The sequence below is a fragment of the Cibotium barometz genome, chromosome 18 (assembly GCF_041138505.1).
Source record: "Cibotium barometz isolate CiBa-2024 chromosome 18, ASM4113850v1, whole genome shotgun sequence".
NCBI lineage: Eukaryota > Viridiplantae > Streptophyta > Polypodiopsida > Cyatheales > Cibotiaceae > Cibotium > Cibotium barometz.
The window spans coordinates 26,044,484-26,116,572 of NC_141063.1; positions in this window are offsets into that span (position 1 = coordinate 26,044,484).

A 72,089-nucleotide genomic window follows, 5' to 3' on the forward strand; every position below is an offset into this window, starting at 1 on the left:
TTTTTTATTGCAGCAGTATGGTGTGCGGGTGGTTACCAACTGCAAGGCACCCGACGACCGATTCGAAACAGAGATGACGCTCCATTTTTAGTAAACATGTGAAAGAGGTTGGCAGAGCATGGGGAATTGACGTGTTTGGTAAGTCAGGTGCAGCTGATCGAATATGTGGAAAGCTAGGGGATAAGGGTGATGGTGGCCATTTTTCAGGCTTTAATAAAGAATAAAATAACATTGACGTGGCCAGCAAAAAAATAACCACTTGGCTGCTTGCTTTGCTGCCAACACCCTCGCCAGCACGAAGAGTCGCCTAGAAGGTTGGCGAAAGGAAAAAGTGAAGAGAGTTGCCGCCTCTGGAGAGAGGCTTCTTCTGTTAGGTGAGCTGGGGCTGACGGCTGGGGAGCAGCGAAGAGGACAAACGAAGGTGGCTAGCTATGGCTATTGGCGAGTGCAGAGGGACAGGCGACAAGCGATAGCTGGGGAGCCGTCTGGTTTTGTTTCTGCCGCCGGAGGTGGCGATGGGATGTGAGCCGCCTCTAGCAACTGTGTAGAAGGTGTGAACTGCAGCAGCAGCTGGCGATGGACTAGGGAGCTGAGTGAGCCACCTTTGGCAACTAGAGAAAGGCTGCGTTGGTCATCATAAGGAACAGCTGGTGCACTTGTAGAGCTGGCGGTGACTGAAGCGAAGAAGAGGGAGCAGCCTCTGGAGGGGACTGTTGAACGTAAGGGAGAAGCTAGTAGCGAAGCAGTTGATGTGCTTGTGGCTGGCAACAGGCAGATATATAGGGTGGCTGTGGTTGAGCAAAAAGCGTTGATGTCAAGTGGTGAGGAGGCCTCAACGCAATAACCACAAGTCAAGACAGTAGGGTAGTGGTTAAGACAGCCAATCCTCATGTGTTTGGGGCTCGGACGGGTTTAGGTTCCAGCCGGTGGTAGCTGAAGCGAAAAGAGAGAGGGAGTAGAGCCTGGGTGAAAAAAGATGGACCACCTACTGGAAGGACGGTGATTTTGCTGCAGAGGAAAGGAGAGCAGCGGTTTTCGGGAGCGCAAGGAGTGGGAGCACCTGGTTAGCATAGCTGCTGGCAACGGGCTAGAGAGAGCCGCCTCGGTGCTGTTGTAGATAAGGGTGATGGTAAGGTTTTGCTTGGGCTAGCTGTGGTGCTGAAGATGGGCGGGGGACGCCGACATGTGGAAGGTGACCGCCTTTGGGATGCAGGGCGATGAGGTGGTGTTGGTTGGGTGTTGCGACGGCGGCTGGTGGCTGGGTTTTTTGCTTTGAGAACTAGCGGAGGTTGGTGGCAAAGCTGATTGAGGAGGTTGGTGGCGACTGCAGGTAGGGCAGTAGAGAAGCGCTGGACTGCAATGAAACTAAGGGAGAGAGCAGAGTGAAAAAAAAGCTGGCGCCAACTCTACAGGGAAAGTTTTGGGTTGTTTTGTGGAGGACGAGCTTGTGGGCTGTGTTTACTGTTGTATGTATGGAGGCTTGGCTGCATGTATAGGTGCTCAGGGAGGTGCTCACGGATGTATCTCAGGAAAGATAGGAGATAGGCTTGTGTGGGTTTGTGAACTCGAGGCTGGTTGGTACTCCTTGTCTTGAGAATCAAGGGACCTGGTCGGAACGCGGTGTTCATGTATTTACAATTTGTGACAGCCTATGCAATTCAGCGAGGGCTCTTTGAGACTGTGTGTTGTTGGGTAATTATTTTGTTGTTGGTGCCCCTATTTTGGCTCTTTCTGGTGTGGGTGGTGTGGTGAACTGTGAGAAGTGTTCCAGCCGGTGGTGGCTGGTGGTGCCCCCGTTGTTGTGGTGTTTATCAAAGTTTGGGAGGTGAAGGGCTATAGAGGCGTGGTCTTTTTTCTTATTTTCACCTCACAACATCGGTATATGTGGTTCTGTGGAGGACGATATATTAATGTCAGTACCAGTCACAGCATCAGAGGCTCAAGCAAAATATTTCCTTAGCCATGATTCTGATAAGGCTAGGGCTTGTTCAGCATGTACAACTCTTTGATCATTCACCCAGGAACTTCAGAATTTCATGTCAAGTTTTTAGGCTTCTTAACTGCTTTATCCCTAGAAGTAGAATTACAGCACCTCTTTCTGTAATGAATCGTGTGTACCGTGGCATGTCTCCTTCATAGTTTCGCTTCTTTATGCGAATACGATTGAGGCAGTGATTTTGGGAGCCATGATGCTCTATGTATATATCGAAAACTTTTGATAATAAACGATGTTTTGCAAAAAAATTCCAAATTGTTTTCATGATTGTGAATATGGTTAATAAAATTATCAGAGTAAATCTTGTTTCATGAGATGAATGATAAAATAATTATCTGTTTAAAGAATAAATCATAAAAATTAAATAATCATACATCTATTGTCAAAGTTAAGTTGACGAAAGTCTCATAAGAGTCATGAGGCACGTGGCCCATGCGAGGCAACCGGATCCTCTAACCGATGACAAAGAGTTAGATCCGGATAATTGAAGAGCCCTGCACAGATCCCAACCTGGTCCCTTCTCAAGGGTGAAGGGGAGCAGTTAGGTGAAGTAGTGGAAAAGTGGATTGAGGCAATGGAGGAATACTTTGATGTAACTGGTTACAATGAGAGAAGTAAGATGGCTCTCGCCAGGTTAAAGATTGCGGAAACGACCAGGGTCACTTGGAGGAATCACTGCGAGACTAACCATCTCAACCGGAATACCCAGACCTAGACCGATCTTAAACCTTACCTCAGAAAGAGGTTTTGTTCTCCGAACTTCCTTGAAACTAAAATGAATGAGTTCTTAGAACTAAAGTAGGATAGCCGGAGAATTGAAGAGTACCATCAAGATTTTGTCCTTCTCCTCAATGGTTTGCCAGGTGCCAGAGTGCTTTTGATAAGCTGAAGACCACCTTGGTACCAATCCCATTCTAAAGCTGCCATATTTCTCTCTACCCTTGAGGTAGTGAGACTGATGCCAGTGGTTTTGCCCTGGGAGGTGCACTCATGCAGGAAGGTCATGCAGTGGCCTATGAATCTCGAAAACTCAGAATGCATGAGACGAATCATGATGTCCATGACCTGGAACTACTTTCAGTAGTATATGCCCTGAAATTGTGGAGACATTACCTACTGGGTCAAAGATTCACTTTGATGACAGATCATCAGAGCTTAAAGTGGATCTTCACTCAGAAGGATCTCAACATGCGCCAAAGACGGTGGATGCAGACCCTGCAAGAATTTGATTTTGAAATCAAGTACCGCCCAGGCAAAGAAAATGTGGTAGCAAATGCCCTTAGCAAAAAAGCCTCCTTGCTTGCAATTACTATAGTGTCAAATCCCTTGATTATTGAAGCAAGTGAGAAGATCATGCAGGATAGATTCTTTGGCCCTATTGCTACCCTACTTTATGCAGGAAAGCGAAACTCCATAGGAGTTGAATCGAGTTCAAGGGTACAGCCTGGATGATGGAATTATGTACTATAATCACAGAAAAGACTATGCATTCCCAATGATGAGGGAACTAAGTATCAAACTTTGAATGAAGCCCATGACAGCCTTATTGCAAGATATCTAGGTTTCATCAAAACCTACATGTCTATGAAGAAAAGCTTCTTTTGGTGGCCTGGTCTAAAAAAGGATGTGCGTAATCATGTACGTCAATGTCTGACCTGTCAGAAAGTCAAGGCCAAGAGAGTAAAAATGCCTGGGAAGTTACATCTATTAGACATCCCCTAGATAAAGTGGGAATGTATCAGTATGGATTTTATTACTGGATTACGCTTAGTGCAATCAGGTTACAACTCCATCTTTATGGTAGTTGATAGACTAACCAAAGTTGCCCATCTGATTCTAGTAAAAGAAACCTACACTACAGTGGATGTGGCCAGAGTGTTCCTCAAAGAAATCTTCAGATTGTATGGCCTACCCAGAAGAATAGTAAGTGATCGAGATTCCAAATTCACGTCAAGATTCTGGACTGCATTTTTTGAAGCAGTAGGAACTTTCTTGGATCTCAGCACAGCTTACCACCCCAAGACCGATGGTCAAACTGAAAGGGTGAACCAAGTAATCAAAGATATACTTTGGTCATGCCGTGTGACAGGGAACCCAAGAAGTGGCTAAGCTATCTGCACCTAGTCGAGTTTGCCTACAATGCTTCTTATCACAGAAGTATTGGGATGAGCTCTTTCAAAGCTTTGTATGGACAAGATTGCTTAACTCCATTAACTTGGTCTGACCCATTGGTTAGGGTCGAGATGTCCAGAGAGATGCTTGATGACATGGAGCAGCAGATGGAGTCAATTTGCAAAGATATAAAAGCTGCCCACGATAGACAGAAGCAGTATGCAGATAAGAAGAGGTTAGATAGAAAATTCAAAGAAGCAGATATGGTCTTCATTCAAGTACGCCCCAAAAGAAGTTCTCTATCTCTTGGAAAGTACAAGAAGTTATCCCCCAGATATTGTGGACCATATTTGATTACAAAGAAAGTACGTGACTTAGCCTATGAGCTTATTCTGTCTCCTCATCTCAAAGTACATAATGTATTTCATGTCAGCTATCTTAAAAAGTATATACCAAGCTCAAATCATGTGCTTGATGATGATGATGATGAAATCTTAACTTTTCAACCCAAGGGCAGATATAAGATAAAAACACCTTTAATCATGTGTAAAAATATAGTGTTTATCATCCAGTGCATCAAAATTGCTCTTGGAGGACAGGGGAAGCTATGCCAGAAGAGTGCGAATTTAAGCTCTGCAGCGCGGCGATGTAGGCTCAAAATTTGCACACTTCTGGCACTGCTCTCCTAGCCACTCAGGATCATTTTTGATGCATTTATAATGAAGTTGAGTACACTAATTGTGAGAAACAATAGTTTATAGGATAAAAATAACTTTAATCATGTGTAAAACTACGTTGTTTGTCCCCAATGCATCAGAATTGCTCCTGGAGGACTGGGGAAGCTATGCCAGAACAGTGCGAATTTAGGCTCTACAGTGGCGGTACAGGCTCAAAATTTGCACTGTTCTAGCGCACTGCTCCCCCAGCCACTCAGGATCATTTTTGATGCATAATGAGTTGAGTACATTAACTATAAAAATAGTAATTTACAAAATCAAAATACCTTTAATCATGTGTAAAAATACATATTTGTCATCCAATGCATCAAAATGCTCAATGTCTTCTTTTGCCAAAGTGCTGGTGGGGAGGCAGAGAGGTCAATTGAGGACTTAGCCTCATCCTTTTTTGGTGCTTTGGTCTTCTCCATCACTCCAGCAGCAAGGCTATCCTTTTCAGCCTCTAGCTTGTCTTGTAAGGTTGTGAATTCCTCCTCTGGAACTAGGGCTTGCTCCGTAGTCTCAACCACAGTTTCCTTGACTAAAGCAACTGTCTGTGCGATAGATTCTCCAAGGGGTAATATAGCACTATCTAGGTGAGGACCGAGGTTGGACGTATCAAGGTCCACCTCACATTGCATGCATATAATGCCCAAGCATTCATCCATTCTCAAGCCAGCTGCCTTTTCAAGGTCATGAAGAAATAAGTATTCTTCACCTTCCACCACAATGGTGCTCAAGATATTGATCTCAAGCTCTAGCAGCATCTTGCTCTCCTCATATGGGGAAGATGGCCCTGCATCTTCTACTACAGTGGGTTGTTCAGCTGCAGATTGTGCACCCTCTGGAAAGTGCTCTGATGCAAGCTGCTCTTCCACACCAACACTCATTCCTACTGCCTTCACTTCCTTGTTGTCATCCGTCATCCCTCAAATACCCTGCCAACTGCAATGCAGGCATCTCTACCTCCTCATCTGAATCCTCATCTGATGAGGAACGCAAAAGTGGCGAGCCACAAGAGGAACCTAGTTCCTAAATTTCCCTTCCCCAACCTCTTCACCTCCTGCTTATTGAAGGTACAGTAAGCTCCTACGGGGATGCAAATGTCGATGAAGCGTTCAAGGCGTTGGATGTAGGGGCGGGCATATTTTTTAATGTACTTAAGTAGCTCAACATGCACCCATCGATATTAGGGGCAATGGGGAAAGGAGATGGAGTGGGGAGCCAAGTATTACTCCATGTATGCAATTTGCGTCTCATAATGTTGGGATGCAAGGGCGAGCAACTTTTCAAAGTCGACTTCACGAGAGAACATGACAAAGAGCTCGCTCTTGCCCACCCACAGGGTGGTGGAGAGGAACTCACAGAAGTTGTCAAAGTGGGTAGCCATGTGTCTTGATATCACTTACCATCTTAAACTTTAAGCATAAGATGGTCCAAGCATCAAGTTTGGGGCCATTCGGGATTGTTAAGAGGGAGGTTGGGGATCTCTTCTAGCTTACCAAATAAATCTCGTTTTTTATCTACAAAATATGAGTGAGAAAAGAAAAAGATATTGTTCTGTACAAGATCACTTGGGCTTTGAGATACAACCATTGCCTCTCCAATGGATGCACGCATAGCATAGAAAACTCCAGTGAGGCTTTGGAGTGGTAGAGGGGAAAATATCTGTAGCCAGAGAGACATAAGAAAATGGAGAATCATAAGAAAAATTGAAACAAAAAATCCAATATTAGCATGTTGTTAAAGCTGTGTTTATGTTACACTGACAATTTGAAGGAAACCTTGGTCGTTTGGCCTTGAATGTAGAGGTCTCCAAGGGTATACACATGTTGCACTATGGCACCCATTCCTTCCTTCTTAGAATGCTTAAAGCCTTGTATTCGCTCCTTCCAGTAATCTAGCATATTCCCCAGTTGACGCACTCAATGTGGTCCCTTAGAGCTTCGCTGCATGTAGACCCAAGCCCCAACCCTGAATCTTGTTGGAGCCCAAACTCCATTCTTATCTCTTGTGTTATGCAGCACAACCTCTTCCACCTTCTCCCTAGGTCTTCTCACATTATTAGAGGCCATGGTGGTAAGAAAAGAGAAGAAGGGAAAAGAAAAGCTTGTTTTACAACAGAGGAGTGGAGAGGAGAGAAAGTTTAGGGTTTTCAGTGCAACAATGGAAAGCTTAAAAGAGGGTTAGAGTTTGAGAATAGGCTTCCTGAACCTAGAGTAGACTAAAGAGGGATAGAGTTTCTGCAGCAGCAATGGAGAGGGAGGGAGCTTGAGAGAGAGAGAGAGAGGGAGATTGAGAGGGAGGGAGCTTGAGAAGGAGGGAGAGCTTGAGAGGTATGGAGTTTCTGCGCAGCAATGGAGAGCTTAGAAAAGGAAGAAAGAGGGAGAGGGAGCTTGAGACTAAAAGAGCTTGACAAGGAGGGAGAGCTTGAGAGGTATTGAGTTTTTGCAGCAATGGAGAGCTTAGAAGAGGAAGAAAGAGGTTCAAAATGAGCTTTCCAAACCTGGAGTATGTTGGGGGGGAAGTTTGAGAGGGGAAAATTTGAAAATTTTTAATTTTTAGGGTTTTTAATATGCGCAATTCTAGGTGTGGGGGGACCTCTAAGTTTGGGCCCAAGAGGTAGGGGGACAAGAGTAGTAAATAGGCCCCATTAGCAAACCAAAGCCTAGGCCCCCTAGGGTCAAAGAAGTCAAAAATGTGCACCCAACCCTCTTCCTATTGGTCCATTCCTAATCAAAAGTTAATCCAAGGGGCTCTCTTTGGGTCCAAAAAATTCCTAATGCATCGCACCCAAACATGCTCCAATGGTGAGCAAACTTTGTGAGCATGTGGGGGGGCCCACCTCCACATGCTCGCTTAATTTGTTTAGCATATCAACATGTTTGGATTAGAATTTAGCACCTATTGCAGATTTCCATGTCTCTTAGTGCTTGAGAGGCCATGGAAAATCCTACTCTTCCTGATGCCATCGCACCCAAACATGCTCCGGCCGATGGTAAATAAATTTTGCGAACATGTGGGGGTGGATCCCCCCCACATGCTCGAAAATATTGGTCACCATCGAAGCATGTTTGAATTATTTATTCGTACCTAGTGTGAATTTCTCAAGTCTCTTAGTGCTTCAGAGGCCATGGAAAATCCCGCTCTTGCCCATGCCATCACACCCAAATATGCTCCGATGGTGACCAAACTTTGTGAGCATGTGGGGGGGGTGGGCCCCCAACATGCTCACAAAGGTTTGTCACCATAGGAGCATGTTTCGATTAGCAATTAGGACCCCGTGGGGATTCTTCATGTCTCTTAGTGCATGAGAGGCCATGGAAAATCCCGCTCTTCCCCATGCCATCACACCCAAACATGCTCTAATGTGGTGACAAAACTTTGTAAGCATTTGGGGAGGTCTCAACCCCACATGCTCAAAAAGTTTGGTCACCATGGAAGCATGTTCGGATTAGAAATTAACGCCTAGTGCGTATGTTTTATGTCTCTTAGTCCTTTTGAGAGGCCATGGGAAATCCCACTCTTGCCCATGCCATCACACCCAAACATGCTCCAATGGTGAGACCAAACTTTGCGAGCATGTGAAGGGGGACCCCCCCACATGCTTGCAAAGGTTTGTCACCATAGGAGTATGTTTGGATTAGCAATTAGGACCCCGTGGGGATTCTTCATGTCTCTTAGTGCATGAGAGGCCATGGAAAATCCCGCTCTTCTCCATGCCATCGCACCCAAACATGCTCCGATGGTGACAAAACTTTATGAGCATTTGGGGAGGTCTCACCCCCACATGCTCGAAAAGTTTGGTCACTATCAAAGCATGTTCGGATTAGAAATTAATGTCCAGTGTGTATGTTTTATGTCTCTTAGTCCGTGAGTGACCATGGAAAATCCCGCACTTGCCCATTCCATCGTATACCCAAACATGCTCCAATGCTAACCAGACTTTGCAAGTATGTGGGGGTGACCCGCTTGCACATGCTCGTAAAGTTTGGTCTGAAAAGATGCAGGGGGGAAGAGAGCTTGAGCTCTTGCAAGCACACACACACTCACAAAACCCTAAAAGAGAACACACAAGGTGAGAGGCTAAAAATCTTCTTGTTCTTCACACAACACTCAACACACCATATACAAAGATAAGAGTACACACAATATGAAAAGGTACTCAACCAAATACATACTAGGGTTCTCTATAGTGTGAACCCAACTAAATGAGCTGGCGCTGTAACTATGCCAGTCTCTAGAATGACTGTCACATAGCCTGTCGTCACATAGCCTGTCATCCCACTAGCCGCATATCACACATGAGCTCACCAACCATGCCAGTGGTGTAAGTGTGCATTAGGACCTCAATGGAAGGCTTCTTGGGCCCTTTTATTTGGCAGTAGTTTAAGGAGTCAAACCTTTTCTCTTAAGAAGAAACGTTTTCTAATTAGAAGCTTCAAAACGGCTACTTTATTCGAATTTGAATTTTGGGGAAAAAAATGGAATTTAAAATCTAGCGGACAAAACCATATCATGTAACGTATCTATGGAAAGCTCTTGATGCGTAGATCACGGATCTATAATCTCCGCTCAAATCGGAGCTTGTATGTAGAAGTTATGGAGGTCCGAAAATTGTAAAATTGCCTCCCCCCCTTTTTGGGGGGAAAAGTGCACCCTTTGACCACTCTTACACCTCTCTTACAAACCCAACATTTTAGTCCACATGGCAACCCCCCATTTGGCTATTCCTTAATCACCTTGATTAGGCTTGGGCAAATTAAAGGGCCCAAGAAGACCCCATTCACTGGGAGCCTATCCCCTAGGTGTGTCATCTTAGTGTCCACCGCCTCACTAGATGAGCTCAATATCTCAACACTCCCCCTCTCGAGCTCAACTCCATCTCATGTACACCAAGTGAAGCCCTGAATCTGCGGAGCTTCTCTGTACCCAATGCTTTGGTGAAGATGTTAGCGACCTGATCTTGTGTGCTGACATAAACAAGGTCAACGTCTCTTGCCAAAACCTTCTCTCTGACAAAATGGTAGTGGACCTCTATATGCTTCCGTGTGAGCATGAAAAACTAGGTTGTTGGCTAGCTGTATACTGCTAATGTTGTCAGAAAATGACAACTTGTCTATCCACTGATAGACCCAAATCTGCAAGTAGCTTTCTCAACCAAGCTACCTCACATGCTGCCATAGCAGCACCTCTGTACTCGGCCTCTGTAAAGTACTGGATAGAGCAACCGTAGGCTACTTCTTGCTGCTCCAAGTCACATTAGCACTCCCCAAAGAAAACATGAAGCCACTAGTAGATCTTCTATCTGAGATACTACTAGCCCAATTAGCATATGTGTACCCATGTACACATATCTCTATCCCAATTTCATAAAATAGTCCACAATGGAAAGTAGACCTCACATACCTCAGTATGCGTCTCAATGCATCTAAATATAGCTTCCGAGGAACCTGCATAAACTCACTCACCAACCCAACAGCATAGCTCAAATCTGGCCCTGGTGATCGTCATGTAGATCAAGCTTCCTACTGTGCGCCTATACATCGTAGGATCCTCCAAAATCTCTCCTGAATCTGCACTCAACTTGCCATTCTGATCCAATGGCACTGAGATAGGCTTACAGCCTATCATACCATACTTGGACAACATGTCCAAGCCATACTGTCTCTGCAGTAATCTAATACCATGTGGTGACCTAATCACCTCAATGCCCAAGAAATATATGAGCTCCCCCAAATCCTTCATCTCAAACTTCTATCTAAGCAAGATCTTTACATCAAAGATCTCTGCATCATGGTCCCTCGTAATGATCAGGTCATCTACATAGATGACAACAAGCACAACCCCTCTATCACTGTGTCTCACATACAACGAGAAATCTACATTGGCTACATGAAAGCCAATAGTTACAAGATATTCATAAATCTTGTCAGATCATGCTCTTGGTGCTTGTTTTAAGCCATACAAGGCTTTCTTCAACCTGCAAACATGCTCGGGGTGACTCACATCCTCATAACCAAGTGGCTGTAACATATACACCTCTTCCTGCAAATCCCCATGCAAGAATGCTTTGACGCAGCCACTGCTGTCACAACTCTCACTGTTGCCATCTTGGCAAGTGGGCTAAAAGTTTCCTCATAATCAATGCCATATGTCTGCGCATATCCTTTGGCTACCAATCTAGCCTTGTACCTGCTTATGCTTCCATCACTCTTATGTTTTACTTTGTACACCCACTTGCATCCAATGGCTTTCTTGTCTTCAGGTAATTGCACTAAATCCCAAGTCTCATTTCCATATAGTGCATCCATCTCCTCATCCATATCTTTCTCCCAACACACATTTTCAATAGCCTCGTCAATGCATGTGGGCTCTACAACCTGTACAGCTTTTGCCATGTATGCATAGTGATGTGCCACATAACCATCATAGGTAAATCTCTGCACAGGATTTCTCACTCTCCCAGATCTTCGCAGCTTTGCATTCATGGCTTCCATAGCCTTCTTTACACCAGGTGTTCTTAGCTGGTATCCCAAGATCCTCATCAAGGCTCATCTCTGAGCCACTAGAGAATGCCCCTGCTGAAATGTCAAGCATACTAAGGGGCTCAACCACTTTCTCTTTGCCTTTATGTGATGTACTAATCACATTTGCAGGATTGGAATTATGATGCAGCGTGCCACTCCATGGTCTATCAACTGAACCACAAGATGAGGTCTCTCCTGGTCCACTCAAAGACTGTGATTGCTGACTTGCATTCTGTGCAACCACATTTCTACTCACACATCAACCCCAATAGCTTCTTTTTCAGCAGCATACGAGCTACTCATCTCATCAAAAACAACATCCTTGCTTACCCTCAACTCATGTGTAGCAGGGTTATAACACCTATATCCCTTTTGCTCAAGGGAATACTCAATAAACACACATTTTTCAGCTTTTGGATCTAGCTTAGTTCTCAGCTCATCTGGCACATGCACATATGCAATGCATCCAAGATGAGACAAATTAGGTTTTCTTCCAGTAAACCTCTCCTCTGGAGTTACATCATGTATGGCTGCAGTTGAAGTCCTGTTCATGATGTAAACTACTGTAGAAACGGCCTCAGCCCGATAGCTATGCGGCATATTCTTCTCTCCCATCAATGCTCGCGCAATCTCAGTAATGTACCTGTTTTTCTGCTCAACAGTAACTTCATTTTGCTACGGAGTGTATCCGCATGTAAAGTATCTCTGAATACCATTCTTCTTCAAAAATTCAGAGAACTCATTGGAGAAGTACTCTCCCCCTCCATTTGACCTTAGGCACTTTACATGTTTCCCTGTTTGCTTTTCAACCATAACTCTGAAATTTTGAAAATGAGTGAACACCTCACCCTTCTCCTTCATGAAGTATACCCACACTTTCCTTCTATGGTCATCAATAAATGTCACATAATACCTACAGCCTCCCATAGACATGGTCTTCATAGGACCCCATACATCTGAATGCACAACATCTAGTGCATTTCTACTCACATTTCTGTCATGTGGAAATACATGCTTTGTTTGCTTTCCAAATTGGCATGCTTTACACATTTTTTGCATACCTTCAACTTTAACCTTTGTGGCAGCCCTGTCACAATTCCTTTAGTCTGCATAGACTTCATTCTCTGCACATTCACATGTTCAGTTCTTTTATGCCAAATGTCTGAGTCTGCAACAATTCCTGAACCATTTGCAAACATTGCAGCACTCACTTCAGGCATGTTTACATTCAATGTAAACATTCTGCCCACTCTGTTGCCTTTTGCAACCAACTCACAAAATCTTCTTCTTCTTCACACAACACTCTCAACACACCATATACAAAGATAAGAGTACACACAATATGAAAAGGTACTCAACCAAATACATACTAGGGTTCTCTATAGTGTGAACCCAACTAAATGAGCTGGCGCTATAACTATGCCAGAATGGCTGTCACACCACACAGCCTGTCATCCCACTAGCTGCATATCACCCATGATCTCACCAACCATGCCAATGGTATAAGTGTGGGGCCTATTCCCCCACTTATACCATGCCAATGGTATAAGTGTGGGGCCTATCCCCCAGGCGGGTCATCAGTGTCCACCGCCTCACTAGATGAGCTCAAAATCTCAACATCGCCCTCTTCCTAAACTTGTGTAGAAGGCCTGTTGCTCTGAACTGCTTTTGTTTGGTGAAGACTGTTGGTCTTCACCCAAGATCTTCTCTTCTATAATCAACATAGACACCAAATCTGTGAAATTGGGAATGTTTTTCCTAGTTCGAATAGACATCTTGAATGCCTTGTATTGTGGCCCGAGACCACAAAGACAGATTTCCACCTTATCATCATCATCTACTGAAACACCAATAGATGTAAGGGATTCCACAATACCCTTGATCTTCAATGCATAGTCATTCATAGACATACTCTTTTTCTCCATAGCATGAAGTTCATTCTTCAACTGTATCTTTCATGCCATTGGTATTCGTTTCATAGAGTTTTACCAAGGTGTCCCACACCTCCTTAGGGGACTTGGCACCATGTATGTGCCCAATCATGGTGTCCTATTGTATATTAATAGAGAGCCAATACATAACTTTTTTGGCTCCTTGGTTCCAATCCTTAAAGCCTTGTAGCATTTGGATTGATTTTTCAAGTCTCTTAGTGCTTGTTGAGAGGCCATGGAAAATCCTGCTCTTGCCCATGTGATCGCACCCAAACATGCTGATGGTGACCAGACTTTGCAAGCATGTGGGGGGGGACCTGACCCCACATGCTCGCAAAGTGTGGTCACCATCGGAGCATGTTTAGATTAGGAATTAGCACCTAGTGCGGATTTTTCAAGTCTCTTAGTGCTTGAGAGGCCATGGAAAATCCCGCTCTTGCCCATGCCATCATATCCAAACATCCTCCGATAGTGACCAAACTTTGCGACAATGTGGGGTCCTGCCCCCATAGGATCATAAAGTTTGTCCACATCGGAGCATGTTTAGATTAGCAATTAGTGCCCTCTAGGGATTTCTCGTGTCTCTTAGTGCTTGAGAGGCCATCAAAAATCCTGCTCTTCCCCATGCCATCGCACACAAACATGCTCTGATGGTAACCAAACTTTGCAAGCATGTGGGGGGGACCTACCCCCACATGCTCAAAACGTTTGGTTACTATTGGAGAATTTTTTGATTAGAAATTAGCACCTATTGCAGATCTTTCATGTCTCTTAGTACTTGAGAGGCCATGGAAAATCCTGCTCTTCCCCCCCATATCATCGCACCCAAACTTGCTCCGATGGGTGAGCAAACTTTACGAGCATGTGGGGGGGTCACACCCCCACATACTCCCAAAATTTGGTCACCATCGGAGTATGTTTACATTAGCAATTACCACCTATTGCAGATTTTTCATGTCTCTTAATGCTTGAGAAACCATGGAAAATCCTGCTCTTCCCCATGCCATCGCACCCAAACATTCTCGATGGTAACCAAACTTTGTGAGCATGTGGGCGGGAGCCACCCCCATATGCTCCCAAAGTTTGGTCACCATACGAGCATGTTTGGATTAGCAATTAGCACCCCGTGGGGATTTCTCATGTCCCTTAGTGCTTGAGAGGCCGTGGAAAATCTCGCTCTTCCCCATGCCATCGCACCCAAACATGCTGCGATGGTGACTCAAGGTTTTGCGAGCATGTGGGGGATACCCATCATCCCCACATGCTCGCAAAGTCTGGTGACCATTGGAGCATGTTTAGATTTGGCATTAGCGTCCAGTGCAGATATTTCAAGTCTCTTAGTGCTTCAAAGGCCATGGAAAATCTCACTCTTCACCTTGCCATCGCACCTAATCATGCTCTGATGGTGTGACCAAACTTTGTGAGCATGTGAGGGTACCCCCACGTGCTCGTAGAGATTGGTCACCATAAAAGAAAGTGTGGATTAGCAATTAGCACCCCATGGGGGTTTTTCATGTCTCTTAGTGCTTGAGAGGCCATGGAAACGCTTGCTCTTCCCCATGGCATCGCACCCAAACATGCTCTGATGGTTACGAACCTTTGCGAACATATGGGGCTGACCCACTCACACGTGCTCGCAAAGTTTGGTCACCAAAAGAGCATGTTTAGATTAGCAATTAGCACCCTGTGCGAGTTTTTCAAGTCTCTTATTAGTGCCTGAGAGGCCATGTAAAATCCTACTCTTCCCCATGCCATTGCACCCAAACATGCTACGATGGTGACAAAACTATGCGACCATGTGGGGGGGAGCAACCTCCACATGCTTGCAAAGTTTTTTCACCGCCATCAGAGCATGTTTCGAGTCGCAATTAACGCCCAGTGCATATTTTTCAAGTCTCTTTAGTGCTTGAGAGGCCATGGAAAATCGCGCTCTTCCGCAGGCCATCATACCAAACATGCTCCGATGGTGACCAAACTTTGCAAACATGTGGGGACGACCCACCCCCACATTCTTGCAAAGTTTGGTTAGTATTGAATCTTTTTTGGATTTGTAATTAACACCAGTGCAGATTTTTCAACTCTCTTAGTGCTTGAGAGGTTATGGGAAATCCCGCTCTTGCTCATGCCATCGTACCCACAGATGGTGACCAAACATTTCGAGCATGTGGAGGAGTCCCGCCTTCTCATGCTTGCAAAGTTTGGTCTGCATCAGAGCATGTTTGGATTAGTAATTATTAGCACCCCATGGGGATTCTTCATGTCTCTTATTAGTGCTTGAGAGGCCATGGAAAATCCCGCTATTCCCTATGCCATCAGAGCCAAACATGCTCCGATGGTTACCAAACTTTGCGAGAATGTGGGGGGTGTCACCCCCACATGCTCGCGAACATCGGAGCTTATTTGGATTAGCAATTAGTGCCCCATGCGGATTTTCCATGTCTCAGTGTGCATGAGAGGCCATGGAAAGTCTCGCTCTTCCGCATGCCATTGCACGCCGTGTCTCTTAGTGCATGAGAGGCCATGGAAAATCCTGCTCTTCCGCATGCCATTGCACCCAAACATGCTTTGATGGTGGGAACTCATCCCCACATACTCCCAAAGATTGGTCAGCAGCATCGGAGCATGTTTGGATTAGTAGTTAGCATCCCATGTGGATATTTGAAGTCTCTTAGTGCTTGAGAGGCCATGGAGAATCCGTTCTTCCCCATGCCATCGCACCCAAACATGCTCGGATGGTGACCAAACTTTGCGAGCATGTTGGGGGGACCCATCCCCACATGCTCGCAAAGTTTGGTCACCATAGAAGCATGTTTGGATTAGCAATTAGCACCCCATGGGGGTTTTTTATGTCTCAGTGTGCTTGAGGCCATGGAAAATCCCGCTCTTCCCCATGCCATTGCACCCAAACATGCTTTGATAGTGACCAAACTTTGTGAGCATATGGGGGGCACCCACCCCTACATGTTTGCAAAGTTCGGTTACCATAGAAGCATTTTTGGATTAGCTTAGCACCCAATGGGGATTTCTCATGTCTCTTAGTGCTTGAGAGGCCATGAAAAATCCCGCTACTCCCCATGCCAACGCACCGAAACATGCTCTGAGTGACCAACCTTTGCAATCATGTAGGGGAGGACCCACACCCACATGCTCACAAAGTGTGGTCACTATCAGAGCATGTTGCCAATTAATGCCCAGTGTAGATTTTTGAGGTCTATTAGTGCTTGAGAGGCCATGGAAAATCTCTTTATTCCCTATACCATCGTACCCAAATATGATTCGATAATGACCAAACTTTGCAAGCATGTGGGGGGGTCTCACCCCCACATGCTCGCAAAGCATGTTTGGATTAGCAATTAGCACCCCGTGGGAATTTTTCATGTCTCTTAATGTTTAAGAAACCATGTGGAAAATCCCGCTCTTTCCCATGCCAGAGCACTGAAACATGCTCTGATGGTGGTGACCAAGCTTTGTGAGCCTGTGGGGGGGAGGGACATCTTGTAGGTCTTCAACCTATAGAATTTTAACCACCACTTTTGAAAGAGACCCACATCCACATGCTCGCAAATTTTGGTCACCATTGGAGAATGTTTGGAGTCGCAATCAATGCCCCTAGTGGTGGATTTTTCAAGTCTCTTTGTGCTTGAGAGGCCATGGAAAATTTTGCTCTTCCCCATGCCATCATACCGAAACATGCTTCGATGGTGACCAAACTTTGTGAACATGTGGGGGGGACCGACCCCCACATTCTTGCAAATTTTGGTTAGCATCGAAGCATGTTTGGATTAGAAATTAATAGCAGTGCGTATTTTGCAAGTGTCTTAGTGCTTTAGAGGCCATGGGAAATACCACTCTTGCCCATGCCATCGTACCCAAACATGCTTCGATTGGTGACCAAACTTTTCGAGCATCTGGAGGGGTCCTACCCCCTCATGCTTGCAAAATGTGGTCCGCATATCAGAGCACATTTGGATTTGCTTAGCGCCCCATGGGGATTTTTCATGTCTCTTAGTGCTTGAGAGGCCGTGCAAAATCCTGCTCTTCCCCATGCCATGGCACCGAAACATGCTCCGATGGTGACCAAGCTTTGAGAACATGTGGGAGGGACCCACCCCCACATGCTCGCAAAGTTTGGTCGGAGCTTGTTTGGATTAGCAATTAGTGCCCCGTGTGGATTTTTCATGTCTCAGTGTGCATGAGAGACCATGGAAAATCCCGCTCTTCGTCGTGATACCATTGCACCCAAACATGCTTTGATGGTGACCAAACATTGAGAGCATGTGGGGGGGACCCAAACATGCTTTGATGGTGAACGAAACACTGTGAGTTTGATCAGCATCAGAGCATGTTTGGATTAGCAGTTAGCACCCCGTTCGGATTTTTCAAGTCTCTTAGTGCTTGAGAGGCCATGGAGAATCCGTTCTACCCCATGCCATCGCACCCAAACATGCTCGGATGGTGACCAAGCTTTGCAAGCATGTGGGAGGGACCCACCTCCACATGCTCGCAAAGTTTTGTTACCATCAGAGTGTGTTTAGATTTGAAATTAGCACCTAGTGAGTTTTGGATCTGATGCATCGTACCAAATTATACTTCCATGCATTAGATCTTCCCTATGCATCTTACCTGAACATACTCCGATGCTAACCAAACTTTTCGAGCATGTGGGGGGGGACCTGTGCTGCCTAGTGCAGATTTTTCAAGTCTCTTATTGCTTGAGAGGGCATGTAAAATCTCTCTCTTCCCCATTCCATCGTACCCAAACATGCTCCGATGGTGACCCACCCCCACATAGTCACAAAGTTTAGTCACCATCATAATGTTTGGATTAGCAACAATTAACGCCCCAGTGCGGATTCTTCATCAAGTATCTTAGTGCTTGAGAGGCCATGGAAAATCCTACTTTTCCTCATACCATCGTACCCAAACATGCTCCGATGTGGTGACCAAACTTTGAAAGGATGTGGGAGGGACCCACCCCCACATGCTCGTAATATTTTGTCACCATTCGAGCATGTTTGGATTATTAATTAACGCCAATGCAGATTTCTCAAGTCTCTTAGTGCTTGAGAGGCCATGGAAAATCCCGCTCTTCCTGATGCCATCCTACCCAAACAAGCTCTCATGGTGACCAAAATTTGCAAGCATGTGGGGGGGTCCATCCCCACATGCTCGAAAATTTTACAATCAACGAGAGGACAAGTGCCGATTTTTCAAGTCTCTTAATGCATGAGAGGCCATGGAAAATCCCGCTCTTTCTCACACCATTGGACCTAAACATGCTTTGATGATGACAAAACGTTGAGAGTATGTGGGGGGGGACCCATCCCCACATACTTGCAAAGTTTGGTCACCATAGGAGCATGTTTGAATTAGCAGTTAGCACCCCGTGCGGATTTTTCAAGTCTCTTAGTGCTTGAGAGGCCATGGAGAATCCATTCTTTCCCATGCCAGTGCACCCAAACATGCTTTGATGGGGTGACCAAACTTTGCGAGCACGTTGGGTGGGGGCACCCATCCCCACATGCTCACAAAGTTTGGTCACCATAGAAGTATGTTTGGATTAGCAATTCGCACCCCGTGGGGATTTTTCATGTCTCTTAGTGCTTGAGAGGCCATAGAAAATCCCACTCTTCCCCATGCCATTGCACCCAAACATGCTCTGATAGTGACTAAACTTTGCGAGCATGTGGGGGGGGCCACCCCACATGCTTTGCGAGCATGTGGGGGGGGCACCCCCACATGCTCGCAAAGTTTGGTCACCATAGAAGCATGTTTGGATTAGTAATTAGCACCCCATGGGGATTTTTTATATCTCTTAGTACTTGAGAGGCCATGGAAAATCTCGCTCTTCCCCATGCCATCGCATCGAAACATGCTCCGATGGGTCACCAACCTTTGCAAGAGCATGTGGGGAGGACCCAACCCCATATGCTCGTAAAGTATTGTCACCATTGGAGCATGTTTGGATTAGCAATTAACGCACAGTGTAGATTTTTGAGATCTCTTAGTGCTTGAGAGGCATGGAAAATCGCGCTCTTCCCTAGTACCATCGTACCCAAATATGATCCGATAATGACCAAAATTTATAAGCATGTGGGGGGGTGTTACCTCCACATGCTTACAAAGTTTGGTCACTAAAGGAGCATGTTTGGATTAGAAATTAGCACCCCATGAGAAGTTTTCATGTCTCTTAGTGCTTGAGAGGCCATGGAAAATCCCTCTCTTCCCCATGCTATGGCACCAAAACATGCTCCGATGCATGTGGGCCGATGCATGTGGGGGGCACCCACCACCCCCACATGTTACAAAGTTTGGTCACCATTGGAGCATGTTTAGATTAACAATTAGTACACCGTGCATATTTCTCAAGTCTCTTAGTGCTTGAGAGGCCATGGAAAATCCCGCTCTTCCTCATACCATCACACCCAAACATGCTCCGATGGTGACCAAACTTTGCATGCATGTGGGGGTGACCCATCTTCACATGCTCTCAAAGTTTGGTCACCATCAGAGCATGTTGGATTAGCAATTAGCATCCTGTGTGGATTCTTCATGTCTCTTAGTGCTTTAGAGGCCATAGAAAATCCTGCTCTTCCCCATGCCATCGCACCCAGACATACTCCGATGGTGACCAAACTTTGCAAGCATGTGGGAAGGGTCTCACTGCCATATGCTCAAAGAGTTTGGACACTAGAGGAGCATGTTTGAATTAGCAATTAGCACCCCGTGGTGGTTTCTCATGTCTACTCCAGTGGTGGTGACTAAGCTCTGCAAGCATGTGGGGGGGACCCATCCCCACGTGACCGCAAAGTTTGGTCACCATCCGGGCATATTTGGATTAGCAATTAGCACCTAGTGCAAATTTTTGGAGTCTCTTAGTGCTTGAGAGGCGGAAGAGAAATCTCTCTCTTCCCCATGCATCGTACCTAAACACGCTTTGATGATGCTGACTAAGCATTCCTAGTATGTGGGGGGGACCTGCCCTCAGATGCTCGTAAAGTTTGGTCCATAAATGAAGCATGTTTAGATTTGCAACTAGTGCTCAGTGCGGATTTTTCAAGTCTCTTAGTGCTTTAGAGGGCATGTAAAATGTCTCTCTTCCTCCCCAGCCATCATACCTAAACAGGCTCCCATGGTGACCAAACTTTGCGAGAGCATGTGGGGGAACCGACCCCCAGATGCTCACGAAGCTTGGTCACCACATCAGAGCCTATTTAGATTAGCAATTAATGCCAAGTATGGAATGTTCAAGTCTCTTGGTGTTTCACAGGCCATGAAAAATCCAGCTCTTCCCATGCCATTGCACCCAAACATGTTCCGATGGACGAAACTTTGCGACCATGTGGAGGGACCCACCGCCACATGCTCGTAAAGTTTGGTCACCATAGGAGCATGTTTGGAGTCCTAATTAACGCCCAATCCATATTTTTCAAGTCTCTTTGTGCTTGATAGGCCATGGAAAATTGCGCTCTTCCCCATGCCATCATACCCACACATGCTCCGATGGTAACCAAGCTTTGAGATCATGTGGGGGGGACCCACCCCCACATGCTCACAAAGTTTGGTGACCATCGAAGCTTGTTTTGATTAGTAATTAGTGTCCTGTGTGGATTTTACATGTCTCTTAGTGCATGAGAGGCCATGGAAAATCCCGCTCTTCCTCATGCCATTGCACCCGAACATGCTTTGATGGTGACCAAACGTTGAGAGTATCTAGGGGGGACCCAAACATGCTTTGATGGTGACGAAACATTGCATGTTTGGATTAGCACTTAGCACCACGTGTGGTTTTTTCAAGTCTCTTAGTGCTTGAGAGGCCATGCGAAATCCGTTCTTCCCCATGCCATCGCACCCAAACATACTCGGATGGTGATCAAACTTTTCGAGCATGTGGGGGGGACCTGCCCCCACGTGCTCTCGCAAAGTTTAGTCACCATCCGAGCATGTTTGAATTAGAAATTAGCACCTAGTGTGGATTTTTGGATCCGATGCATTGTACATAAACATGCTTCCATGCATCGGATCTTCCCTATGCATCATACCTAAACATGCTCCGATGCTAACCAAACTTTCTCAGCATGTGGGAAGGACCTGCGCCTCCACATGCACGCAAAGTTTGGTTCGCATATTAGAGCATGTTTGGATTTTTACAATTAGCGACCATTGCAAATTTTTCAAGTCTCTTATTGCTTGTTGAGAGGGCATGTAAAATCTTGCTCTTCCCCATGCCATCGTATCCAAACATGCTCTAATGGTGACCCACCCCCACATAGTCGCAAAGTTCGGTCACCATCAGAGCAAAATGGATTTGCAATTAACGCCCAGTGTGGATTCTTCAAGTCTCCTAGTGCTTGAGAGGCCATGAAAAATCCTACTTTTCCTCATGCCATCGTACCCAAGCATGCTCCGATGTGGTGACCAAACTTTGAAAGGATGTGGGAAGGACCCACCCCCACATGCTCGTAATATTTTGTCACCATTCAAGCATGTTTGGATTAGCAATTAACGCCCAATGCAGATTTCTCAAGTCTCTTAGTGCTTGAGAGGCCATGGAAAATCTCGCTCTTCCCGATGCCATCCTACCCTAACATGCTCTGATGTTGACCAAACTTTGCAAGCATGTGGGGGGTCCATCACCATCAGAGCATGTTTGGATTAGCAATTAACGCCAAGTGCAGATTTTTCAAGTCTCTTAGTGCTTGAGAGGCCATGGAAAATCTTGCTCTTCCCCATGCTGCTATCGCACCAATGGTGACCAAACCTTCTGAGAATTTGGATGGGACCCAACCCCACATGCTCGCAAAGTTTGGTTACCATTGGAGCCTGTTTGGATTAGTAATTAGTGCCACGTGCCGATTTTTCATGTCTCTTAGTGCATGAGAGGCCATGTAAAATCCCGCTCTTCCCCATGCCATTGCACCCAAACATGCTTTGTGATGGTGACCAGACGTTGCGAGTATATGGGGGGGACCCATCCCCACATGCTCGCAAAGTTTGGTCACCATCGGAGCATGTTTGAATTAGCAGTTAGCACCCCATACGGATTTTTCAAGTCTCTTCGTGCTTCAGAGGCCATGGAGAATCCATTGTTCCCCATGCCACCTCACCCAACCATGCTCCGCCCGATGGTGGTAACCAGACTTTGTGATCATGTGGGGGAGACCCACCCCCACATGCTCACAAAGTTTGGTCACCATAGAAGCATGTTTCGATTAGTAATTAGCATCCTGTGGGACTTTTCATGTCTCTTAGTGCTTGAGAGACCATGAAAATTCCCGCTGTTCCCCATGCCACACACCCAAACATGCTTTGATGGTGACCAAACTTTGCGAGCATGTGGGCAGGGCCCACCACCCCCAAACATGCTTTGATGGTGACCAAACTTTGCGAGCATGTGGGCAGGGCCCACCACCCCCAAACATGCTTTGATGGTGACCAAACTTTGCAAGCATATGGGCGGGGCCCACCAGCCCCACATGCTCACAGTATGGTTCACCATAGACGAATGGTTGGATTAGCAATTAGCACCCCGTCGGGATTTTTCATGTCTGTTTTAGTGCTTGAGAGGCCATGGGAAATCCCACTGTTTCCCATGCCATCACACTGAAACATGCTCCGATGGGTGACCACGCATTGCGAGCATGTGGGGGGGGAACCCCCACATGCTCGCAAAGTCACGTGAGCATCGGAGCATGTTTGGATTAGCAATTAATGCCCAATGTGACTTTTTCAAGTCTTTTAGTGCTTAAGAGGCCATGGAAAATCTCGCTCTTCCCCATGCCATCGTACCCAAACATGATCAGATAATGACCAAACTTTGTGATCAGTCTTTTAGTGCTTGAGAAAGCATGGAAAACCTCGCTCATTTGTGAGGATTTGAGAGGAGATTTGCAACAAGGAGGTTGCATAGAAGCTGCCCAAGAGAGTTGCAAATGGAGTTTTGCAACATGGAGAGCTTGCTCATCATCAAGGAAGCTGAAAATGGAGATTTCAGCATTATGAAGGCTATGGAGTCTTCATCATCGTCAAGAAGATGCTGCCAAGAGAAGATATGCTGCTGATTATGCCTCAAGAAGGTTGGTTTTGTGAAGTTTTGACTCAAAGTTTTGTGTTTGAGCATGGAAAAATGCTCAATGTATAAGGGTTGCTTGATGGGATGGAAGAATCCCAAGGTTCTTTGCTTCCAAGCAAAGAGTGTAAGAGGTGCAATGCTTGTCTAAGAAGGGACAAGCGGTTATGGGCTTGGAAGAAGTCCATGGTTGAGCACATTGGAAAGAGTGATGCTCATGGTTTTGCTCATAGAAGATGGGCAATGTTTGGTGGAAGCTTTTGGAGTTTTCACATTGGTTTGCACCTATGGTTTCAATTGAGAGACCATGTGAAGATGCACCCTTGAAGTTTGTATGCAAGAAAAAGCATAGAGAGTGCAAGTTCATTTGGGAACTTGCAAGGTCATGTTGATGGCTATGGGAGAAACCTCAATGAGAGAGGTTTAGAAGAGGCAAAGAGATTGAAACAAGAAGGAGATGCATGTTAGAGCTCAAATTGGGGAGCTCTTGAAGGCCATTTGGATGGCTATGTGTGAAGCTCATGAAGAGGGTGTGTTGAGGTAAGGAAGAGTAATATCATGCAACAAAAAGAGGTTGCATATTGGAATCTTGAAGTAGATGATGTCAACAACCATAAGGATTATGTTATACAAGCAAACGTGGAGATACTGCTATAATAGAAGAGCAGCATATATGGTAGCTGAATGGACAAGACAATGGCAGGCAGCAGAGAGAATCGCAACAAATGGCAGAGAAGCAAGTCTATTTAAATAGAAAATGGAGTACGGTGCTAAAAGAACGCAGAGAGCTACCTCTGTAGCATGCTCAAAGAGCAGATTTAGGAGATCGATCACTATAGAAGCTGGGATGAGCTCCAACAGAGAAAAAACAAACAAGCAAGCTGCAGCTAGTCATCAGTAGCGCAGTTCAAAGGAGCTGGGATGAGCTCCAACAGAGGAAAAACAAGCAAGCAAGCTGCAGCTAGTCACTAGCGCAGTTCAGAGGAGGCAGCCAGGTAGTAGCGCAGTTCAGAGGAGGCAGCCAGGTAGTAGCGCAGTTCAGAGGAGGCAGCTCGGCAGTAGCGCAGCAGCAGGAGCCAAAGCAGGTTGACTGACGCCCAAGACAAGGCAAGGGCTGCTGTGGCAACCTCTGATGACAGTCACATCAGAAGAGGTAGTCATCACCACCACTCAACAGAACACTCGCAGGCAAGAGGCGGCAGCAGTCCGATACAAACATTGAAAATTCAGTAAGAAAAAAGACGGTGTGATAGCGAAGCAAACATCGCCATGGAAGCAAGAGGAGACCACGCTGTGCTGAAGAGCCGTGAGGAAGAAGATGACCAGAGGTGTTAGTGGGTCCATCAGTATATCTAACGCATTCAATTTGGGCTCGTCGGCGCACAGTAGGCGTTCACGTTCAGTTTTTTTTTGAAAAATATATATATATATATATATATATATATAATAATGTAACCCTTATTGGCATAAGGGTATATTCCCTACTTCCTTCAATGCTGGAGTGGTTTTTTTTCTAAGGTTCATAAACCCATAACTTTTTATTCACACACACCTTAATTGGAGATCACTCATCCGCATAAGGGTCCGCTGCCCGGCTTTGGCCAAAAAGGCTTTGTAATTTTGTATTTTTCACCCAAAAATGATGATGGACAAATCGTCCCCACGAGCATGCGTGCTCAAAACAGAATTTTTTTTGTAATCATCCATGGTATGAGGGTAACCTACCCGAGCTCACCGAGAAGCTCAAAATGGTTGTCGTGTGATGTGTGCAAGAGCAATGCACGTGTGAGGTGCATGCGCATGGGTTGGTTCCCACCCAAACTTCCATGGGTTGGTTCCCACCCAAACTTCCATGTTCAAATCGGACTCAGTGGTTCTGCTGTGAGCAAGTCGGCTCAAAATGGACTAGGTGTCTAAGATGGTAGACACGGGCACACATGTTTGGTTGATAAACACTCCAATGTATCATTGAGAGGGGGAGTGTTGAGAGGTAGCGATTGCGTTTGTACAATGCTACATTGATATGGGTGATGGGTGATGGGTGAATTATGGAACACCTCAATTAAGAGGGGGTGTTGAGAGATGTAATCACGGTGTTGTGTGTATGTGGGAAAGCACCCTAAAGGTGCAAGATATTGTGGTGAGATAGGAATGCCACACGTAATATTGCATGGTGTGTGAGAGTTGACCAAAAGAGTGGAAAAGGAGTTGCCACATGGATGATGATGTGTAAAGTGGGATAAGGCTTGAGAGCCTATATCATTGTATGGTTCATTGTGATATGTAATACAAGGGAATAGTGTTGAGTGTGCAATCTCCCTCTCTCTCTAGTTATGGAGTTCTTAGTGTGGTTTAATCCACCTTAATTCTTATGCTTAATCTATGTTCTTCACCATGATCAATCCCATTTCTAGAATCTTTTCAGAGAGGCCATGGGAAATCCCTCTCTTACCCATGCGATCGTATCCAAACATGCTTTGATGGTGACCGAACTTTTTGAGCATGTGGGGGGGGTCTTGCCCCCTCATGCTCGCAAAGTTTGGTCTACATTGGAGCATGTTTGGATTAGCAATTAGCACACCGTTGGGGATTTTTCATGTCTCTTATAGTGCCTGAAATGGGCCATGGTCCCACTCTTCCCCATGCAATCGCACCTGAACATGCTGCGATGGTGACCAAACTTTGCGAGCATGTGGGGGGTTCCCACCCCCACATGCTCACAAACTTTGGTCACCATCGGAGTATGTTTAGATTAGCAATTAGCACCTAGTGTGGATTTTTCAAGTCTCTTAGTTGTTGTAAGACAATGGAAAATCCTGCTCTTCTCCATGTCATCGTACCCAAACATGCTTGGATGGTGACCAAACTTTGCGAGCATGTGGGGGGGACTCACCCCCACATACTCGCAAAGTTTGGTCACCATAGAAGCATGTTTGGATGAGAAATTAGCACCCCGTGTGCATTTCTCATGTCTTTTAGTACTTGAGAGGCCATGAAAAATCCTGCTCCTCCCCATGCCATGGCACCCAAACATAGGTTGGTCTCACCATCAGAGAATGTTTGGATTAGCAAATAACATCAAGTGCGGATATTTCATGTCTCTTAGTGCTTGAGAGGCCATGGAAAATCTCACTATTCTCCATGCCATCGTACCCAAACATCCTCCGATGTTGACCAAACTTTGCGAGCATTTAGGGGGTCCCACCCCCACATGCTCGCAGAGTCTAGTCACCATAGAAGCATGTTTGGATTAGTAATTAGCACCCTATGGGGATTTTTTGTGTCTCTTAGCACTTGAGAGGCCAAGAAAAATCCAACTCTTCTCCATGTCATCGCACCCACCCCCACGTGCTTGCAAAGTTTGGTAACCATCGGAGCATGTTTGGATTAGCAATTAGCACACCTAGTGCGGATTTTTCAAGTCTCTTAGTGCTTCAGAGGCCATGGAAAATCTCACTCTTCCCTATGCCATTGTACACAAACATGCTATGATGGTGACCAAACTTTGCTAGCATGTGAGGGGGCACCCCCACATGCTCGCAAAGTTTGGTCACCATAGAAGCATGTTTGGATTAACAATTATTAGGACCCCGTGCGGATTTTTCATGTCTCTTAGTACATGAGAGGTCACCATGGAAAATCCCACTTTTTTCCATGCCATCGCACCCAAATATGCTCCAATGGTGAAGACCAAACTTTGTGAGCATGTGGGGGGGCTACCCCCACATGCTCCCAAAGTTTGGTCACCCCATCGAAGCATATTTGGATTAGCAATTAGTGTCTAGTGTGGATTTTTCAAGTCTCTTAGTACCTGAGAGGCCATAAAAAATATCACTCTTCCCCATGCCATAGTACCCAAACATGCTCCGTGTAAGATTTCTCCCCAGACTCTCAGGATGTCCAGTATCTTCCCCAGTAATCAAATCCCTCTTCAGAAATATAAAAAATCTTGTTTCTACCAGTTTTGGCCTAGAGAGATAAAATCTTCTAGAAAGTGGTAATTCAGTTTTTTGGATGGAAAAATATCTCTTCTTATTAAAATAAGTTCCCCCAAAATAGAAGTTCAAAAAGATTTTCAGAAGGTGCATTAGAAATCAAGTATAATTTGTTCAAGAGGCCTTATCCTGAGGGTCAAGATTTTTTTGAAATTTTAAATTAAGGTTCTTATGGGCCAATAAGATTCATCCAAATGTGTGGAGGAGAAAAATGGAAGAAATAAAGAAATGAAAAGATGCAGGGGGGAAGAGAGCTTGAGCTCTTGCAAGCACACACACACACACTCACAAAACCCTAATAGAGAACACACAAGGTGAGAGGCTGAAATCTTTTTCTTCTTCACTCAACACTCAACACACCATATACAAAGATAAGAGTACACACAATATGAAAGGTACTCAACCAATACATACACAGGTTCTCTATAGTGTGAACCCGACTAAAATGAGCTGGCGCTATAACTATGCCAGTCTCTAGAATGGCTGTCACACAGCCTGTCATCCCACTGGCCGCATATCTCCCATGATCTCACCAACCATGCCAGTGGTGTGAGTGTGGGGCCTATCCCCCAGGCGGGTCATCAGTGGCCACCGCCTCACTAGACGAGCTCGATATCTCAACACTCCCCCTCGAGCTCAACTCCATCTCATGTACACCAAGCAAAGCCCTTAATCTGCGGAGCTTCTCTGTACCCAATGCTTTGGTGAAAATGTCAGCTACCTGATCCTCTGTGCTGACATAAACAAGGTCAAGATCTCCTGCCAAGACCTTCTCTCTGACAAAGTGGTAGTGGACCTCTATGTGCTTTGTACGAGCATGAAAGACTGGGTTCCTGGCCAACTGTATGCTGCTAATGTTGTCACAGAAAATGACAACTTGTCTATCCACTGATAGACCCAAATCTGCAAGTAGCTTTCTCAACCAAGCTACCTCACATGCTGCCATAGCAGCTCCTCTGTACTCGGCCTCTGTACTCGATAGAGCAACCATAGGCTGCTTCTTGTTGCTGCTCCAAGTCACAGCAGCACTCCCAAAGAAAACATGAATCCACTGGTAGATCTTCTATCTGAGATACTACCAGCCCAATCAGCATCTGTGTACCCATGTACACATATCTCTGTCCCAGTCTCATAGAATAGTCCACAATGCAAAGTAGACTTCACATACCTCAGTATGCGTCTCACTGTATCCAAGTGCAGTTTCCGTGGAACCTGCATAAACTGACTCACCAACCCAACAGCATAGCTCAAATCTGGTCTGGTGATCATCATGTAGATCAAACTTCCTACTATGCTCCTGTACATAGTAGGATCCTCCAAGATCTCTCCTGAATCTGCACTCAACTTGCCATTCTGATCCAATGGCACAGAAATAGGCTTACAGCCTGTCATACCATACTTGGACAACATGTCCAAGCCATACTGTCTCTGCAGTAATCCAATACCATGTGGTGACCTAATCACCTCAATGCCCAAGAAATATCTGAGCTCCCCCAGATCCTTCATCTCGAACTTCTGTCTTAGCAAGATCGTTACATCAAAGATCTCTGCATCATGGTCCCCCGTAATGATCAAGTCATCTACATAGATGACAACAAGCACAACTCCTCTATCACCATGTCTCACATACAATGAGAAATCTGCATTGGCTACATGAAAGCCAATAGTGACAAGATATTCAGAAATCTTGTCAGACCATGCTCTTGGTGCTTGCTTTAAGCCATACAAGGCTTTCTTCAACTTGCAAACATGCTCGGGGTGACCCTCATCCTCATAACCAGGTGGCTGCAACATATACACCTCTTCTTGCAAATCCCCATGCAAGAATGCATTCTTTACATCCATCTGATGTAAAGACCATTGCTTTGACGCAGTCACTGCTATCACAACTCTCACCGTTGCCATCTTGGCAACTGGGCTGAAAGTTTCCTCATAATCAATGCCATATGTCTGCGCATATCCTTTGGCTACCAATCTAGCCTTGTACCTGTTTATGCTTCCATCACTGTTATGTTTAACTTTGTACACCCACTTGCATCCAATGGCTTTCTTGCCTTCAGGCAATTGCACTAAATCCCAAGTCTCATTTCCATATAGTGCATCCATCTCCTCGTCCATAGCTTTCTCCCAACACATATTTCCAACAGCCTCATCAATGCATGCGGGCTCAACAACCTGCACAACCTTTGCCATATATGCATAGTGATGTGCCACATAACCATCATAGGTAAATCTCTGCACAGGATTTCTCACTCTCCCAGATATTCGCAGCTTTTCATTCATGGCTTCCATAGCCTTCTTTACACCAGGTGTTCTCATAGCTGGGATCCCAAGATCCTCATCAAGGCTCATATCTGAGCCACTAGACTCTCCATCAACATGAGAATGCCCTGCAGAAATGTCAGGCATACCAAGGGGCTCAACCACTTTCTCTTTTCCTTTACGTGATGTAGTAATCACATTTGCAGGACTGGTATTATGACGCAGCCTGCCACTCCATGGTCTGTCAATAGACCCACTAGATGAGGACTCTCCTGGTCCACTCAAAGACTGTGATTGCTGACCTGCATTCTGTGCAACCACACTTCCACTCACATCAGCCCAACAGCTTCTTTTTCAGCAACATACCAGCTGCTCATCTCATCAAACACAACATCCCTGCTTACCCTCAGCTCACGTGTAGCAGGGTTATAACACCTATATCCCTTTTGCTCAAGGGAATATCCAATAAACACACATTTTTCAGCTTTCGGGTCCAGCTTAGTTCTCAGCTCATCTGGCACATGCACATATGCAATGCATCCAAAGACTTTCAGATGAGACAAATCTTGTTTTCTGCCAGTAAACCTCTCCTCTGGAGTTACATCATGTATGGCTGCAGTAGGAGTCCTGTTCATGATGTATACTGCTGTAGAAACAGCCTCAGCCCAATAGAAATGCGGCATATTCTTCTCTTCCATCAATGCTCGCGCAATCTCAGCAATGTGCCTGTTTTTCTGCTCAGTAACTCCATTTTGCTGCGGAGTGTATCTGCATGATGTGAACTGTCTCCGAATACCATTCTTCTTCAAAAATTCAGAGAACTCATTGGAGAAGTATTCTCCCCCTCCATCTGACCTTAGGCACTTGACATATTTCCCTGTTTGCTTTTCAACCAAAACTCTGAAATTCTGAAAGTGAGTGAACACCTCACTCTTCTCTTTCATGAAATATACCCACACTTTCCTTGTGTGGTCATCAATGAAAGTCACATAATACCTGCAGCCTCCCATAGATATGGTCTTCGTAGGACCCCATACATCTGAATGCACAACATCTAGTGCATTTCTGCTCACATATCTGATACGTGGAAACACATGCTTTGTTTGCTTCCCAAATTGGCATGCTTCACAGATTTTATGCATACCTTCCACTTTAAATTTTGGCAGCCCTGTCACAATTCCTTTTGTCTGCATAGACTTCAATCTCTGCACATTCACATGTCCAATTCTTTTATGCCATATGTCTGTGTCTGCAACAATTCCTGAACCATTTGCAAACATCGCAGCACTCATTTCAGGCATGTCTACATTCAATGTAAACATTCTGCCCACTCTGTTGCCTTTTGCAACCAACCTGCACTTGTCTTTGAAATCTTCAACATAACACCCATCAGGGTTAAACCGAACCTGCAAACCCTGCTCAATCATCTGGCCAACTGAAACCAGATTCTTTGTTATGTTCGGTACATGAAGTACATCTGCAAGGTACTTCACTTTGCCATCCTGCATAGACAATGGCACATCTCCAACGTGGGCAATTGGATGAGCAGTGTCATCCCCTATTTCCACAAAACCTGGTCTTTTCGGGTTTTTCATCTCCTTGAACCACTCCCCATGACTCGCCATGTGGTTCGAAGCGCCTGAATCCACATACCATACATTATCTTTTTGTGCTGCATCAACATTTTCAGACATGGCATTCACAACATGCTGCATAACAAACAACCTTTCATTATCCTCATTATTTCTGCTTGAGGATACATAGTTGTTTTGCTGCACTTTCCCATTTTGCATGTCACCCTGCTTCTTATAACATTCTGACTGCACATGTCCAGGCTTACCATAATAATAGTATTCATGTGCATCATTATATTGCCTTTGCCAATTTCCACGACCTCTTTGACTCCCCCTGCCTCTGAATTTGCCTCTTCCACCTGCGTGTTGTTGTTGTTGTTGTTGATTCTGGGACTGTTATTGTTGCTGCTGTTGCTGGCCATAATTCTGATTACCTGTTCGGCCACCTCTTTGACTGCGTCCACGGCCTCCTCTACCTCGTCCTCTTCCTGAACTCGTGTACAAGGCCTGTTGCTTTGAACTGTTTTTGCTTTGTGAAGACTGTTGGTCTTCACCCAAGCTCTTCTCTTCGATAATCAGCATAGACACCAAATCTGTAAAGTTGGGAATGTTTTCCCGAGTCTGAATGGACGTCTTGAACGCCTTGTATTGTGGCCCGAGACCACGTAGACAGACTTCCACCTTGTTATCATCATCTACTGACACACCAATAGATGCAAGGGATTCCACAATACCCTTTATCTTCAGCGCATAGTCATTCACAGACATGCTCTTTTTCTCCACAGTATGAAGTTCATTTTTCAACTGTATCTTACGTGCCTTGGTATTTGTTTCATAAAGCTTTACCAAGGTGTCCCACGCCTCCTTGGGGGACTTGGCATCCTGAATGTGTCCAATCATGGTGTCCTGTATACTAATGGATAGCCAATACATAACCTTCCTGGCTCCTTGGTTCCAGTCTTTAAACTCTTTCATATCTGCAGCAGTCGGATTTATATCCGGTATCTCCGGTGCCTCTTCATACTCACCTTCTATGTAGTCCCAATAGCCTTTTCCCATCAGGAAATTCGTCAACCTGAACCTCCAAGCATGGAAGTTATTCTTATCCAGCTTCTCAGCCACAATCTGTGTTATGCCATCATTAGACATCTTGCCAAACACACAATTTTACCAGAAACTGCACTCTGGTTTTTCTGCATAAACTTCTCTATTTTCTGCACAGCGGTACTGTAGTACTCTCAAATGTCACAACCAGTGACTTCAATGTGCATACATACACCCAATGGCAACTGTAGACCTCTTTGCAGCACCCACAGTGTCTGCACAGTCAATCTGTCTTCTTGCAGTTCTTAAAACAGAGTTCTGCAGAGAATCGATGACTTACCCGCAGTGCTCGAAATCGCCTGCTTTCTGAAAAACGGAGGTCCAGACGCGCCCGAAACGCGTTTTCGGCCCGAAAATCGTAGTCCAATAGGACTGTATAGTTGCCCTATAGCTTTACTCCCGCGAAGAAAGCTCGGAGAATTATACTATGCAAGAATTATGTTGAAATAATGATAATTTTTACTATTCTCTAAAATTCTCTCCAAATTGAAGAACTTGGAGCTTCCCTCCTTCTTCAATCTCCATTGGTGGCTCCATCAGCATACCAAACCAATTGATTGGTTGGGGGCCTCTACCGTGATCAAAGAATCAAGCAATTTGTAAGGTAAAGTGTGAATTTTGATCTTTTTCCATAATTTCTCAATGTTTCTCTCTTCTCAACCCCTCTCAAGCTTGAGGAGCTTAATTGGAATGGCTTTTTAATGCTATTGAAGTTAATTGATGAATGGAAGTAAGGAAATACATAAATTCCCATGTATGCTTAATTTTTATGATTTTTTTTTTATGATTTTTGTCTTCTCTAAATTGAATATGATGTTATGCCTCATTGAAAAAAAGGCATTTCCCTCTCTTCTTTAGTAAATCCAACCATTCTTTATCCTAGATGAATGATTAATAGATAAAATTAAGTTTTTCATAATGTTTCGCTTTGATAAGTAGAAAATGTTTACATTAGAATGATTTAAATACTCTTGGTGAACTTCCAATTAATTTTAGAGAATTAAAAATTGAAAAATAGTCAGCCATACAAAGGAGGTTATGGCGAGTTTTTCTAAAATTATGAAAAATAAGTTTTATTTATTTTTATTCAAAAAGAGTATTTCCCATCGTATATGTATTCTTAAAGTGTTAATTTTCATCCTAGGTATAAGAAAATGCATATTAAAAATATTTTATTAAAAAAGTATTACTTTCTTTAGAATTAAATTCCATGGATAGAAGGAAGTATATTGAAATTGTTATTTTGATTATAAAAGTGTGATTTTCATCATAAATGATTTTTATGCATAAATAGATGCATAAAAGATATTCTTTTATATTAAAAGAGTGATTTTCATCATAAATGATTTGTATGTATAAACATATGCATAAAAGATCTTTTTTATATATATTAAAAGTGTGATTTTTATCATAAATGATTTATATACATAAATAGATGCATAAAAGAAAGTCTTTTATATTAAAAGAGTGATTTTCATCATAAATGATTTGTATGCATAAACATATGCATAAAAGATCTTTTTTTATATTAAAAGTGTGATTTTCATCATAAATGATTTATATGCATAAATAGATACATAAAAGAAATTATTTTATATTAAAAGAGTGATTTTCATCAATATAAATGATTTGTATGCATAAACATATGCATAAAAGATTTTTTTTAATATTAAAAGTGTGATTTTCATCATAAATGGATTTTATGCATAAATTAGATGCACAAGAGAAATTCTTTTATTCTAAAAGTGTAATTCCTACTAAATTGGATTTATGAATGGAAAGATGCATAAAGAATTTATTTTAATCCAAAAGTGTTATTCTTATCAAATTTGATTTTATGCATAGGTGTATGGATGTGGATGTGGATGTGGATGTATGGATGTATGGATGTGGATGTGGATGTATGAATGTGGATATGGATGTGTATGTATGAATGTGGAATGTGGATATGGATGTATGGGTATGGATATGGATGTATGGATGTGTATGTATGAATGTGGAATGTGGATATGGATGTATGAATGTGGAATGTGGATATGGATGATTTTTTTAAGAGTGATTTTCATCATAAATGATTTGTATGCATAAACATATGCATAAAAGATCTTTTTTTATATATTAAAAGTGTGATTTTCATCATAAATGATTTATATGCATAAATAGATGCATAAAAGAAAGTCTTTTATATTAAAAGAGTGATTTTCATCATAAATGATTTGTATGCATAAACATATGCATAAAAGATATTTTTTTATATTAAAAGTGTGATTTTCATCATAAATGATTTATATGCATAAATAGATACATAAAAGAAATTATTTTATATTAAAAGAGTGATTTTCATCAATATAAATGATTTGTATGCATAAACATATGCATAAAAGATTTTTTTTATATTAAAAGTGTGATTTTCATCATAAATGGATTTTATGCATAAATTAGATGCATAAGAGAAATTCTTTTATTCTAAAAGTGTAATTCCTACTAAATTGGATTTATGCATGGAAAGATGCATAAAGAATTTATTTTAATCCAAAAGTGTTATTCTTATCAAATTTGATTTTATGCATAGGTGCATGGATATGGATGTGGATGTGGATGTATGGATGTATGGATGTGGATGTGGATGTATGAATGTGGATATGGATGTGTATGTATGAATGTGGAATGTGGATATGGATGTATGGATATGGATATGGATGTATGGATGTGTATGTATGAATGTGGAATGTGGATATGGATGTATGAATGTGGAATGTGGATATGGATGTATAAATGTGGAATGTGGATATGGATGTATGGATGTGGATGTGGATGTATGAATGTGGAATGTGGATATGGATGTATGGATGTCAATGTGGATGTGGATGTATGAATGTGGAATGTGGATATGGATGTATGAATGTGGAAGGTGGATATGGATATATGGATGTGGATGTGGATGTATGGATGTGGATGTAGATGTGGATGTATGAATGTGGATGTGGAAATGGATGTATGGATGTGGATGTAGATGTGGAAATGAATGTATGGATGTGGATGTGGATGTGGATATGGATGTGGATGTGGATATGGATGTATGAATGTGGATGTGGATGTATGGATGTGGATATGGATGTATATGTATGAATGCGGATGTGGAATTGGATGTATGGATGTGGATGTACGAATGTGGATGTGTATGTGGAATAATGAATACGAATGTGTATGTGAAATGATGAGACGTCGATATGAGTGAATGGATGAGATGTGATGACATGTGAATTGGTATGTGAATAAATGATATGTGATGTGAATGAATCTGATGTGATGAGATGGAAAATGATGTGATTGGATGAGAATGAGTAAACATATGAATGGAATGTGGAATAAGTAATGTGGCCTAATGAGGGATAATGTGGAAAGATGAGAGTTCATTATAGAAACTGTATTTGTGACCTATTTGTAAATGACTGTTTTATGTCAAGAATGTTGGGGAAAGAATGCTGGGGAAGCATTTTGACCGTCTTGTGATTAAGGTCGTGGAGACCTACCTGATAAAGTTGCAACAGCTGACGCAGAGTCAACGAAGGACGTCTCGCGTAGCATGGTCGACCGAGGTCTTGACCAGCCTCGGTTCGATTTAAATGGTGAGCTTCCGGTATGGTGGATGAGGGACCAAGGAAGTTCTATGAGTGAAGCGCTAGGTGACCTGCAAAGGATCCTAGAGGGTGCTAACCATACGATGCTCGGGCTCTGGGTCGCCGAAGATACCACACGTGCATCGTGGAAGATATTGAATCAAGGAGTAAGAGTTGTTTTCTGAAATCGAGCATGGATCTGGTTGATTAACCTTACTGGTCCTCAATGGATGAGTCCATGGCTCTTTTATATGGATCTGTTGGTTGATCTTGTTGATCTTCAACGGAGATTTTATCTTGATTTTTATAAGTGATTATATTGTACTATGAGCTAGGAACTATTGAAAAGGCCCCTGAGTGGACAGCTGGTAGCGTTCTGGTTGCCAATGATGCCATAGATACTCTGATGAGAAATGATTGGAAATTAAGATTCAACCGGATATTTTGGAGGATTGTGATCAGTGATACAATGGTTTCATTTGGAAATTAAGATTCAACCGGATATTTTGTGATCAGTGATACAATGGTTTCATTTAAAGATAGCTGATGCTGAGAAAAAAAGGCAATTTCATATTTTGGAGGATTGTGAAGTGATACAATGGTTTCATTTAAAGATAGCTGATGCTGAGAAAAAAAGGCAATTTCATATTGGGTGTGTAAGTGGTGTGACTAGTTTTATGTTTGCATGAACATCCGGCTAGGGGACCTGGGAACTCTTTTCCCTGGTACCCGGGACAAAACCTAACCAAATTCCTAATTGGAGCCTTTTCTGCATACCTTCAACTTTAAACTTTGGCAGTCTTGTAACAATTCCTTTAGTCTGCATAGACTTCATTCTTTGCACATTCACATGTCTAATTCTTTTATGCTAAATGTCTGTGTGTGCAACAATTCCTGAACCATTTGCAAACATCGCAGCACTCACTTCAGGCATGTTTATATTCAACCACTCCCCATGACTTGTCATGTCATTAGGGAAAATTTGGACTCAAAAAGGGGCCTTGTAAGAGATCCCTTGGGATGGTGATGTGGACAAAGCAGGCCAATAAATCCACATATAATATTGGAGGGTACGTGCGTCATTTTTGAGTTGTTTATTCCATTAACTGACATGTAGGGTGTTTTTTAATTCAAAACAATGCATCTTGAGTATAGTTTTTTATTCCCACTATGGAGCCTTATTTTATTGAAAAAAGACACCACTCTCTTTCTTCATTACACTTTTGAATGTAACGAAGCCAACTTTGCTAACCGAACTTCGTCCCTGCAACCCATCATCTTGCATTGTCTCCCTCATTGTCTTCCCGACTGCACAACCACAACCACTCCAAATCCGAATTTTTTTGAGCGGGAGGTTTTTGATTTTCTCTTCTTCTCAAGGCGGCAAGTTTTGAAAAAGGATGGAAAAGTATTTGTTCTTCATGCGCCATACCTGCTTGTGCATGAATAACAATCCCATTTCTTACCTTTTTCAAGTGAGGGTTGTGCTTACAAGTACTCTGTACATTTTGGTTCATCCAAGATACCAACAAGTTTGTTTGATGGACAAGGAGGTATTATTTAGTGATGTTGTCTTTTGGTTTTAATGAAGCAATCTTCTTCATGGGAGATAAGTGTAATATCTTTGGTTTTTTTTGGTTAAAGTGTGAGTTCATGATGCTTTTTGGTGTTGTTAAAGCACAGAACAATGCAATGGAACCTGTGCAGCAAAAGAGGAAAAAGGTGGACATCCACTTCCAAGTAGAACCCGATTATGCTCCCTGCTGTAAGAGAAATTGGTCTAGGCCAGCATGCGAAGCCCGCATTACTGAGCTTTGAAATGAAGGAAAGAAAAATATGGACCTATGGTTGGATGGTAGTATTTACCCACCAGATCCAACCTCCTCTCAATCTCCATCATTCTTTGGGTTGACAAGTTTCTTCAAGTTTGTGTGTGAGGGTGAAAATGGATTGCTTGGGTATTGCAAAAGACTGTTTGGCCAATGTCAAAGTATCTTTGAAAGACATTTGAGTGATAGAGATGCCAGGATAAAAATGCTTGAAGGTGCAAATTTTTACTTGGCATCGATCACAACCGCTTTGCAAGCTTCAAACGAGGACAAAGCAAAAGTTTGTGCTGGGTTACAAAAAGAGTTTGATCATTTGCAGCAGACTATTTGTAAGATGCAAGACACTATTAAGGAGAAGAATGAAATTTTGGCAGTTCGAGAAATCAACAATTTCACATTGGAGAGTGAGAATGCACACCTTCGAAAACAACTTGAAAAGTTCAACAGAAAATTGCAATATTTGAAAGACACGCCATTGGGTGCTCGATTACGCAAGAGTCAGATCAAACCATTGGAAGAACTCAATGTTGGAGGTCACCAATGGAAGCGTCGTGTAAAAGCTTGCAGGTATTGGGATCTATAATTTCTTTGAGCTTAAATTTCTTTGAGCACTCACTTTTCATTTTCATCTTTAGTTCCTTTTTTGGAGATGGGGGATTGGGTGTGGGGGTGGTATAGTTAGATGAATCGTGGACTGAAATAGCTATCGTTGTTGCTTCAGGATGGTCACAGATGTTGTGGGTCCAAAAGAGCAAGGTTCTGATATATTTGGCAAAGTTCTGACAAAAGACATCGTGGAGTCAGCAATACAGCATCCTAAGTTTGCAAGACTTCGATCAGACATAGCAAAGCAATCCTTGTAGGAGGTGAGTGAAGCATTCACGCTTGCAGATGCACAAGGTATATGTGACATGGCTGGTATAAGCACAAAGTCTTACAGGATGTTGTTTAATAAAGTTAAAGAGGGTTTCAATTGTAAGCTTGGAAAAAAAACAGTAATTCCCATTTCAAAACCATTTCACGTGAACAAAGCTCGAAATATTCTCAACTTGGGAATGGTCGAACTTGTTGGAGAGCCTTGTCACGTGTCTAGCACATTGACAGTGACTAAAAAGAGCGGGGAACAGAAAATTATAGAGCTTATAGAGTTCAACAATTTCATCATGGATGTTCGGAAATTACAAATGGCTATGGTGAAATTTTATGACATCAGTGTACATGAGTGCAATGGAAGGCTGAAATTTGTTTTGAAACTTGATGAGAGTGAGGTGATCAAAGGACAGAAGCTGGAAAGGGTTAGCATTACTTTAATGAATAGAGCTTTGGATGCAAGTATCAGTAATGCTGATGAGAAGCACTTTAGTGTACAATCCGAAAATGAGATTTGGTGGCTGGCTGCATTTGAGGTGACGTGCTATCCATTTTTAAAAAAAGAATATTATGTTGCTATCCTCTTGTTATGATGTTGTAGACAATCTAACAGTTGTTGTTAACAGGTTCCAACAGAGACCCATGAAATTCTAAAGTGGTACTTCAACCAGACTGAGCTTCCTTCCACTATCCAGCAGCATGGCGAAAAGCTTTATGTAGAAGGATATCGTGAATATGAGGTTGAATGGCACCTGGTTGCAGATCTTAAAACCTTGAAATGCATGTTTGGTATTTCCCAAGGAGCAATGGCCAAGTATCCTTGCCTGTATTGTATGACCGAACGAGGTGTCTCCAAAGGAGGAAAAGAGAGAGAATGGAAATGCCTAAATGCAATCAGTAATAGGCGTGAACCCCCAAATCGTGATGCTCCAGGAGTGGATCCTAATTGGGATCCAATTCTTCCTATCCCTTTGATCAGAGTTCATATTTGTGTTTTGCATGCGCTGGTTAGAATAATTGAGAAACTAGTCTACATGTACATCGAATTTTCATGGAATATGAAACCAGCAGTAGAGAGTGAAAGAACTATTAAAAAAATAGAGCAAGTGCTTTTAGATGCAGGTTTACATTGTGGTCAAGTGAAGATTGAGAAGGACTTGAGAAGATCAGGGAAGACCGGAAATGTTCCTAGCAAACCATGTTTTGGAGGTGCAAAAGCCAGAAAGTTCTTATCTAATCATACCCAGAGAGGTCATCTGGGTACAGATTTTGAGGTGTGGAGGAAGCTTCATGCAGCTATACCTGATCAAGGCTCTTCAGGACAAGCAAGGGTGGCAAAGGCCAAAGCGTGGTTGGCACTTGATCGCCTAGCACCTTTGTTGCAAAAAGCAAGGTTTGAAGATGGAGATGTTGAGAAATTTGAGGCAGTTGTGACAGAGTTCTACACTAGCTATGAAAAGGCATGGGGTGCGACAAACTTGACACAATACATGGTTATTACTTGAAAACCTACAGCTTTGAGTTTTTTTTGTTGTTCAAAAAATATTGTACGATACTAAATGTCTTGTTGTTGTTGAGCATTTGTAGCACATTTTGCATGCACATGGAACCTTTTTTGCGGAAGAGTTTGGAAGCCTTGGGATTTGGTCTACCCAAGGCATGGAAAGATCTCATTGGCAAGCACGTTGTGCCTATCAAAGGGCCACTCAACATGGAGGAGGAATAAAGAAAAGTAATCCCATGAAGCAACTATGTCAGTGGTGGTATAGGCGGATTCAAGTGAGGGCTCGTGTGAAGATCAAACATGCTAAATCGGCTGTGTCATGTGCAATAAGAAAGGTTCAGGCTGAACGGAGATGTTCAATATATGTCTCCTCACGGGGAAAGCAGAATCATGCTGAATGGCTAAGACAACGACAAAGACAGGGCAGAGTGTGGAAGAAAATTGATCATTGAAATATATATTGTAAAACAATGATGTAACTGTGAAAGATTTTAAAAGAACAAGAGCTTTCATCTATGTCCCATATAAATGTTTCCAATATATATACATTTCATAGTTTGTAATGGTAAACAAGAAGAGTATTGAGAAATATGACAAAATTTCTTAGCAACTGGAACAATCTAAATTTGTTAATCTGGAGCAGAGACTTCCCCCAGCCGAGCCTTTTTTGATGACGTTTCTGCATCATCTTCTTCATCCTCTATCAATGGCACAACAGGGACCTTTGGCCTTGCTGTTCTAAGAAGATACTTCTTCCCGCAATCACTCAACAGATTAGGATCTGTGATTCCACATGCCAACCCGTAAGCAGCATATGTTAAATAATATTTACATCTTAACGAATATACTCCAGGTCCCTCTCCAAAAATTCGAACAGCTGCTTGCCGCTCCAGAAGTATTGCCTTGTTTGCATTCAGCCTTAAGTGATAGCCACCTAAATACCTGGATAGAGTCTTTATCGCCATCAGAGGAAAACTTGCATTGTCCTTGGAGAAGCTAGCGTGAAATATCACAATTTGAGGGAATTTTAGGTGATGTATATATGTTCCTAGTGTCGAATCGTGGCCCAATCCCGCCATACGCTTGCCTGAAGCACGTTTGAGGAATGTGTCTTCATATATTTCCAACTGAAAAAATAAAGGAGCATTAGCCAGAAACAACATCACCAAACATTTCAGGACAAAGTTGATAAAGCCAAATCCACAACAAAAAAAAACTAACCTCTTGGTTCTCATCTGCTTCAAGCAAGGCGTCTTGCCATAAATTAGTGCTCGAACTAGGAACGGTTTCCGCTGACTTATTTGACACATCCCTAAACCCTCCCATGTTGGTGATATTCAGTCTGTCCCTTGCTTCTTGTAGCTCTTCCTCTGTGGCATCTTTTCCTTCATATCTAAGGGCATCAGCATAGATCATCTTTAGTGTTGCTGCAGCAGATAGGAACTTGGTGTCTTTCACATGGCTATCCACTATAGTAAGTACTTGTCTATCCCATCATCATTTGCAAAATTGTCATCGACCTCCAGATTTTGGGCTATGAAAGCTATGCAATGGTCCTCCCTTAAGTTAAATACATGTTGTATGTCTGTCAGCAATATATACTCTGAATCTCCTACTTGGTAGGAGGGGAGTAATGGCATTGGAATGGGGGAGGAGTCATCTGATTCAATCACAAGCTGACCTATATCACTGTTTTGTTCTCTAACTGCCTCAATATCAACTGCCGAACTGAGCTTCCTCTCTTCTTCAACATTGAACTCCTCAATCACATGAGGAGTGTCCTCCTCTTCAGCAACATCCTCAACGGTGGGACTAGCCTGACGAGAAATCGTGTCTTCACTTTCATTTGTTGCATGCGGCTCTGTACATTCTTCATCTGTTAATTGCACGTTCATGTGCAAGAAGCATAAGAAGGCATAAGAGTATTCCATCAAGCGGCATTTTCTTTTGTGAAAAGGGCATAGCAAAGCTCTCTTCTTATCACATGGCACCTTGTGCCAATCCCTCTTTAACCTCTGCTTTTTCTCCGGCGACACCTTGAGATTAAAATGAATGTGATTTTTCCCATCAATCATCATTGGTTCTTCATTTGTGAGCTCGTCAAACTCTTGCTTTGCCTCTTCAAAGTATCCATGATGGCTAGAAAATGTATCCTCCTGAGAAAAATCGCAATTGAACATCAACGAAATTGCAGGGTGTAAATCATGATGTCGACATTTGTAGAGGAAGTCATATAATAGAGTTGCAGGTGTTTCTTTAATCTCTTCGTCCACATCAAACTCGACTTGAACTTGCGCCATGGCTGAATTCAAGGGTGTAGATAAGACATGGAAAATATTAGCTCAAGCAATGAATCAAGAGACAGTCGATCTTAAACAACAAATCTCTGTGTGGTGTGAATGGATTCAACATAACGCGAGAGGAGATGCTAGAGGAATCCAGGTATTCATCCTCGCATTGTAGTGAATCTATTTTCCCTAATGCAAATAAAATTGCAGCTAAGTCAAGGACCTCTTCTCGCGTTATGGTGAATCGATTCACCATAATGCGAGGAGGAATATTGTGCTTCCTATGGGACCTTCGCTCGCGTTATGGTGAATTGATTCACCGCAACATGACGACTTTATCATCCTTTGGCAACGCCTCTTACGTTATGGTGAATTACAAATAAAGATAGTTCTCTAGTACCCATACTGAGAGAGGAGGTGTCAAACGAATTAAAATACTCTTCTTCGCAGTCAATTCACCATAAGGCGAGGAGTCATAGGTTTTCAATTCACCTTAACGCGATGAAAAGACAAAGCAAGAAGTTCTCCACGACTGAAACCAAAACAACGAAATAACAAAAGAAGAAGGAAGCACAAAAGAGATAAAAATACCAGGAAAACGAATTGTATACAATCGTCGCAGGAGATGGAGTGAAGGAGGTTGGAGGTTTGTCTTTGACGTTGGATACAGGAGGATTATTGATGAAGGAGGGTTGGAGGAGATAGTCAGTCGTTGATGGAGATGAAGGCCGTTGGTGGGGAGATAAATGAGAATACGAACTCCAAGAGAGGCAATAAATGAGATGAGTATCCTAGAAAATCCGTTTTTAATGCTACGCGACACGTCAGCATCGCGTTTTCACTCGCCATTCCATGAATGCCACGTGGCAACCCGCCGTGTACCTAGCACGTGTACAAGCTATAAAGTTTAATCAAAGCCCTTTTTAATGCTATGCGACACGTCAGCGCCGCCTAGTCGCCCTGGCAGCCCGCCAGCACGTGTGTTTGCTAAAGACTAATCAAAGCCGTTAATCACGCCACCTTTTCGTCCTCTTATCGATTTAGCCTTGTACATCCTCCTGCTTGCCTCCAGGTGACTTCCGACTACCACCACAGTACTGAACCAATTTTCCACCTCCTGCACGACAGTCTCCATCCATTTGCACGCAAGAAATGTAAGTTTTTGTATACTACTTGATTGTTTTGTAAGTTTCTTGTATATTGCTTGTTTGTTTTGTTTTTTCTTTGACTGTTTGCCCTGTGCCATTGTTTTTTCTTCGATTGTTTGCCTTCTTCCGTGGTGATTCGATTCACCTTAAAGCACACGACGGGCCATTAGAATCTCAATAAGCTCCATGTCTTATGGTGAATCGAATCACCATGGCAGAAGGCAAACGTAAGAGATTCGCGATAATCCTCCTCCCGTTGTAGAAAATCGATTCACTATAACGCGAGGAGGATTGTTTTGCTTTGACTGGCCCTTAGACTCGCGTTATGGTGAATCGATTCACCATAACGCAAGACCAAGGGGCAAAGGATTCACGATAATCCACCTCTTATTGGTGTCAATTAATTCACCTCCTACACGACAGTCTCCATCCATTCCCACTCATAGAATGTGATGAAAGTGTATTACTTGATTGTTTTGTGAGTTTCTTGTATAATACTTGATTGTTTTGTTTTTCCTTTGACTGTTTGCCCTCTGCCATTGTTTTCTCTTCGACTGTTTGCCCTCTGCCATTGTTTTCTCTTCGACTGTTTGCCCTCTGTCATGGTGATTCGATTCACCGTAAAGCAGACGACGAGTCATTAGAATCTCAATACTGCTCTATGTGTTATGGTGAATCGAATCACCAAAATGCAAGAAGGAATGGTAAGAGATTCGGGAGAACACTCCTCCCGTTGTAGTAGATCGATTCACTATAACGCGAGGAGGATTGTTTTGCTTTGACTGGCTCTTAGTCTCGCGTGATAGTGAATCAAATCACTATAACGCAAGATCAAAGCTCAAAGGATGCACGATAATCCGCCTCTTATTGGTGTCAATGAATTCACCATAATGCGAGAAGGATTATTGTGTTTCTGTGGGCCTTCATCTCGCGTTATGGTGAATGGATTCACCATAACGCGAGGAAGTGCATATTGCTTTCTTGGCCACCCTCTCTCGCTTTATGGTGAATTGTTAATCGTGTACTACTGAATAGCAAAGTTTTCTACTTTTTCTTGCGTTTTTAGATGGCTCGTGTAAGGCATACAGCTAGACCCATTGACAATGCAGCTCCCTCATCTACTGGGAAGAAGATGGGCGTTCTGAAAGCCTCAAGATCCAGGAAATCAAGCAGTCCTTCCCGATTGTCCAAAACGCAGCCTAGACTAAGGCATTTCGCAGAGCATTCGGCAGCCCTGCGAGAAATCAAAAAGTTTATGAAGCAGCTGCTATTCCCAGATTGCCTTTCCAGAGGCTGGCCAGGAGAATTTGTGAGCAGAATGGAATTTTGTTTAGGTGGAAGGCATCGGCCCTGTTTTGCTTGTAGGAGGCCACAGAAGATTGGATGATCGAATTTTTTTTGGATAGTTACGTTCTTGCTGCCCATGCACACAGGGTGACAGTAAAATGAACAAAGATTTTTTCAGCCTAGTAGCCCTTCGTTTCAGATACGATAAGTTACTTAGACCAGTTACGTTTAGTGATGAACGAATGTTACAAATTTTGGATGTCCGTCCTGTACAAAAAGTGAGAATTGAAGAGGTGATCGAGGGAGGTCCAGATCATGAACATCAGACTCAAGCAAATTTAATGACAAGCGCTCAAAGGGAACATCAAGCTGCAATGCTTGCATTGCAAACAAAAAGGGAAAATGTTCGCACACTCCACGCCATGAATCGGGAGGTGCTGCAATTTTTGTTGCCGGAGTTCTATGTACCCTTTAATATTAGAGGGCATAGATGTTATTTCCCGATTCATGCTGAAGAAATCAACATTTTGTTTGATCCCAAAACTGAAGTCAACGACAAAGTGCTCAGATGTGTTTTAAGGTATACTCTTTTCTCTGTCCTCCCACAATTTTTCATTCTTGGCTCTTAAAGTTTATGCCTCACTCTTGATATGTTTCCTTGTGAAGTTTTGTTATTTCGCTATTGCCCGAGGATGTACAGCAACGAGTGTTCCAGATTGATTCACTGGTCTCAACACTGTTGCTAGTAGAGTCAGTTCCGTACCTCGATGTGCTGAACTGGTTTCGGGAGGTCCAGCTGGACGATGCCTGAGTATTTTTTTTGGCATATCATGAAAAGTGAGTTTGTCTCTCTATCTCTCTTGCATGATGTTTATAGGAATCACCGTACACGAGTTATATAGTGCTTCCTTTGGATTGAAACTAATAGAAATCTATTGTGCAGTTCCCATTGGAGTCTTCTACTAGTCGACGTGCAAGAAAATGTCATTTACCTTGCAAATTCGACATCTGGTGTCCATGGAAATGTTTTGCTGTAAGTAAAAATCATTAAGATACATATTATTGTTTGAGTTAGAAGTCCGGATTGATCAGGATAATGATTGGTCTCTGTTTACAGTGGTGTCAGGAAACTAATGGCAGCTTACAAGAGCCTCAGCATGGACATCGACACCTTGGATCGATCGACCATCCGAAGGGTTAGTGTCCCCAAACAAGAAGATGGCTACAGCTGTGGGTGGAGGGTTGCACTTAATGCAATGTTACTGCTACGAAGCATTTTTCAGCTCCCTTCAGAGGATGTAAGCATTTTCAGCTCCCATACGCATGCGTGCTCTTGTTTATCTTCTTATATATTGTCATGTTGATCTTATTTATGCCTTGATGAATTGTGATGGCAGTTTCCATCAATGTCTCGCTACGTGGACCTAGACGTCCAAATGTTTAGGGAGGAAACGATTGCAAAATTGATCGAGGTCGCTGAAGTTATGCCTCCAAACGGGCCAGTGGACTTCATCCCGCCCAATCCACGAGGGGGGATAGGCCCCCCTGAGCCTCTTACATGGGCTCCATACTTGGGAGAAGAGCCATGGCTCCATCCTGAAGCCGATACCTATGGGTTCCAGTAATAAATAGTTTTTTCCTTCTTCCAACAAATGTACGTTTGTAAATATGCAGCTATACATGTATTGGAGAGAGAACATCAATTGTAAATATACTTTTCATTTGAAAATCAGAGGATCAAATTTGCTACTGTGTTCCTTCACTGCTTGCTTTCTTACTTTAAGCCTTTTTTGTGTACATAAAAATTCAATTGGGGAATTCTTGCCTTCATTACATTGTTTTAAACAATAAAGCATTACAAAAGCAATGTTCTGAATAGATAAGTTTATTGCATATGGAAAATACATTGTCACCGTATACATGGTCACATCACATATCTTCTAGTGCCTCTAATTCATGTGGGGCTGCAACATCTTTACAAATGATCTGATGCTCTCTTCTTTTACTTAGCTTCCGACCATCGAGCTTGAAGAAGAATTGATCTGGAGGATTCTGAATAGCTACTTCTAATTCCTTCCTAACATATTCGAGAGTCCAATTCTCTTCCACTTCCAATGTCAAAGATGGGTGACCCTGTCGAATCATAACTATATCTATCAAGCAAGAGTGGCTGCCATCTCTTGTATCTTGGTCCATGCTTTCCCAGTTGTTGTTGATCCATCGCCACCTTCTATAAGTAAATGGCATGCACAGATGTTGCCTGGCAATATAGTATCTGATTCCAAAATATCATTAGGATAATTTTTCGAGTATAATCAAATAAGCGTTGTAACTGTTTCACAAAAATACATTATAATGTTATAACACTCACCGAAATGCAATGTCGGAGGTGTTCAATCGACATTTGATCAAATCATCTCCCTTTGATGATTTCACTCTCCAACCTTTGTCAAACAAATGATCAAGCCAGGCTTCATCTACATCTTTGCACACAAAAGTTGTTCTAGTTTTTCTCAATTGTTTACAATCAGAAAATAAATGAACAAAGCATGCAATTGGAACAAACAAACTTAAGTGCACATTTCTTGCACCAATGCTAGGCTTCATAGCACATTTAATATCATTAAACATTTTGGTCCTGTATGACTCTATCACTTCTGTGTCAAGCAATGGCCACTCAGGACTATCAAAGTGCGGGCAACGGAATACGTTCCAACTTTCCATGTCGACTCGATTGAGTGGGCAAGGTATAAAATGAGTCATAGAAATATGTTCTACTTCTTGCGAGATCACTTGGTGCACAACCTTCATATTGAAGTTCCCCCACCTCACCATGTACGACATTCAAGAATCCCGTCAAGCATTGTGCAGGCTCCCACTCCTGAAGATTGGATGGGTACAAATCTGTGCAAGGCAGAAAAATGTATATCAATCACCTTATTTGCAACATTGAAATACAAAACACAAGCACTTACAATGTGGTTTGTGTCTTGGAAGTCCTTCCAATGGTCCCACGTTGATCTCTTTTTGCATGAATACATGCTGGATCAACACTTCTTTGACAGTTTTCCCTCCTGGTGCCATCTTAAAGTCAAGGATCCTTCCTTTCCAATGTTTGGCCAAGTCTTCAGATGCCTTTCCCTTCACTCGGTAGTGGCCTTGTTTTCCTGGCTACATAGTGACCCAAGAGTACTTCCTGTATACTTGGGGAATCCATTCTTCATTCTCGTCTTTCATGTTATACAACACAACAGATAAGATACTGCTCCTTGCTCGTTTCAGTCCACTTTCGGGTGCCATGATAGATTAACAGACGTATGAGAAAGAAGAAGTAGCAGAAAGTGGGTGACGGGGCTAACCGCTTTTGTGGATCAAGGAGGGAAGAAGAAATGAGGGACGGTGTGTTCTTTTGGGCGCCAAAGATGTTTCGAGATTCAAAAGTGGAACCAAGTTGAGGGAATAACCAGGAGAATGTGTATCTATCTATTCCAAGCATTCAAGCTTCATTAGTTCTAGGGGTGGTGGAAAGAATTTTTTAGTGCTCCACGTCTAACACAGGAATGTGGAAAACATTCTTTTATTGTGTTAGTTTCTGACAAAAAAACGGTTTTAAATATTTTAAGACAAGGTGATGGTTTTTTTTAATATTTCATGAAGATAAGAGTTTCTCCACGTTTTGGGTGGGTTTGTACAGAGGTCCCACCACCGGTGAATCTCGTTCGTAGATTACATGTCACTCAATCTATGTGTCTATTATTATATTATTGTTGAAACAGCCCTCTTTTGAGTCCAGAATTTTCCTAATGGGTTCGAAGCACCTGAATCAACGTACCATACATCATCTTTATGTGCTGCTTCAATATTTTCAGACATGGCATTAACGACATGCTGCATAACAAACAACCTTTCATTATCCTCATTGTTTTTGCTCGAGGATGCATAGTTATTTTGCTGCAATTTACCATTTTGTATGTCAGCCTTCTTCTTATAACAATCTGCCTGCACATGTCCAGGTTTACCATAATAAAACCATCCAACCACGTGTATCATTATACTGCCTTTGCCAATTTCCATGACCTCTTTGATGCCCCCTACCTTTGAATTGGCCTCTTCCACTTGCGTGTTGTTGTTGCGAATTCTGGGACTGTTGTTGTTGCTGCTGCTGGCCATAATTCTGATTACCTATTCGGCCACCTCCTTGGCCGCATCCACGGCCTCCTCTACCTTGTCCTCTTCCTGAACTTGTGTAGAAGGCCTGTTGCTCTGAATTGTTTTTATTTTGTGAAGACTGTTGGTCTTCACCCAAGCTCTTCTCTTCTATAATCAACATAGACACCAAAATTGTGAAATTGGGAATTTATTTCCAAGTCTGAATAGATGTCTTGAACACCTTGTATTGTGGCCCGAGACCACGTAGACAGACTTCCACCTTTTCATCATCATCATCTACTAAAACACCAATAGATGCAAGGGATTCCACAATACCCTTGATCTTCCATGTATAATCATTCACAGACATACTCTTTTTCTCCACAGTACGAAGTTCATTCTTCAACTATATCTTTCGTGTCTTGGTATTCATTTTATAGAGTTTTACCAAGGTGTCCCATGCCTCCTTGGAGGACCTGGCATCCTGTATGTGCCCAATCATGGTGTCCTGTATACTGATAGAGAGCCAATACATAACTTTTTTGGCTCCTTGGTTCCAATCCTTGAACTCTTTCACATCTGCAGCAGTCGGATTGATCTCCGGTATCTCCAGTGTCTCTTCATGCTCACCTTTTATGTAGTCCCAGTAACCCTTTCCCATAAGGAAATTTGTTAGCCTGAACCTCCAAGCATGGAAGTTGTTCTTATCAAGCTTCTCAGCAACAATCTAGTTTATGCCATCATTTGACATTTTGCCAGACACACAAATTTATCAAAAACAGCACTCTGGTTTGTCTTGCACAAACTGCTGTATTTTCTACAACGGTACTGTACTACACTCAAATGTCACACACGTGACCTCAATGTGCATACATACACCCAATGGCAACTGTTGACCTCCTTGCAACCCACAATGTCTGCACAACCAGTCTATCTTCCTACAGTTCTTAAAACAAAGTTCTGCTGAGAATTGATGACTTACTCGTCGTGCTCGAAATCGCTTGCTTTTGAAAAACTGAACGTGCCTGAAACGTGTTTTTAGCCTGAAAAATGTAGTCCAGTAGGATAGTATAGTTGCCCTATAGCTTTACTCCCGCGAAGAAAGCTCCTTAATCAAAGATCATTTGCCAGTGCCTCCCATAGAGCTCCCGACAAGGGTGTAGTCGCCAACATAAATTGGAAAGAGTAAATGAAGCTCTTACCCTCGTATCACTTCCTGTGCTTCTCTTGCTTGCAGCTCAGCCCTTAGCATGAACTAGGCTCTGATACCATGAAAAGATGCAGGGGAGAAAAGAGCTTGAGCTCTTGCAAAGCACACACACACTCACAAAACCCTAAAAAAGAACACACAAGGTGAGAGGTTGAAAATCTTCTTCTTCTTCACACAACACTCAACACACCATATACAAAGATAAGAGTACACACCATATGAAAGGTACTCAACCAAATACATACTAGGGTTCTCTATAGTGTGAACCCAACTAAATGAGCTGGCGCTATAACTCTGCCAGTCTCTAGAATGGCCATCACACAGCCTGTCATCCCACTGGCCGCATATCACCCATGATCTCACCTGGTGTAAGTGTGGGGCCTATCCCCCACGCGGGTCATTAGTGTCCACCACCACCTCACTAGATGAGCTCCATATCTCAACAAGAAAATCATTCCTTGTGTAAGAGGGGTGTAGAATGAGGGGTGTAGAATCGATGATAACGCTCTTCACAAGAGGCCCATGTTCAGAGTACTAAGGCAAGGCCACATACTATATTTCAATAAAATAAATGCTAGACCTCTCTTGTGCTACAAGAGGAATGTAGAAAATAGCAAGACCATGTACAATAGGCCTATGACCAGGGGACCATAGGCCTATGACCAGGGGGCCATAGGGTTAGTCAGCAAGACCATGTACAATAGGCCTATGACCAAGGGGCCATAGGGTTAGTCAGCAACACATCTCTCAATACCATAAAGATATGAACTATCTTTTGTAAGATGGTGTAGATGATAGCAAGTTCTTTCAGAAGATGCTTATGATCGGGGAGCCTTAAGGTCTTTCTAGCATGAGGGGAAGGTCTTTCTTTTGTAAGAAGGGTGTATAATTGATACTAATACCCTTCACAAGAGGCCCATGACCGAGGGGCATATGGTTTCTTTTAACACAGATCTCCTCTACTCTCAATGGATTTGTGCCTATTACTAGGAGAGTACTCTCTCTAGAATAAGGCAAGGCCACATACTATATTTCAATAAAAGAGGCGCTAGAACTCTCTCATGCTACTAGAGGGGTGTAGATGATAGAAAGACCATGTATAAGAGGCTTATGACCGGGGGGCCATAGGGTTGGTTAAAACACATCTCTCTAGGAAGAGGGAATTACAATTCTTTTTTGGAAGAGAGGTTTAATCTTGATAGTAGGTCCTTCTACAAGAGGCCTATGACCAAGAGGCCATAGGGTCTCTTCCACTAACACACATTCAAGGATTCACTTTGGCAAGAGGGATGCAGATGATAGCAAGGCCTACCATAAGAGGCCTATTACCGAGAGGGCATAAGGTCTCTTGAAACACACCCTTCTAGAATGAGAAAACGGCCTTTCTTTGGCAAGAGGGTGTGGGCTTGATAGTTAGGCGTATGGTCCTAACAATGCATGGTGTTTGAAAAATACATGGTGTCTCAACAATACCTGGTGCTAAAAGAGGTCATTTGTGTCTTCTCAAGAATATCACCATATCCTTACAATATCCCTAGACACTAGAAATTTTAAAAGAGTCTATTTCAAGAAAGTCATTGTTTGAAGATAAATCTATGTGAAAATTTTAAAATCTTCTCAATGATAAATACATTCCCAAAATATAATTTTAATTACAACAAGATAATTTGTTACATTATTGACCCTCTATGGTCTATTGGGGACGCCCATCCGACCATTGTGCCATGCTTGCAACAATTAGTATCGTGAGTGATGTCATATTAAATACTACATTGTAAGTGTGATTGGCATATGCTTTGCGGGTCTATGCTATGTATGCTATGATTGGGTGATACCATGTGTACACATGCTAGTGTTGTTGATATTGGTGTTTGATTGCCTCACCTAACATGTTGACTTGTTGAGTATAGGTGATGAGTACGAGGATGCCGAATGAGGCGTCGTACTTGTGTGAGGGTCACCAAATGAGGTGTCGCACAGGCATGAGTGTGCAAGGGTCATCGAACGAGGTGTTGAACGTGTGAGGGTCACCGAACGAGGTGTCGCGTGGGTTTTGTCATGTGCATGGGAGTTTACATCACCTCGACATTTATGAGTTATACTTTATTATTTTTGGTTGGCCATGTGCCATTTATTTGTACTCGTATATTTATGCACCCCGATGTGCACAAGTGTAGTGCGTGTGAAATAAAGGTTCACTATTGTTTTTCGTACACACTAGATGTGTGTGAACATCCTCCAGAAGGATTGATTATTTTTGTAAAAAGAGCCCTATTTTTGGCTAAAGCTTTACGATTGGCTCAAGGGCTATTTTTAGGAATACATAATAAAATACTCATGTTGTGTAAGGAGCTAGCACGTATGAGGGGGGGATTTAACCCACTCCTTGTTGATTGATGGTGATGTTTATTTTGCTCACAGTTTTCAGGTCTATGGTTTATCTTCAATGTTTATTTCCATGTCTATGTTTAATATGTTTGAATCTTTTATTTTTTTGGTGTTGAATATTTATTCGTGATTATTGTGCACAATTTTGTTACGTTGATTCTCTTTTGTGTGGCAAGTTCCTGACAGTGGTATCAGAGCCAACCACACTCAAAGAGAAGGCATGAAGGCATAAATCTCGTGGAGAAATTGGGCAAAAGCTTAAATCAAAGGGCAAGGGCATAAATTCAAAGACAAAGGCCATATCCAAAGGTCTCAAGCTTGTATGGTTTGGGCAAGACAATGAATACATGCAAAACCACTTGCAAGGAGCCTAAAAACCATGCCTACTTGAGAAAAGGCAGTTTTTTGCAGTAGTGGCTCTCTCTCAGATCCAACCGCACGGATGGATTCAGCATCTTGCAAAACCCCAAGACCTTTTCTAAAAAATTGAAGAGCTCCAGCATCATAGATTTGTATAATCGACGGTCGGCTGCTTTCTTTCTCTCCTACGCTATGCGTTGCATCATTTTCATGTGAAGGGGATTAACTTCAAAGCATAATTAATCTCAAGGTCTAATCATATAAAGTCTATTTATACCATTCAAATCTCAAGTCTATCAAATTTTTCCAATTTCAAACCTTCCAAAGATTTTCAAGCCAAACCAAGGGAGCGCATGCACATAGAGGCCCAAGGTCAAATTTCCTGATGGGAAAGGGCTACTGGGACTACATAGAAAGTGAGCACATGAAGAGGCACCGGAGATACTGGAGATCATTCTCTATCAGCTTGGAAAAGAGAATGCTGATGCCCTTAGTCGACGGCCTAGTGTTCATCACATCGATTGTAGATAGCTCGACTTTCGATGCTATGAAAGACTCTTATGACAAAGACTCAAACTTTTCAGACACTTGGACCCAAATGAGAGATAATGGGTGGACTCCCCACTCAGATTACTCTTATCATGATGGATATCTCTTTTTTCAGAGGAGATTATGCATCACAAGACCTTTTAGATAGTCTGTTATGGAGGAGTTGCACCAACCCCCATATGCAGCGCATAGAGGAGTATCATCTGCTTTACTAAAGACCATTGCCCAAGACTTTATTGGCCATCTATGAAGAAAGATATAGCCAAGTTTGTGGCCGAATGCATTACTTGCCCCACAAGATTAAAAGCTATAAGAGGGAAAATCTCAAGGATTACTTATGCCACTCCCAATTCCCAATGAACCATGGGAGTAGATTTCAATGGACTTTATAACTGGTTTTTCGTTTACTGCTTTAGAATGACATAATTTGGACAGTAGTTGTTAGATTTAGCAAACAGGCTCATTTCATTGCATGTAAAAAGAAACTGACTACTCATCAAGCTGCTCATTTATTTTTAAAGCCTATATTTGTGCATCATGGTTTGTCTAAAGTCATTGTGTCAGATAGAGATTCTAAATTTTGTAGCGATTTTTGGAGAACATTATTTGATAATTTAACCACAAAATTAGATTTGTCTACTGCTTTTCACCCTGAATCCAATGGCCAGATTGAAGTGACCAATAGCACTATCCTAGACCTTCTTAGAACCTATGTTTCATCACGGCCTAGGCAATGGGATAAATATTTACATATTCTCCAATTTGCCTACAATAACACTCCTCACTCTGCCACTAAAAAGGCACCATTTGAGATAGTGTATGGAAAGACTCTTCCCACTCCAATGACCCGCCTTTCCCGCACTATAGAAGCTGCTGATGAATTTACTAGAGACTTTAGCTCTATTCATGTGACTAAGTTAATACCTGATGAAATTATTGACCACCATGAGCAGACTACTATAAGAACTCGCAATGTTTATAACATATATCTTTTGACCTTCAAGAACCGAGAGAAGATGCTCATTGGATGCCCAAGCGATTTTTTCGCACATGCCCTGACTTAATACACTCCTATCAAACACGCAAGTGAGGTCAGCTGTTATAACCCGAGCAAGAGGGATGTTACATTATTGGCCCTCTATGGTCTATTGGGGATGCCCATCCGGCCATTGTGTCATGCTTGCAATTGGTATCGTGAGTGATGTCATATTAAATACTACATTGTAAGTGTGATTGGCATATGCTTTGCGGGTCTATGATATGTATGTTGTGATTGGGTGATGCCATGTGTACACATGCTAGTGTTGTTGATATTGGTGTTTGATTGCCTCACCTAATATATTGACTTGTTGAGTATAGGTGATGAGTACGAGGATGCCGAATGAGGCGTTGTACTTGTACGAGGGTCACTGAATGAGGTGTCGCACATGCATGAGTGTGCAAGGGTCACCGAACAAGGTGTTACACGCGCAAGGGTCACCGAAGGAGGTGTCACATGGGTTTTGTCATGTGCATGGGCGTTTACATCACCTCGACATTTATGAGTTATACTTCATTATTTTTGGTTGGCCATGTGCCATTTATTTGTACTCGTATATTTATGCACCTCGATGTGCATGGGTGTAGTGCGTGCGAACTAGAGTTGGCCATGAGTGCACTACGGGTATCTTCATAGAATCATTAAAGAGAGTAAATCAATATCTCTCTAAAAAGAGGTCTATGGAGAAGAAGAAATGCAAACATGAAGAGATAGCTGCTGCTAGCCCCCAAGTAAAGCTCTAAAGAATATGGTGGCAACAATTATGAGAGTACTGGACATTATTGAAGTAAAAGATGCTTTAACAATTGTTCCACAAGAGTCTCAACCAACAGTGGAGCATGCATTTTTGTCTAGTACCAATGTAGCCATTGTGGCCAACCCAAATTCAAGTTCTTTACTTGACTCTATTATTCAAGCACTGGAGAAGGAGCTCGACAAACAGGTTGCAAAGACCTCTAAAAGCGGTCTTGATGGATATGTGGGAATAGATAAGTAGTCCAAGTTTGGACTGCAGTTTACCTCCTTAATCTTTGTGCACTCGTGCAACCTTGCACCAAATTCTTACAAATGTAGGATTTTTTCAGATGCATATGTCAACAAATATCTTCTAAAGATATTTGAAGGGCATTCAAGGCCAAGCTCTACTATGGCAGATTTGATGCCTTATGATCCCTTGACAATCAAGCCTCTCAAATTAGAAGATGTGCAATTGGACAAGCTTGACACGTACCATTACTGGATTCTTTTGGGCCAGCACCCAATCATGGGCTGCTAGGGATTTCTTGCGTAACACAAGCAAGAAGTATGCTACAAGGAAAGTATTCTATGAAAGAAGTATTGCTAGGATAATTGTTGTTGCTCCCAAAAGAGGTTGCCATCATGCGGATATCTCGGATGGAGGACATTGAGACGCAAACTGCAATGAAGACCCAACCCTATGTGGAGATCCTAAAACATGCACATGGACAATGGTTGGTTTACTCAAAGCCAACGAAGCCAAAGGTTGGAGTACCCCACCAGCCATGAAAGAAGAAAGCTTTGGTATGTAAGTGTAAAATTCTTTTCTTTCTCACACCTAGTGCTCATTGCATAAGTATATCTACTAAATTTGATTTTTTTTTGTGATCTGAAGGACTTCATGGGCATGGCAAAGATCACATTCAACACCTCGACATTTGCCACTAGAGACGCACACGTGGTTCTATTCGACACTGATATCTATGATGCATGGATAGACATCCTTGAGAAGCAACGTGCAACAATGCTTGGGCGACAGCCCAACATTTTGATTTTTAGATGCTTGCAAGGGATCGAAGACAAAGATGTGAGGCTCATAAAATCTAAGCTATTAGAGGGCAAGATTGCTCTGGTGATGCAAGCTAGTCAGAGTGACATTGTCAACAAGGGAGATAAAGAAAACAAAGTTCTTTACTCAAGAGTTTGTGAAGGTCTTTAAGGAAGTTGATCTCTCCTCAAATTTAAGTACATGGGATGATTGTATCACCTTCTACAACATCACAGAAAAGATCTACAAAAGTCACTATTTATCAGTTGCACACCTTAGTTGGAGTTGAAGCTACAACAGACTAAGGAGACACCTTTTCTCTAGTGTCACTAGGGGATACGTTCATTGGATCATTGCTCAAAAGTATGGTGCTTCATCTTCAAATGATGCTTTCCCATGGATTGTAAAGAGTGTAGGCAATAGCCTAGAGGGGATTGAATTTCTTGGTGATGAAGAGGGATCCCCACTCTTTATTAGTGTTTGCATTCTAGATGCCACACAGAGTTTCATTGCAGAAAAGGTAGAAGGTCTTCTACCAACTTTGGAAAGGTTCTTGATGGTTTCTCTGAGCATATCATTTTAGCGAGCTCAGTTTGTGTTCACATTGGTATCAACACGTTGCCGCATTGGATAATGCTTTAGTAGCAAAGGCGAGTTGGCATGAGATGCTAATTATGGGCATTGACTCTTTGATTGCTACTATAGAGGTGAGGTCCTTGACTACAGTGAATGAGCTTTGCTTTGGTGTGCTGGTGGTTTTCTTTAGCCAAGGAGAGGAATACACTAGCTTTTCTCATCAAATAATCCCTCATGATGCAATGAACTGTATTTACATTGAGATTGATAATCATGATGCAATTACGATGGCAAAGGACTATTTAGTTAGGCATGCCATCAAATGTTTGTGCATCAAGGAGGATGATAGTGTGGTGGATATTTTCTCACTGGGATATGGTGCCAGGGAAGCACTTGAGCAACAAAGAAGGGTTATTTCTATTGTGTGTTCAAATCAGTAGCTTATACACCTACAATCTACTTGGATATGGCAACGATTAAGACAAAACCTATTCTCAAAAAGTGGGCAGGATTGGACAAGCAAGATAGAGAAGAAGCATCTGGTAGGAGAGATGAAGACAACAATGGAGAGAATGATGATGATTTCGAAGAAAATGCTGATGCTTTTCTTCAACGATTAGAGAGACCAGGTTAAATTGATATCACCTAGCTCTATTGATTAAGACATATGCTATCTTTTTTATTTTGTAATTTCTTTTGATGTAGTTTGATCTATGACATTGGGTTTTGACTTTAGAATGATGAAATTGGTTTTATTACATTTTTATGTGTGTTATTTTAAAGGCTACATAAAATCATTGTGTTTGATTCTTTTTTTATGAGGTATCTGGTCTTGTGATCAACTTTTAATAGCTCTAGAAATAAAATCTTTCTCTAACATTTATACAATCCTTGTATATAAACATCCTATGGCCACTTCTCTTACGATGATAATTCACAAAAATATTTCTAACCTTTGAAATGCACTAGCTTATTGAAACTATAGGATATGTGCATAGAAAGGAACCCTATGGCCTCTTGGTCATAGTCTTAGGGTTAGTTCCAAAAGAGAGTTCTACTCTTTTATGAAATGTATTGACCTATTGAGACTGTACGAGTTTTTCATATAATGGACTCTTGATGGTATGCCTATGTGAAAGACCATGCAATCACAGTCAAAATACCTCTTGTATGAATTCCTTGTGTTGGATTCTTTATTGTGAAGTATGTGATCTTGTTATCGACTTTTAATAGCTCCAGTAATAAAATCTTGCTCTAATATTTATACAATCCTTGTATATAGACACCCTATGGTCGCTCGATCATAGGCTTGTGGTGATAATTTGCAAAAATATCTCTAACCTTTGAAATGCACTAGCCTATTGAAACTATAGGAGATGTGCATAGAAAGGAACCTTGTGGCCTCTTGGTCATACGCTTAGGGTTATATTTCCAAAAGAGAGTTCTAATCTTTTACGAAATGCATTTACCTATTGAGACTATATGAGTTTTGCATAGAAAGAAAACTTATGGACTCTTGATGGTATGCGTATGTGAAAGACCTTGCAATCAAAGTCAAAATGCCTTTTACAAAAGAGAGACATTGTGAATAGACAAATATGTTCTTCATGGGCCTAGGGGTCTTATCCTAATGAGTTTTATTCTTTTTGAAATGTGCGTATCCATTTAAACCAGAGGAATTATTTTGAGAGAGACCCCTTCCTATGATTTCTTAATGCTAAAAGATATGTCAACATCATATCCACCAACTTTGTGGAATCTTACCAGGGCGGAGAGTGTTTTATGGATGTGTAGACATTGACCTCATTCTTAAATCCTTTTCCATTTTACAACCCAAATAAAATAATTTATAAGGATACCCCTATGGTCCCCCTAGGCCTAAGTGGTGACCTCATTCTTAAATCCTTTTCCAATTTACAACCCAAATAATTTATAAGGATACCCCTATGGTCCCCCTAGGCCTAAGTGGTGACGAACTAGCCAAATGGCCAGACTTTATGATAGCATGCATGGAGAATATGGATTTACTAGTGATAAATCCTCTTATGTAAACACTTATGCACTCTCACTTAGAGGTCTTCAAGCATGATCAAAGTTATCTTACATGTATGGATATCTCTATAAGAATTCTATACAACCTTGATCATGTGGCTTCTTCTGCATTATATATAGAGTTAGTTTTTTGCTAATTACACTTATATTTTTTATTGCAGACTTAGACAATAAAAGAAGTCCATTAGACTCTTATGTTGCATGGTATATGAGAAAAGATGATCCCCTAGGAACACTAATCTTCCCAATTCCAATCGATGAGATGTTTGAGACCAATAGCATAGCATTTATGGTCCATCTCTCAACAATATAAGGAGAAGATCTTGGGCTATTTGTGCACACACCTCTTGTGAGTGGTGCAACTATTCTCCACTATGGCGGACATAAATATCCTTTTAATATTTGGAAGGAATTGTGCAATCTTTATCCATGGGCTTCAAAGTACTCATTCTTAGATGACCCAAAAGTGGATTGTTTTTACGAAGATCTAGTATATATTCTTGGTGATGTACAAGATGGAAATGTGATGGGTTATATAAATAGTTATCAAGGCATGACAATAAGCCCAAATGTATGTTTTATACTTGTCGTAGATTTGCCACCTTGGTATATGCAAGACACAAATGTGGATTCGTCTGAGTATGGTTATGTAATGTTTGAAACCTTATGTGACATTCCAATTGGGGAAGAGTTGTTTTTGCTAGCTATGAATTCTACTGACATTGTACACTCCACAAGAATGTTAGAAAGATTATGATTACTCTTTGATGTCACTTTTCTATGTATTTGTATCTCTAAGTGAAAAAAAGTGATGATAATTTTTGTATATTGTTTAAATTATGTCAGAAACTTGCCACACAAAAGAAAATCAAAGTACCAAAATGACACACAATAATCACGAATAAAAATTCAACACCAAACAAATAAAAGATTCAAACATATTAAACATAGACATGGAAATAAACATGGAAGATAAACCATAGACTTGAAAACTGTGAGCAAAATAAACATCACTCCATCAATCAACAAGGATTGGGTTAAGTCTCCCCCTCATGCATGCTGGCTTCTTGCACGACATGAGTATTTTATTATGTATTCCCAAAAACAGCCCTTGAGCCAATCAGCTTTAGCCAAAAATAGGGCTCTTTTATAGAAATAATCAATCCTTCTAGAGGATGTTCACACACATCTAGTGTGTACCAAAAACAATAGTGAACCTCTAGTTCGCACGCACTACACCCATGCACATCGAGGTGCATAAATATACGAGTACAAATAAATGGCACATGGCCAACCAAAAATAATGAAGTATCCTGGCTGACATCTACCTATCCAGACTTTAGCACAGTGAACTCATTGTCACAATTGAGTGACCCATGATCAAAAGCCATAGGATCCACCATGTAAGATGGGTCTTCGATAATCTTGTTTTGAAGACATGAAGTCATATCAAGACCACATGTATCCTCCTTCATATCTTTTATAACTCCACAATTCTTGAAAGGTGACCCATGTCTATCTTTAAAAAACAAGTGCACCTTCTCTAAAAGGTCACCATTAGGCAAGAAGACATCCATGTACCATGGAGAAGGATGTTCACCTGTACCATCGAGTATTGGTGATTTGCTAGATGATCTCTTCCTTGGTGGCGGTGGAGACATTTTCTTTGCAAATACATCAAAAAATATCTCAAAACTAGAATGATATATAGTTAACTTATAGAATGGACTTGATTACAGCATGCCTATAACCAAGGGGCCATAGGGTGTCTATTTAAATTTCATTATAACACATATAGGATTTGATTACAGCATGCCTATAACCAAGGGGCCATAGGGTGTCTATTTAAATTTCATTATAACACATATAGGACTTGATTATAACATTATAGGGCCATAGATTGCTTATTAACATACAGTAACAAATGGTAGAAGGCCTATGACCAAGGGACTATAGGGTGTCTATTAAAAAATGAATATAAGGCCTTTCTTGATTACAAGAGGCCTATGACCAGGGGGCCATAGGGTGTATATTCAATTGGACCTATCAAGTAAATCATGAAGGCAAGGTCTATGACCGAGCGCGGCCATAGGGTTTGTTCACTTGGACTTGTTAAGTAAATCAATGGGGCCAAGGACTATGACCGAGCGTCCATAGGGTTTCTGTTCACTTGGACTTGTCAAGTAAATAATGAGGCCAAGGTCTATGATCGAGCAGCCAGAGGGTGTTTGTTCACATGGAGTTGTCAAGTAAAGAATGAGGATAAGGCCTATAACCAAGGGTCCATAGGGTGCCTAGTCACACCGACTTGTCAAGTAAAGCATGAGGGCTACCAATGGGGCTACAGATCATCTATTTAGACTTGATGATAAGGCCTACATGAATTGGTTACTAGGGGCCTATGACCAGTAGGCCATAGGGTGTGTATTAACATAAGTAAAGAATGAAGGCAAAGCCTATGACTAGGGAGTCATCGGGTGTCTAGGTACACACTTGATAATACGCCATATAAGACTTGATGAGGCTTATGACCATAGGGTGTCTATTAAGACTTATAAGGCCTATAGGGCTTGACTACAAGAAGAGGTCTATGACCGGGGGGGACATAGGGTGTCTATTCAAATAGACACCCTATGACTTGGGGGCCATAGGGTGTCTATTCAAATGGACTTTTCAAGTAAATAATGAGAAAAGGCATGTGAGTGACCGAGGGGCCATACGGTGTCTAATTACATGGACTTTTCAAGTAAAGCATGATGGCAAGGCCTACGGTTGAGGGGCCATAGGATGTCTTTTCTAACTTGATTATATAAGGCCACCAGAACTTGATTATATAAGGCCACCAGAACTTGATTACAAGATGTATATGATGAGGGGGAACATGGTGACATTTCAATTGGACTTGATTACAAGAGGCCTATGACCAGGGGGCCATATGGTGTGTATTCAATTAGACTTGTCAAGTAAATCATGAGGACAAGGCCTATGATCGAGCAGCCTTAGGGTGTATGTTCACTTGGACTTGTCAAGTAAATCATGAGGGCAAGTCCTATGACCGAGTGGCCATAGGGTGTATGTTCACTTGGACTTGTCAAGTAAATAATCTAGATAAGGCCATAGGGTGCCTATTCACACCGACTTGTCAATCAAGAATGAGGGCAAGGCCTATGACCAATGGGACCTTAGGTCATCTATTAAAACTTGATGATAAGGCCTAAAATGAATTGGTTACTAGGGGCCTATAACTAGGAGGCGATAGGGTGTGTATTAACACAAGTAAAGAACCAAGGCAAACCACAAGGGTGCTTATTCACGTGGAATTGACAAGTAAAAAATGGGGAAAGGCCCATTGACCAAGCCATAGGGTGTCTATTCACAATTGATTATAAGGCCTATCTTGATTACAAGGGAGCTATGACCATTGGGACCATAGGGTTTCTCTTCAATTGGACTTGGAAAGTAAATCATAAGGGAAAGGCCTATGACTGAGCCGCCATAGGGTGTCAATTAAATAGTGAGGGTAAGGAAAGTGACCAAGGGGCCATACAATGTCTATTCACATGGACATAAATAGTGAGGGTAAGGAAAGTGACCAAGGGGCCATACAATGTCTATTCACATGGACATAAAGAATGAGGATAAGGCCTATGACCGAGGGGCCATAGGGTGCCTATTCACACCAACTTGTCAAGTAAAGAATGAAGATAAGGCCAATGAATGAGGGGCCATAGGGTTCTTATTCACACCAACTTTTCAAGTAAAGAATGAGGGCAAGGCCTATGACAAAGGGGCCATAGGGTGTCTATTCAAACTTGGACTTGTCAAATACATAATGAGGACAAGGCCTCTGAGACCGAGGGGTCATAAAGTGTCTATTCAAATGGACTTGTCGATTATATAATGAAGACATGTGCTATGATAGAGGGGAAAATAAGGTGTTTATTCAAATGGACTTGTCACAAGTAAATAATGAGGGGTAAGCAACGTGTATATTCAATTGGACTTTTCAATTAAATCATGAGGGCAAGGCCTATGACCAAGCGGCCATATAGGGTGTCTGTTCGCTTGGACTTGTCAATTAAGTAATGATGACATGTCCTATGATAGAGGGGAAAATAGGGTGTCTAATTACATGGACTTGTCAATTAAAGCATGATGGAAAAGCCTATGACACATCGACCATAGGGTGTCTCTTCACTTGGACTTGTCAAGTAAATAATGAGGGCAAGGCATGTGATCGAGGGTTCATAGGGTGTCTATTCAAATAGACTTATCAAGCAAATAATGAGGGCAAGGCCTGTGACTAGGGAGTTATAGACTGGATAGTTTCAATTGTAGTAAAACATGAGGGAAAGGCCTACTATGACTGAGCAGCCATAGGGTGTCTATTCACTTGGACTTGTCAAGTATATAATGAGGGCAAGGCCTATGACCGGGGGGTCATAGGGTGTCTATTAAAATGGACTTGTCAATTAAATAATGAGGACATGTCCTATGATAGAGGGGGGAATAGGGTGTCTAATCACATGGACTTGTCAAGTAAATCATGATGGTAAGGCCTATCACTTGGACTTGTTAGATAATGAGGGAATGTCCTATGATAGGGGGGAAATAGGGTGTCTAGTTGCATGGACTTGTTAAGTAAATCATGATGAAAAGACCTATGACCGAGTGGCCATAGGGTGTTTGTTGACTTGGACTTGTCGAGTAAATAATGAGGATAAGGCTTGGGACCGGGGGGCATAGGGTGTCTACTCAAATGGACTTGTCAATTAAATATTCAGGACAAGTCCTATGATAGAGGGGGCAATAGGGTGTCTAATTACATGGACTTGACAAGGTAAGTGTGAGGTGAAAAAAAGAAAAAAAGACCATGCTCTATAGCCCTTCACCTCCCAACTTTGATACAACAACTACAAAAGGGGGCACCACCAGCCACCGGCTGGAATACTTCTTACGGCTCACCACACCACCCACACCAGAAAGACAGCCAAAATAGGGGCACCAACAACAAAATAATTACCCAACAACACACACAGTCTCAAAGAGCCCTCGCTGAATTGCATAGGCTATCACAAACTGTAAATACATGAACACTGCATTCCGACTAGGTCCCTTGATTCTCAAGACAAGGAGTACCGAACAGCCTCGAGTTCACAAACCCACACAAGCCTGTCTCCTATTCTTCCTGAGATACATCCCTGAGCCCCTGTACACGTAGCCAAACCTCCATGCATACAACTGTAAACGCAGCCATTAAAAACAGCCCACCAGCTCGTCCTCCAAAACAGCCCCAAAGCTTCCCAACTCTTGGCGTTCTCTCCTTCTCTCTACTTCACTTTAGCTGTTGCACCCAACAGCAGCACCTTCATGACTCTCCACTACCAGAGGCGGCTCCCTCTCTCTCTCTCTCTCTCTCTCTCTCTCTCTCTCTCTCTCTCTCTCTCTCTCTCTCTCTCTCTCTGCTTCCAGCTTCTCCCGGCGACTACCAACAGAGAAACATCTCTAACTTTGCCTGCCCACAGCCCTCGATTCTCTTGTCTAGAGGCAGCCACCACCTCCTTGGCACCACCTGCCACTTGCACTGCAGCCAACACCCAAACCTGCTTGCTACATGTACTCTACGCTGGCACCTCAACTGAAGCCAACGATCTCCAGCGCTACCGGCTTCAAAGGTGACCTCCCAGCAAAACCCAACTAGCCTCTCAGTCAATGCCAGCCATACGCGCAGCCCTCCTCAGAGGCGATTACCTTCACAGAAGACTCCACACTCCACACCAGTCACCAAGCAAAGCGACCCTCCTCTTCTTCGCTAGTAGCAGGTCACCGCCAGCACACAAAACAGCTTCCCGACATCTTCACCAAGGTGACTTCTCCAGCCTTGCCTGCGCACACTAGAGGCCGTCTTCACTACCAGCCATGCCCTCTTTGATCTCTCTGCCTGCAGTCGCCACCCACCACTCTTCACACAGTCACCAACCAACCGTCTCCACAGCGTCTTCTCTCTCCTCGTCGCTAGCTGTCCCCAATTCAGTCAGCTTTGCACTAGCTTCACTTCCCTTGCGCCTGCGCTTGCGCCTCACACCAGTAGACGTGCTACCCTGCTTCCTCTGCTTTACTGCCAACTCCCCTTGCAGCAAAACAGCGTACCCTCCTGCACTTTCACGACCTGCCTCTCTGTAGAGCCGCCCGCCGCTCTTCTTTTTGGTGACCTCCTTTTTCCTTCGCTTCAGCGGAGGTCTTTTCCTGAAGGACCCACCACCTTTCTCAAATCGGCATCCCTTGTTTTTTCTAATACTCTCATTACCTTCTTTTCTTGGACCTTCCAGATCTAACTCATGCACACATTTAATTGGCATCCTCAATAATGTATTGCCCTTATGCCCATGCATTTGAAGTTGTCCAGAGCCTATTGGCCCTGCCCTTCCACGTTCACCACATTTCGCGTACATGATCACTAGAGCATATGAGCATTTTCCAAGCATCCCCTTGGCACAATATCATTGTGTATGCTAGTGCCTCTTGCAAGACCTTTGTTCCGGGTACGACATCCTCCTGCTTTTCCAAATATCCTGCCAAGATTTCATTTATACCACATGCATCCCGAGGGAATCCAGGCCATAAATAAGCCCCTAGAGCCATACAAGGCAATGTCCACAAATAGAGCTTCTGGGCATCCTTTCAAAGCAACCTTTGCTAGGTAAAAAAAATAGACAAATCACCAACTATTTACACTGTACACATCGGTGGGCTAAAAGCTCGCACTTCATGTGCCAAAGAATCTCCATCCATCCCATGCTACAAGGGTTTCCTTTGGCGAAAAACGCCCAACATACTTTGCCAACCACCTAGCCTGCAGGACATTCATGACCTAGCAGTTAGTATCCATAAACTGTCAGCCTCCAGGGTCAAAAGGCCAGTGTTGCATGTCTCTTCCAATTATACACGCCTACCCATCTAGTTCATCTAGGTGATATACCAATTGGTAGTTCCTTTCATTCAAAACTAATGGCATCTCACCATTCTGACTATCCTCTTCATGCACACTCTTAGCATCACCAAAAACTGGGTCTGCATAACCCTCATCCACATCTTCTTCTTCTTGGGTCAATTCCAAACATACTTGGGCCTCACTTGCCCACTGCACAGCCACAGTTAAAAGCATATGCATTAACATTTTGCAACCCAAATCCTTGGGCCTTTGATTACCTGGCTCATAAGCATTCACCGTTGTGGAAACATTTCTGTCTTTTTCCAGCATAGCATTTCCAGACCTCATAACCCCAAATTCACCTGACTCTGGCTCCCACATGCCGGGTTGCTCAAGCATTAGTTCTTCTTCAACCGGTTCAATAAGAAAATTCCCAGAATCCAGCACATAAACATTGCTCTCACTCAGAGGATCATTCGTGACCAGCTTTCCACTTCCACTACCTCTTCGAAAGAGAGACTCATTTCCAAAGGTGCTTCAAGCATCATCTTGTCCTCTACTTTCTCATTGCCAACCACCTTGGGATCTTCTTCAGGCTCAGGATTCTCCCTTGTCTCACCCCTCGTGTCAAATCGTGCTAGATCCTCCATTTGCAATCCATCTCCTTCAATCTCTTCGTCTACTTGCTCTTCCACTCCATCCTCTTCTTGTCGACCATCTTCTGTCTCTCCCCTCCTCCCCTTAGGTTCCTGAATTGGCTCTTTAAGCCAAGAGAAGCATCTGTCGACATCTAAATCCCTGCCTATGATTGGCAAAACCTTATTCTCTTTAAGAATTTTCTCTGCTTGAACTTTAGAAGCATAAATAACATCACTTAACACACCCTGACTAGTGGAAACATTATCAGAAATCTGGTAATTCTCATAACCATAAGCTGGCATAACATCCACCGCTATAGACTTCACAGTGCTCTCATTAAACTACCCAAAATCCTTGGTGACTGCCTTAGGATTTACCTAGTACATTCCCCTGCCAATTTGTTGGTACATAGTAGGTGTTTGTTGCACAAAATCAACTTGGACCATATTCACATCAAGACAACCATTCTTGGCCACTTCGTCTTCCTTGATCATCCCATATTTCGCCATTTTCTTCAGCTTCCATTCTTTCTCTTTCGCAATCCTCACCAACTCTTCGTAAGTAGAAGGTTGCTTCAAGTCCACTTTTACCAACAAACTTTGCTTCAAACCTGCTATGAATCGCTTCTTCTTCACAAACATGGGGGGAACTTCTGTTTCAAGAGCTAAACACCATCTTGTCCATAGCTCACTGAAAATTGTAACATAACTTGCCACACTCTGGCTTTCACCTTGCTTCAGCTGTTGCTAGAGCTCCTGCCAAACGTCATTGGGATCTTCTCTTCTCTGAAACTCCTTTGTAAGGGCTTCTCTCAGGTTTTCCACCATCATCATTCGAGATGGGCTACCAATCGTTCCTTTTGCTTCAAACCCTCGAAGCCATGTACCCGCTGTGCCCTTCAAAAAGATCTGGAAGAGCCTTAAAATTCGATCCAAATTATCCACATGGTTGGTAATACATGCCACCTCCATTTGCTCCAAGAAATCCTCTACATCCTCATTCTTATCACCGTGAAATTCAGGATAAGCAAAGGCCATGGTTGCAACCTGTAAACTGAAGGAACCTTAGGAAAACAAACTAAAGGTCCAGAGCTATCCTCAGTGGGGGCACCAAAAAGATGTGAGGTGAAAGAAAGAAAAAAAGACCATGCCTCTATAGCCCTTCACCTCCCAACTTTGATACAACAACTACAAAAGGGGGCACCACCAGCTCCAGCCACCGGCGGGCTGGAATACTTCTCATGGATCACCACACCACCCACACCAGAAAGACAGCCAAAATAGGGGCACCAACAACAAAATAATTACCCAACAACACACACAGTCTCAAAGAGCCCTCGCTGAATTGCATAGGGTATCACAAACTATAAATACATGAACACTGCGTTCTGACCAGGTCCCTTGATTCTCAAGATAAGGAGTACCAAACAGCCTCGAGTTCACAAACCCACACAAGCTTGTCTCTTATTCTTCCTGAGATACATCCCTGAGCCCCTATACACGCAGCCAAACCTTCATGCATACAGCTATAAACACAGCCATTAAAAACAGCCCACTAGCTCGTCCTCCAAAACAGCCTCAAAGCTTCCCAACTCTTGGCGTTCTCTCCTTCTCTCTACTTCACTTTAGCTGTTGCACCCAACAGCAGCACCTTCATGACTCTCCACTACCAGAGGGGCGGTTCCCTCTCTCTCTCTCTCTCTCTCTCTCTCTCTCTCTCTCTCTCTCTCTCTCTCTCTCTCTCTCTCTCTCTCTCTCTCTCTCTCTCTGCTTCTAGCTTCTCCCGACGGCGACTACCAACAGAGAAACATCTCTCCCTTTGCCTGCCCATAGCCCTCGATTCTCTTGTCCAGAGGCGGCCACCACCTCCTTGGCACCGTTTGCCACTTGCACTGCAGCGAACACCCAAACCTGCTTGCTATGTGTACTCTGCGCTGGCACCTCAACTGAAGACAACGATCTCCAGTGCTACTGGCTTCAAAGGTGACCTCCCAGCTAAACCCAACTAGCCTCTCAGTCAATGCCAGCCATATGCGTAGCCCTCCTCAGAGGCGATTACCTTCACAGCAGACTCCACACTCCACACCAGTCACCAAGCAAAGCGACCCTCCTCTTCTTCGCTAGCAGTCACCGCCAGCACACAAAACAGCTTCCTGACGTCTTCACCAAGGCGACTTCTCGAGCCTTGCTTTCGCACACCAGAGGCCGTCTTCACTACCAGCCATGCCCTCTTTGTTCTCTCTGCCTGTAGTCGCCACCCACCGCTCTTCACACTGTCGCCAGCCAACCTTCTCCGCAGGGCGGCTTCTCTCTCCTCGTCGCTAGCTGTCCCTAGTTCAGTCAGCTTTGCGCTAGCTTCACTTCCCTTGCGCCTGCAACTCACACCAGTAGACGTGCTACCCTGCTTCCTCTCCTTTACTGCCAACTCCCCTTGCAGCAAAACAGCGTACCCTCCTGCTCTTTCACAACCCGCCTCTCTGCAGAGCCGCCCGTCGCTCTTCTTTATGGCGACCTCCTTTTTCCTTCGCTTCAGCAGACGTCTTTTCTTGAAGGACCCACCACCTTTCTCAAATCGGCATCCCTTGTTTTTTCTAATACTCCCATTACCTTCTTTTCTTGAACCTTCCAGATCTAACTCATGCACACATTTAATTGGCATCCTCAATAATTTATTGCCCTTATGCCCATGCATTTGAAGTTGTCCAGAGCCTATTGGCCCTGCCCTTCCACGCTTACCGCATTCCACGTACATGATCACTAGAGCATATGAGCATTTTCCAACCATCCCCTTGGCACAATATTAGTGTGTATGCTAGTGCCTCTTGCAAGACCTTTGTTCCGGGTACGCCATCCTCCTGCTTTTCCAAATATCCTGCCAAGATTTCATTTATACCACATGCATCTCGAGGGAATCCAGGCCATAAATAAGCCCCTGGAGCCATACAAGGCAATGTCCACGAATAGAGCTTCAAGGCATCCTTTCAAAGCAACCTTTGCCAGCTAAAAAAAACAGAGAAATCACCAACTATTTACATTGTACACATCGGTGGCCTAAAAGCTCTCACTTCATGTGCCAAAGAATCTCCATCCATCCCATGCTAGAAGGGTTTCCTTTGGCGAAAAACGCCCAACATACTTTGCCAACCACCTAGCCTGCAGGACATTCATGACCTAGCAGTTAGTATCCATAAACTGTCAGCCTCGAGGGTCAAAAGGCCACTGTTGCATGTCTCTTCCAATTATACATGCCTGCCCATCTAGTTCATCTAGGTGATATACCAATTGGTAGTTCCTTTCATTCAAAACTAATGGCATCTCACCATTCTGACTATCCTCTTCATGCACACTCTTAGCATCACCAAAAACTGGGTCTGCATAACCCTCATCCACATCTTCTTCTTCTTGGGTCAATTCCAAACATACTTGGGCCTCACTTGCCCACTGCACAGCCACAGTTAAAAGCATATGCATTAACATTTTGCAACCCAAATCCTTGGGCCTTTGATTACCTAGCTCATAAGCATTCACCGTTGTGGAAACATTTCTGTCTTTTTCCAGCATAGCATTTCCAGACCTCATAACCCCAAATTCACCTGACTCTGGCTCCCACATGCCGGGTTGCTCAAGCATTAGTTCTTCTTCAACCGGTTCAATAAGAAAATTCCCAGAATCCAGCACATAAACATTGCTCTCACTCAGAGGATCATTCGTGACCAGCTTTCCACTTCCACTACCTCTTCGAAAGAGAGACTCATTTCCAAAGGTTCTTCAAGCATCATCTTGTCCTCTACTTTCTCATTGCCAACCACCTTGGGATCTTCTTCAGGCTCAGGATTCTCCCTTGTCTCACCCCTCGTGTCAAATCGTGCTAGATCCTCCATTTGCAATCCATCTCCTTCAATCTCTTCGTCTACTTGCTCTTCCACTCCATCCTCTTCTTGTCGACCATCTTCTGTCTCTCCCCTCCTCCCCTTAGGTTCCTCAACTGGCTCTTTAAGCCAAGAGAAGCATCTGTCGACATCTAAATCCCTGCCTATGATTGGCAAAACCTTATTCTCTTTAAGAATTTTCTCTGCTTGAACTTTAGAAGCATAAATAACATCACTTATGACTAGTGGAAACATTATCAGAAATCTGGTAATTCTCATAACCATAAGCTGGCATAACATCCACCGCTATAGACTTCACAGTGCTCTCATTAAATTGCCCAAAATCCTTGGTGATTGCCTTAGGATTTACCTAGTACATTCCCCTGCCAATTTGTTGGTACATAGTAGGTGTTTGTTGCACAAAATCAACCTGGACCATATTCACATAAAGACAACCATTCTTGGCCACTTCGTCTTCCTTGATCATCCCATAATCCGCCATTTTCTTCAGCTTCCATTCTTTCTCTTTCGTAATCCTCACCGCCTCTTCGTAAGTAGAAGGTTGATTCAAGTCCACTTTTACCAACAAACTTTGCTTCAAACCTGCTATGAATCGCTTCTTCTTCACAAACATGGGGGGAACTTCTGTTTCAAGAGCTAAACACCATCTTGTCCATAGGTCACTGAAAATTGTAACATAACTTGCCACACTCTGGCTTTCACCTTGCTTCAGCTGCTGCTGCTGGAGCTCCTGCCAAACGTCATTGGGATCTTCTCTTCTCTGAAACTCCTTTGTAAGGGCTTCTCTCAGGTTTTCCACCATCATCATTCGAGATGGGCTACCAATCGTTCTTTTTGCTTCAAACCCTCGAAGCCATGTACCCGCTGTGCCCTTCAAAAAGATCTGGAAGAGCCTTAAAATTTGATCCGGATTATCCACATGGTTGGTAATACATGCCACCTCCATTTGCTCCAAGCCTAAATCCTCTACATCCTCATTCTTATCACCGTGAAATTCAGGATAAGCAAACGCCATGGTTGCAACATGTAAACTGAAGGAACCTCAGGAAAACAAACTGAAGGTCCAGAGCTATCCTCAGTGGGGGCACCAAAAGGATGTGAGGTGAAAAAAAGAAAAAAAGACCATGCCTCTATAGCCCTTCACCTCCCAACTTTGATACAACAACTACAAAAGGGGGCACCACCAGCCACCAGCTAGAATACTTCTCACGGCTCACCACACCACCCACACCAGAAAGACAGCCAAACTAGGGGCACCAACAACAAAATAATTACCCAACAACACACACAGTCTCAAAGAGCCCTCGCTGAATTGCATAGGCTATCACAAACTATAAATACATGAACACTGTGTTCCGACCAGGTCCCTTGATTCTCAAGATAAGGAGTACCAAACAGCCTCGAGTTCACAAACCCACACAAGCCTGTCTCCTATTCTTCCTGAGATACATCCCTGAGCCCCTGTACACGTAGCCAAACCTCCATGCATACAGCTGTAAACGCAGCCATTAAAAATAGCCCACCAGCTCGTCCTCCAAAACAGCCCCAAAGCTTCCCAACTCTTAGCGTTCTCTCCTTCTCTCTACTTCACTTTAGCTATTGTACCCAATAGCAGCACCTTCATGACTCTCCACTACCAGAGGCGGCTCCCTCTCTCTCTCTCTCTCTCTGCTTCCAGCATCTCCC